This window comes from Quercus robur, chromosome 4 (genome assembly GCF_932294415.1).
Source record: "Quercus robur chromosome 4, dhQueRobu3.1, whole genome shotgun sequence".
Taxonomy (NCBI): domain Eukaryota; kingdom Viridiplantae; phylum Streptophyta; class Magnoliopsida; order Fagales; family Fagaceae; genus Quercus; species Quercus robur.
The window spans coordinates 9,951,959-10,018,942 of NC_065537.1; the positions used below are offsets into that span (position 1 = coordinate 9,951,959).

The following is a 66,984-nucleotide window of genomic DNA, read 5'->3' on the forward strand; positions in this document are numbered from 1 at the left end:
ATAGAGATAATCTTCAATTTGCATCCTGCAATACACAAAGTCTGTTCCATCAAATTTCTCAATTCCTAAACCCTTGCCTTCTTCTCCGACCATCACTTCCACTCTAACCTTAGCTCTGATACCACTTGTTGGGTCCCAAATAATATTATCAAAAAAATTATCAATTCAAAATAGCAATCACACACAAGAACAGAAATATTACGTGGAAAACCCTTTCTCTTTGAAGGAAAAACCACAGAACAAACTCCGAATAATTTCACTACTATTAAATCAATTACAATAACTTTTGTGTATGTCTCATGGCTAAAGAAAAAAAATTTCTCTTATTTTTCTTTGCTCTCATACACACAAATTTTCTTTCTCAAAAATGGCAATCCTATCTCTTTTCTTTTTTCACTACGTGGCACCCTATTTCTCTTTCTTTTCACTGTCTGGCACATACAAAAACCACATATACACCATGTATTGCTTTATATATAATGCACCTACCACCACCTGACACTCCCTAGTATAATGAGGAGTAGGAGTTTTACTCATGCAAGCCTACTTCACCTATTTCCACTTGCAATAGAAGTCTAAAGTGGGCTGGACTACCATTAGGTGTCATGCACCTAACAAGATGGAAGTTCAATTGATAAGTTTTGAGTGATATAGAAAATGGTTTACGAAAAATGAAAGCCTGAACCAATTTCCACAATAAATGCCTTTATTTTACGGCCAATCGAAAATTGTTTTTTTGATTGACCATTATTTTCCATTGCCCCAAACACCATAAATGCAAAAAGTATTTTTTGAAAATCAATTTCTGTCAAACCAAACACAAATTCATATTGAAAATTTTCCATGAAGTCCAAAGAGGCATCCCTTCTCCACCCCTTTGTCCTTTTTTCCATGGGAAGGAAACTATCAAGTGCCATATCTCAAGGGCCATCTGATTGGGATCTGATCTTAGCCTCAAGATCACAGAATTACAGTAGCAGTCACTGCACATTAATTGGCTAGCCAGTCGTATATTGAATAAGCAGCCTCATATAGAGGGTCATATTTAAAACACTATAACATCCAAAACTATGATTTGCAGGTGTTGTCAAACTTTGTTGGACCATCGAGACCAAAGCAACCAAAGGAAACCATCTAACCACAACAAAACCCACATCCCAGATTGGCAGCTACTAATGAAATCTGATGGAGCTTGCCACACACATGCTAGAAGAGTAAGTGTTTGCCTTTGAAGCTAAATCTAGAATAGGAAACAAAATCTTTGATGGATGCTTCAGCACCCAAAGCAGAGACCAACCACAAAGCTAAAGCTCATTGCCATTAAAACAACAGAGGTGAAGGCTAAGGAGTTAGGATACCATAAAATTGCCATACTAATTAACAGCAAGGATATTGAGCAGATATGGTCACAAGTCACAACACAGGGATCCTCCATGGAGATGCAGGGACCTTCTTGCAGACCTTAGACAACTCCACTGCCCCTGGCTCCAATTCTCCATAGAAGCAGTTCCCAATTAAATTATCAAGTCATTGACAGAGCCAAACTAGCAATAAGATTCCCTCTGCAACACTTTTGGCCTAGAACTAACGATATGTAGTATGCATTTGGGATGAGCTGAATTTTTCAGCTTATCTCCACTTTCAGCTTATTTTTGTTATTATTGAGTGTCACTGCATTTTTTGATACTATTCATGGGTTCCATTGCACTTTTTGATACTATTTATAGGTTCCATTGTACTATTTAACTTATTTTTTAACATTTTTTTCTATACTTTCAGTAAAAGGTTTTCAGTTTCAACTAAATAAGTTATTCCAAATAGACACGTAATAGGTATGTTAGGGCTGCTTTCTTTTATTAGTCAATCTGCATTGGATTTTGTCATCTCCCTAACTTGGTGTAAAAAAAAAAAAAAAAAAAAAAAACAAACAAACAAACCTACAACACAGTTTCTATTTATTCAAACTTGCCAATAAGCCATAAACGTTGCCAATTTTACAGAGACATTATTCCAAAAAAGATGAAAAGGAACACAAGACAATAAAAACAAATGGAACAAGATATGGAATGACTTTGCTAGTAACAAAGTCTACCATTTTATTCTAGTTATTTGCAAGACCAGTAATGAAAAGACTTTGATAGTTACATGTTGATGAAATAGCAATGAACTGGGCAACAAATAGATGAGCAACGCATGAAAAGATGACAATTACTCCCAAGCCCAAGATGAACACAATAGAATTTCAAGATGTCATCTACAAGAGACTTGTCTGGCTTTTGTCCAACATCACTTCAATTCTCTGGTACAGCTGAGTAATAGAGTCAGGAACCTGTTACAAGGTGCAGTGCCAAAATTTTCAGAATTTGTTTTTAAAAACTGCAAAAATGAAAAGGAACTGTGAAAAAGTTAAGAAAGACAAACCTTAAATATGCATAAATTCTGAGTTCCGTTCACATGGCCGCCTAACAATTATGGCAAGATTGTCCAAAGTTTTCCCTTTGGTTTCTTCAATTGTTGATATGAATTCTTTTGAAATATCTGTTAACTTCAATTGTTGGAGAGTCTCTAAATTCTTTAACCCAGTGAGGACCTCCAAATTACGGCAGTTTACAATCTCCAACTCCACGAGCTTTTGCATGGCTAGTTCTTCTACAATGACTTCTTTCAAATTGAACAGAAATGACATTTTCAAAACAAGAAGCTGGGGAAAGCCTCCCGTGGAGCAAACAATGCTTCTTCCTGTGTAAGACCCATCATTGAGATACAGCGATCTAAGGTTGTGAAGCTTCTGTAATACTGGAATTGGATCATCTCTAAGTGCAGAGTCTACCAAAGTAAGGCGAGTTAAATTTTTTGGGAGTCCATTTGTGTTTATGAAAATGGATGGATTATCTATTACTCCAGATAACTCTAGTCGGGAAAGATTTTCAAGTCCTGAAAAAGACTCCAACTTTAGATGCCCAAAAGATTCAGTTGCAGAATATGATGTCAACTTCAAAGACTGAAGGTGCTTCAATTTTATAACATGCTTTATCACAATCTCTAGCTGTGATGGGATAAGCTCAAGTTCTATCTCCAATTCTCTAAGGTTGATCAACATGCCCAGGCCCTCGTATAGGCCCTTGCTTTTTCTTTGATTTGAAGGAGCTTGGTCCAGGCCGATGCTTAGATCAGGGTAACTTTCTAGAAATAACCCCTTCAATGTATGGAGATTCTTCAAACTTTGGAGATACTGCATGGCTAGTTGAGGTCGAATTGTACTTCCGGTTATGTATATGTGCTTAAGTTTCTGCAGTTTCTGTATTGAACTGGGAAGAGCCTTCATATTAGTATGCTTCAGATCCAGAGTTTGGAGGTTAAGTAATTTGCCAATTGAAGATGGGATGATCTCTAGCAAAGTCCACCTCAGGCTTAGATAAATCAGATGAGTTAAATCTCCTAAATTTTCAGGCAATTGAGGTTTGTATACATGTTCAAGATCTAGAATCTGTAACCTTAAAAGGTGCCCATTTGCAATGCCACGATGAAGAAACTTCCCTACAAGTTCTCCAGGTTGATTTCCCATTTGAGTGTCAATGAAAAGAAAGGAGAGGGGATACCTATATCTTCGCATATTTTTGCTTTTTCCATGACTAAGATCATCCCAAATTTGTGACTTCTCATTGGCGTTCAATACATTATCAGTGGAATGGTTAATTGACAAGCGCTGACATCTCCCATAGAAACTCGAGTCCTTTTTCCCCAAAACTTGACAGAAATTTAACTCTGCAGTTTTTGAAAGGATGAACTCATGCAACAAATCATGAATATGGCAATGTTTAGCTTTCCCATCAACACTTACACTTGAAACTTGAACCAAGCTTCTATGGATGAGCTCAGATAAGTATTCATTTGCTATCTCCTCCAATGTATTACCTTTCTCATCTTCCTTTACAAAACCCTCAGCTATCCATTGTTTAATCAATCTTGAACATCTTATAGAATAGTCCTCAGGATACATGCCAAAATATAAGAAACATGATTTGAGGTAATAAGGCAGATCGTGATAACCATAGGACAAGATTTTTTTAATATTTGCAAGATGGGGATCACTGTCTAGCTCAAAACTGAGATTATCAAGAAAACTTGTCCATTCAGAGACAATCATTTCTTTGATTGACAGTAGACCGCCTATCACAACAATGGCAAGAGGCAATCCTTGGCATCTTTCAACAATGTCAAAAGACAGTTCCTCTAGTTCTGGGGGACAATTCCACTCAAAGACAGAGTGCTTAAATGCTTTATTGCAAAATAGTTCCATGGCCTTCTCAGGAGGTAAAGGTTGCATTTCGTGAATAAAAACAATTGAAAACTTTCTGCATGAGGTAGAAACATCATAATAACGTGTTGTGGTTATTATTCTAGTGCCCTTGTCATCATCATCAAATACATGCATTATAGATCCCCAAAACTCTTCATCGCATACATCATCAAAAACAACAACACACCTTTTATTTTGTAGACTTTCCCTCAGTTTGAAGACGAGTGATATCACATTGAAGGTGTTGATCTCCTCAGGTGCTGTCTGCCCCATTGCTTTATAGTATTGCCTTATCATCTCTTTCAGCAGCCCCTCCATGTTGTATGATTGAGATACCGTGATCCAAATACGACAGTTAAAATGTTCTTTCACTCTAGGGTTGTCAAAAGCTTTCTTGGCAAGAGTGGTCTTGCCAATACCGCCCATGCCTATGACTGAAATTGTGGCGAGTTTAGATGTGCCCTTCACCAACAAAGCTGTCACGTCTTCTATAGAGTCATTAATGCCCACAACTTCAGCTTCCCCAATGAAATGGGCCGCCAGTCGAGGGTCATGCCATGTAACTTCTTTTGTGTTGCTGCTTGATCCTTGCTCTTTGAATTTGAATCTATCATTTTTTCCCTTGATTTGGAAGAGTAATTTTCTGATATTTTGAATCTTTAAAGTAATCTCACGCCGATGTTTGAGACTTTTGAACTGGTGAGAAACCTTTTTGAGGAAACCTTTGGATTTACTCGGTTGATCAGGTTGCAGCTCTGCCACGCGGATTTTGTACTCTTCTATGACATCTTCTATACGCTCAGCAACTTCCTGCACTTGTTTCACCCAGAGTTTTACAATGTTGCTCCTGTCTTCTTTTGCTGCCATTGCATCTGCATCCTTAGTAAAAGCCCGAATATGCTCCAGTGAATCTTTGATTTCTGCAACTTCTTTATGTACGCCCAGCAATAGTTTGGCCTCATCAGACAGCAAGGGCCTTAACTTGCTGATGACCAAGTTTACTGCAATCTCTGCCATTTAATTTTGCCTCCCTTCTTACTCCATGGGACATATCATTTCATATAAGTGGGAATTGATTTCTCTTTGGTCACATATTTTAGGTTCATGTGCTCTAACAATGGTAAAGTTGATCTAATTATATTTTGTTAGCCCTATGCATATCTGATGATCTAATCATTGTACTCTTCTTGGGTAGGTTGCCGCTGACTTTTGATTAGCTTTAAAATTCAAATAAAGCCTCATAGAAACTATATTTCTTCCATCCAATAGTCTAGAGGTACATGAATTTTCACCGACTCTCTCTTTAAAATGTCAACTGTAATGGGGTGTTAACCATAAGCTCTAACAATGCTTATGTTCATCAAGGGATAAGTGCATCTGGACAGTCTAACCCTGAAAATTTAAATAAAGTGTGTTAGAAGTAGTGTTTCATGACTCCAAAGTATCTCTTCCATTTTCTATTGACTTTTCACCAGCTAATCCTGAAAATTAAAGCTTTATAAAATCAGTCAATGCTTACATATACCTTGATTGATCCTCACTGCCTCTCCTAATTGTGTTCTATACAATAGAAATAATTATAAACTTCTATCATATTTCTTTTTTCCTGGGATTAAAAAATAATATCTTGAGTGTGACAGTAACTTGTATTATATTCCTTTTTTGAGAGAATAAAAAATGATTCTAGTTTTCCTTTTAGGCCAGATAAATGCTTCGGTTGTTTTCCATTATGTGATGCTTTTTGATTTGGTCTTAACTCTTAAGGAAATTATTTTCTACCATTGATAACTATACATTAATAGTAGTAAAAAATAACATGTCAATTAAGGAACTAACAAAGAGTATGACTTTGAATAAAATAATATAATAGAAAAAAATACTGATCAATATTGTAACTAGTTTGTAGAAGATCTATATAGCCTACCTCAAAGTTTAAAAGACTTAACACTTTGTTGTAAAGATGTATCATAAAGAAAGATGTATCACAGAAATTTTGGAAAAGAAAAAAAAAGTGCTGAGTCTTTCTTATACTTACCGCATCCAGCAATTCACTTGTAATGCATGGAAATGATATCTGACCATTTTTTTTCTTCTCTCCTTGTATTGATATAAGCCAATTGTGCCATGGAATGGCTCTACAAGATAAAGAATTAAAAGTCAGAAATCTTAAAATGGCTTAAACCAATAAATTATGAATCCAATATTAGAGTTTGATTTGAAGTCAAGACATTTCTTTCGTTATTATGTTTCTATTAAAAATACTAAGGATGTCAGTTGAGCTACAAGATTCTTGGCAAAATAGTTTTTTAGTTGCTATACCTTAGAATCCCCAATTAATTTCAACCACATAGTATCAAATTATCTATTCACTACTAACAATGTTCTCTTTCAAAAGAACAATTAAATTCAACCTATGTGAGTTGGCAGAATATTATGTGGTACTTAACACCAATAAATTAAAAAAAAAAACTATTTAATACAAAAATATGATGTAAGCTTAAAAAACCATTTGAAAAAAAAGTTAGACTTTTGTATTAGTTGACTTAAATAAAATACAGTAAACAAAGTATTGATGAGGAGAAGAAGCAACTGAAGTAGAAGATAAAGGGAGCATTATTAGGACAATAATATAAATCAATCAAGCTAGCTGTTTATGAACTTTGAAAAAACTTGTTTATGTTCGTTTATTAAGTAAACAAGTTAAACTCAAGCCAAAGTCTAAGCTTGATTATTAAACAAATCAAGGTCAGACATAATAATATATTGTGAATGAGCTCGTTAACATAATGCTCAATTTAACTATATATAATCTATACTATATATAAAAAGATTTATCTATTTGATCTAGACTTTTACGTGATTTAAAAATACTAGTGACTTTTTTTAAAAAAAATAGAATTATAAATATCAAATAATAAATTTCATTTTGAATTCAAAAAGAGAAATTACTACTTATCTCTAAAATTTATCATTTTTATTGTTTGATAAATAAAAATATATATTTCTAAATTATAATAGATGCAAATTATTACCTTGACTAGAAATACTTATATACACTTGAAATTGGATTGTACAAGTTTTTAAATGGGTTTATATGATATCAAAAAGCCGTTAATAATAATATAGACAGACCATCCATCCTAAAAAGCCATTAATTTATGAAGAGATAAAATAAGTTAATCAAATAATTTGTGAACAAGCTCGAACTTATTCAACAAGAAAATAAACAAAGCGGGAACATGTAATCTTGTTTGCTATTGAATTCAAGCTCTCCACTTGTGTTCTAAATAAAATTAAACAAACAAATATGAACTTTAATACTCAGTTTGGCAAGCGGTACTACCAATAGTAAAAATAAATAAATAAATAAATAAGAACTTACCTACTGAAACTTTGACAGAGATCTCCAAACCACCAAGACCGTCCAAAAAATGTAACAAAGAAAGATGTTTTGGTGAGAAATCATTTTCGTGCATGCACACCTTAAAGTCGGCCAAATATAAAAAAAAAAAAAAAAAAAAAAAATTTCCGGTACAGCACGAGAAATAATTTGCCTTGCGTGTAAAACGTTTTCGAGAGCCCCTTCACCTTCCCCTTCCCCTGACTCTTCATTGTCCTAGCCCTGATTTTTCCACTCATTGCTTATGTGATGAAGATGGGCCTGCCTCTCTTTATTTACTCAATCTCTCTTTTTTTTTGGTGGTGTGGGGAGTAATTGCACTCCCCTTCCACTAGGTTTAGTGAAATGACGCTACCCAAATTTGATAGGAAAAAAACACTTTCAAGCTTGATATTCGATTCAGCAAATTTTGTTAAATTTTTAATTAAAATGTATTTTAAAAAATTAAGTGTGAAATTTTACTCTTTTTTATTTTTTCAACATGTTATGGAGAGATTTTTCATTGTAAGTGGTTTGGTGCTTAATATATATAAATATATATATATATATATATATATATTTTTTTTTTTTACTAACAATGGTAAAAAAAATTCTTATAAAAATTTAGAATATTTCATTACTAATATAATAAAAATGAGGGAAAGTGTTAATTTTTTCAAATCTCAAAAGAAAAGAGTGTAATTACCTCTTTTTTTTTTTTTTTGCCTGTAGTTGTTTTCTTTAATAGCCAATCGAACATTTCTTCGGGGTACATTTTTTGTGTTCTTTGTATTTGATGCATGGGAGAATTGTTGGAAAATGTTTTGTGGATATTTTAAATTTATAAAAAAAATTTAAAAAGTTTTTAGTTGAATAAAAAGTTTATGTATAATTATTTAAATTCAAACCAATTATTTCTAAAATAAAAATGTACAATACATTAGGTTTATTATATTTAATTTTATTGTCCTATAGAAATCTTGGGACATAAATTGTTTTACACCCCTTAAGAGTTGTAAAACAATTTATGCCCCACGTCCCTCTTGGTAATCTTGCTCTCATCTTGTTGATCGGATTTCTCAAGTCACCGGTTTGACATTCCATTCCAACACTAACATTACTTATTTCTCTCGATCGATCCACTCACTCTACCACATGACTCAAACTTCTTTCTCATTGTTGATCTGGTTATTGTTAAGGTCCTCTTTCATTTTATAAATTTTTTTTAGAGTCAATTAAAAGTTTGTTAAAGGTTGTACTTGTTGGAAAATAGTAATTTGTTGCTTTCAATGGTGAACACTCAAAACAAAATGAGTAGATTGTCATTAATTTTCCTCAAGTTTCAACCAACTAGTTGGCTAAACTCGAACCACAAAAGTTGCTTTTCTAAAAGGAAATTGACCATCTCAATTTGCTGAGTTTGAGGATTAGGAAAATTAGCATTAAATGTTGATTGAATCGTTTATTAGGAGCAAAAATGTGTGTCGGGCATATTTGTTTTTCCACGAGTGACTAGGCTTTGCACGTTAAACTTAGGCATGGGCTTTATGGTTCTTCAAGAGTTTCAAGCCCAGTGAAGAGACCTTTTATAAGTAGTGGTGGAGCCACATGTATCCTTGGGGGGGGGGGGGGGGGCCTTGGCCCCTCCAAAATTTTTAATTTTTTTTACAATTTAAGTATATTTTATAAATATATAAAGGTTATATGAAAAAAATAGGAGTTGGCCCCCCCAAAAGAAAACATTGATCGAATAATTTAGTAATTTTTCCTTAAAAAAGAGAGTTTAGAGTTGATATACAATTGCAATAGAATGAAATAGTTAGGTAGTAAGTTTTGTGAGTAAATAGTGGAAGTGTGGAACCCCTAATTTTTAGCTCAATTTCAATTCCAATTAATACTTTCAAATCATTCAACATTGATAATATATGCAATTTGGTTGAAATTTCCTATTCTCAAGATTTTATCAAGAAATAAAAAAGCTCATATGATACTTTAATTATAACATTATAATATTGATTTGTTAAACATGGATGAAGTTTTGCAAACAATTTATATATTTTATATTTACAAACACACATATATTGTGTGGATTTTTTTAGGAGAGTGTCTATCTTTTATTTGAGTTTATCTTGACAGAATATATAGTTCGGTCCCTCAACTCAAGATTCCTGGCCCTGCCACTGTTTATAAATCCAAGTTTGGTGCAAAATGACTCTTTCCCTCCAATCCACATCTATATGAATCACCCCTTTGTTAGGTTTCTCCTTCACAAATTAGGGCTTGGTCCACACAATAACTAGGGCAAAGAGTTTTGTTTGAGCATTAGCCTAGTGTCCTTTGTTGTAACAGTGGGCCTCAAGGGCCTGATCTAGCCATATTCGCCAGCATAGTCTTGTCAACTCTAAGATTCTTTGGGTTAGACCTTGTGGAGCCCAATTCTAAACCAGCGGAGTATTTGATTTTGCCAAATACATGGGCTTCTTTCCCGGGTTTGTGGGCCTGCGATTCTGGAAAGATTGAGCTTAAGAGGTTTCAACACGAAAATTATGCCACTACAAAATCACTCACTCACCTGCAATCAGTAAGAAACTTATTAAGTTAGGAGGCTTGCCCTGCATGTTTTTGAGTTATAACTTAGATCTCTAAGCTTAGTACCATCTAGTTTCATAGTACTTGTACATCAATGGAGGCAAAAGATCAAGTATTTTGGCCTCTGTTTGGAAAACCATAGAACTGATGAATTCTAATAGATTTGAGTTTAAAAAAAAAAAAAAAATTATAGAAGAAACACTAAAGAATGAAAATAAAAATATATCAAGAGAATATAAATATGGTATCTAGCCATTAAGATTAATAGTTTGTTTAGATTGATGGGGAAGGAGGGAGAGTAGAGTAGAATTAGTTCAAAATTAGCTTCTTCTTCTTTTTTTTTTTTTTAGCAAACTCTACTCTACTCACTTTCCCTCATCCCTCAATCCAAACAGACCCTAAAACATTAGAATAGTGTCCCAATTTCTAAATTCGCAGTTTTGGTTAGATTCTTGGCCAACAACTTAGCCATGTCCTTTTTTTTCATGTAATAATTCTTTTCAGTTTTTCTTATAATTGCCATTTATTTCTTAGATATGTATCTTTATTATTTCAACATAATTTGATTATAGTAGTGTAGACACCGCGTGGTTTCTTACAAGTAGATAGGCATAATTGAGTTTAGAGTTTTTGGATTTCCATTATGTTTGTTTTTGCTAAATAATAAATAGACAAATATTAGTCAAGAGTCTTGTAGCTCAAGTTTTCAACTGACACCTCTTAGTATTTTCAACATAAATATCTAGGGTTCAAATATCTTACCCCTCATTATAAACATTGAATTATTGGGAAAAAATGAAAACGGATATTAAAAAATAAAAATAAAAATAAAAAGATTGAATCACTTATAATCACAAATCTCACAACTATGGTAGACCCTAAATAAAGGAGAGGAAAAGTGTTACTAGGCTAAAAGGTTATTGCACCGTGTTTCATCTTTAGCACAATCTAGAGATGAAGGAAGACGACAAAATATTGACTGAAGACAACATAAGCACTACTTGTCCTAGTTGCATTGCTTTATTATCTTTTTATTTATTTATTATTTTTTTATTTTTATTTTTTTTTATGTGTATTACGAATTAAAAGTGGCTTAATTTAAATTGGTTTTGGACTCTATACAAATTATAAGAGGCTGTAGTTACAAATTACTAAAATTGAGAAACGTAATTGTCATTTTTAACTTTCATTTTGTAAACCTAAAGCCTTTCAGTTTCAGGGGGGGTTAAACTTTGGAATTTCAACACTTTGAACCAAATTACTTTCTCAATGAGGATCTGTTCAATCACAAACCAAAGAGACATCATTCTTGGATTTGGAGGAACATGGTCAACATTAAAACCCCTATTCTTCATCAAGAGAGATGGCTGGTTGGACAAGGCTCCCCTATCCCTCTAGACCACCCAGCTTGGTTTACACCAATTCATAGTAATCCCAAATTAGTTGGACATCAATCTACTACAGTAGCTAAGCTTATTGATCCTGTCACTTATTCTTAAAAAGCTGATCTAGTTAGAAAACTATAATCTACTTAGGTCTGAACAAATTCTATACACCCCCTCCCTAATCCAAAGAGGCATACCTGCTCAATCCCTTTGTCCTTTTTGCCATGAGGAAGAGGAAACTATTCACCATCTCTTTCTCAAATGTCCCTTCTCAAGGGCCATATGGTTGGGATCTGATCTTAGCCTCAGGGCCGCAGAATTACAGCAGCAGTCATTGCACAATTGGCTGGCCAGTTGTATCTTGAATAAGCAGCCACATATAGAGGAACATATACATTATATGCAAGCACTCTTCACCACCCATTGGACCATCCGGATACATAGAAATCAGATCATCCACGAAGGCAGAACACTACTAACATCCAAAACTATGATTTGCAGGTATTGTCAAACTTTGTTGGACCATCAAGACCAAAGCAACCAAAGGAAACCATCAAACCACAACAGAACACACATCTCAGATTGGCAGCTCCTAATAAAATCTAATGGAGTTTGCCACACACATGCCGGGAGAGGGGGTGTTGCCTTTGAGGCTAAATCCAAAGTAGGAAACAAAATCTTTGAATGATGCTTCAGCACCAAAGCAGAGACCAACCTCAAAGCCAGGCTGTATGCCTTTAAAACAGCAGAGCTGCAGGCTAAAGAGTTATGACACCACAAAATCAAAATTTCCATACTATGGACAGCAAGGGCATTCAATTTGTAGAAAAAACTAATGTAGAAAACCAAACAAAAAAAAAAAAAAAAAAACTAATGTAGAAAACCAAACAAAAAAAAAAAAAAAAAAACTAATGTAGAAAACCCAACAAAAATAAAAACTTTCCTGACCAAGATAAATGAAAGAAAACTAGAACGCAAAATTACTAATTATTCAACAGAGCCAGTGAACCATAAACGTTGTCAGTTTGACAGAAATTATTCCAAAAGGATGAAAAGGAACATAAAACAAGAAATACAAAATGGAACCAGTCTACCAGATACCGGATGACTTTGTGCTAGTAACAAAGTCTACCATTTTATTTTAATTATTTGCATGAACAGCATTGGATATTATACAATATTGATAAAACACCAATGAACCTAGAAACAAATAGATAAGCAACGCTGAAAAGATAAAACAAGCAACCCCAAGCCGAAGATGAGTGCAATAGAATTTCAAGATGTCATCTATAAGAGACTTGTCAGATTTTAGTCCAACACCACTCAATTCTCTGGTACAGGCAAGTAATAGAACCAGGAACCTGTTACAAGGTGCAGTTCCAAGTTCTCACAATTTATTTTTAAAATATGCAAAATGAGAAGGACAAGAAAAACAAACCTTACACGCGTATAAGTTTTGAGTTTCATTCACCACGGCCGCCTAATAAGTACGGCAAGATTGGCCCAAGTTTGCACCTTGGTTTCCTCAATTGTTGCTATGAATTCTTTTGACATATCAGTTAACTTCAATTGTTGGAGAGTCTTTAAATTCTCTAACCCAGTGAGGACCTTCAAACTACGGCAGTTTACAATCTCCAACTCCACAATCTTTTGTAAGGCTTGTTCTTCCAGAATCAATTCTTCCAAATTGAACAGAAACGACATTTTCAAACTAGAAGCTGGGGAAAGCCTCCGTTGGAGCAAACCATGCTACTCTTCATGTAAGATCTATCATTGAGATACAGTGATCTAAGGTTGTGAAGCTTCTGTAATACTGGCATTGGATCATCTCTAAGTGCAGAGTCGACCAATGTAAGTCTAGTCAAATTTTGTGAGTTCATTTGTGTTTACAACAATGGATGGATTATCTATAACTCCTGACAGCTCTAGTCGGGAAAGATTTTCAAGGCCTGACAAAGGGTCCAACTTTAGATGCCCCTATGATTCCTTTATAGGATATGATGTCAACTATTGGGCTTTGTGAAGCCTAGTTTTGTTTGATTCGGTTTGACGACCCGACCCGACTCGAATAATATTGCGTGGTTTTTAATGGGAGATTTACTGAGGCTTAGTCCATGGAGCGTAGTTCACATCATGCAACGAACTTTGAAGTTAATATGATTTTTTCTTTTTTAATGTAAATAGTATGATGTATTATTATTTTTTCATGTAAATGATGAGTATAATTTGAAATTATTAATAAACCAGTTTCATAGGATCTCATTCAATGCATATGATCTCTTCTATTGTCTTCATATTCTTTAAAGATAAATCATTATATGAAAATTGTTTTGCATGTATTTTTTATCTTTCTTGAATAGAACCGTGTTTTTGACGGTTCCAATCAATGAATATATTTTAAAGAAAATAATATGTAAATGGTATTTTATGAGATAGTATATGATATTTATCAGAATTTTTTTGTTATTAATTATTTTAAAAATATGCATCTATCAATTATTTTTGCCACCTCAAGAATCTTAAGATTTATATATATTTTTGTTGCACTAGTTGATGAGAAAGAGAATTTGCTTACACAAATTGCATAGAACATTATTAGTAAACAAAAATGTATTGAATTGAATTGAGAAAAAAAGGAAGACGTGCTTTCATGAACATGAGATTTTCTAGAAGTATCATTTGCATGTGGGAGAGGTGGAAAAGAGTTTGTAATTGGGTAAGAGTTTTGGCTTTGACCTATACATAGGAAGGATCAGACCTGCGTTAGAATATGTAAAATAATAACTAGGCTTGGGCTTTTCATAAGATTTGGTTTGTTTTTAAAAGGTAGCCCATTTTGTAGAGAATAACATTTGGGTTAATTATTAAGAACAGCTTATATTTTATATAATAGTAAAAAGAAGTTACTATAATTAATGAATAACAGTAAAAAAAACTTAATAAAAAGAGGTTAAAAAAAGTAAATGAAAAATTAGAGCGCCACATGGCCGGACCTCATGCACTCCTGCATGAGGTTTTTGCTTTTATATATATGACCTTCAAAATATATTGTTGCAGAGACGAACTTGGGTAGAGAATGAACAGAGGAAATTTTAAGCCCACAAATGTGTTTTTGTTTTAAACCATGTGGACAACACAATAAGTGGATAAAATATAAAACCCTCAAACAGTGCAACGTGCCGTATTCATCTTTAAAATCAAAACCAAATGTAAACCAAATACCTAAATAAAAATCAATCCAACAAATTTCTCAAAACAAATTCATATTTCATACCTAGATCTAAGAAAGAAAGGAAAAAAAATTACTGGTGGTAGTTCTCTCTCTATCTCTGTATCTCAATTCCGGCATGCACCCTTAGGTTACTAGTATCGGTTCCAGTGGTCTAAGACTAGCAAGGGAATGGACGGTGGCAGGGAAATGATGGTGATGGCTGGCCATACAAACTTTGTCTCCTTCTCCATCTCTGTATTGTAGGCTTCTTCTTCTTTTTTTTATTTATTTATTTTTTATCCTCAAAAACTGTGTTAAATTGTGAAACAATATAATTTATCGTTTTTTAATTGTGAATGTGGTTGAAAGTTAGATGGACATTTTTTCCTATGTGGTAGCATCTCCTTAATTGCCGGAAAAGACTTCTGCTATTATATATAGTATATGATATTGATTTTTTAAAAATAATATAAAATTTTTTGTTAAACATATTTTAACAATTTTTGTTAAACATAATTTTTGACATGCTTGGTGGGATCCATTCTCCATTTCATCTCCAACTATGTTTCTTATATATTAATTTTTGTGTCGTAAATAGGTTTACCAATGGCTCCACAAGTGACTATTTACTTCCACAAACTTCCTGCATCTGCACAAGGAGAAAGTGGTTGTCACATGACATTCACCTTTGGTCACCCTTCTGTCGAACTTGAGGTTCCAAATGATGCCTTGTTGATAAGGCAATTTGTTCAATCTCTCAAGTGCTCTGCATTTACCTGGTACACTCAATTAAAGCTAGGGTCAATTCATACTAGGGATGATTTACAAAGTGTTTTTCTTGCCCAATTTGGAAGCTCAAAAAGAAAAGTGTCAATCATTGACTTATGTGATGCTCGACAAAAACCAAATGAAAGTGTTAATGAATTTATTACAAGATGGAGGCACCTTAATCTCCAATGCTTTGAAAAATTGACTAAGCAATTTGTGGTACAAATGTGCTCAAATAATCTCTTACCATGGATTGCAACTTTTCTAGGGTCTGTAGAACCTCAAAGTTAGGATTAGAAACAAAAGATAATTGAAAAAGTGTGGTGGATATTATTCTAATTTGTAATTGTATAGGATGTTGAAACTATTGTGGGTGTTATCTATGATGGGAATATTCAGGATATCTTACTCAATTGGACTAGAGGCCGTTACGATTATAATAAACTTCGAAGTCTTCCAGATTGAATTTTTGGGATTGGGGGCGGGGCTAGGAATGGCTATTAATTGTTCACCCTTCCATTGAACTTGAGGTTCTAAATGATGCCTTATTGATAAAGCAATTTGTTCAATCTCACAAGGGCTCTACATTTACCTAGTACACTCAATTAAAGCCAAGGTCAATTCATACTTGGGATGATTCACAAAGTGCTTTTCTTGCCCAATTTGTATGCTCAAAAGAGAAGTGTCAATCATTAACTTAGCTGATGCTTGACAAAAACCGAATGAAAGTGTTAATGACTTTATTACAAGATGGAGGAGACGCCATAGCTTGAAACTCTCAAAAAAAAATAAAAAAAAATTAAATACCAAGTATTTGACTTGAATGTCCATCATTTAAAATGGACAAAGTCATATTTGATGATTTTAAATTGCAAACCTTAAATTTAAGAACTATGAATTGGCTTGATCCTGCCAAGGGTACAAAGGCAACCTAAATAAATTATTAAGTTCAGCCACAAATGAATAAAAACACATATCAATTCAAACATAAAAATAAATAAATTATGTATAAAGGCAATAGGTTGGAATCAAAGTGTCTTCCCTTGAAATAAAGGATTGTAATTAAGAGATACATTATCTTGAATTGGCATTACTCACATCGGTAAAATCCGTATCCCCAAAGGCCTATGGGTGAAATTATCTTGATGAATTTCGCTGCATAACAATTTTTGTTAAACATAATTTAACATTTGCTAAACATAATATAACAATTATTGTTAAACATAATTTTACATTTTTTGCCCAACGTAATTTTTGGCATGCCCGATGGGACTCATTCTCCTTTTCATCTCCATCTATATTTCTTATACATTAGCTTTTTGTGTTGTAAATAGGTTTACCAATGGCTCCATAAGTGATTATATACTTCCATAAATGTCCTACATTTGCACAAGGAGCAAGTGGTTATCACATGACATTCACCCTTGGTCACCCTTTCGTCGAACTTGAGGTTCCAAATGATGGACAAGTGACCAAAGTCCAAGTTTTGTCAACTTCAAAGATGCCTTTGAACATGATTGATATGGTTGTAAAGAATAATACTTCAAAGGCTTCAAGAAATTAAAGGGCAATGAAAAATGCCAAGACTGAAAGATCCCAAACTGAGGGTCCTAAGATCAATGGCCCTAACACCGTGGGATTCTCCCCAAGGCTTCTTTCAATAAAAATCATGATTGTCTCTATCAAAATTACTTTGGGAACCATCGAGTCAATGATGGTGACTTCAACTGAAGAAAATAAAGTTAGTCCTCCTAAACCCTAATGTGGCATTTGGTACGGGATAATGTTTTAGGATTCCCAGGAATTTTTAAAGATTCCCATGTTTGGTTGCAAATCATGCCAGGGAATCTGGATTCCCTCTTTAAACCCCTCTTAGTAGGAATATGGATTCCCTTTAAAACAGGTGGGTATCCAGATTCCTAGGTTTAAAGGAAATTGTATTTTTTTATAAATTGACAATTTTAACTCCTTTTTCTTATCATTTAAGCAATTAAGATAAAAATATAAAACAAATTTTCAATATCTTTTCCTTTGTCTTTATCTTTTCCCGCCAAAATAACATAAATAGGATAGAAAACTCTATTGATATATTCTTTAACAAAGTTTTATTTAGGTTTCACGTGTGGAAAAAAAAGTTTGAAGGGGACCCTCCATTATTGCCAGGTATTCACTTTTGCTATTGTGTGTATGTTGCTCAAAAAATTATTAATAGTTTATATTTCGTTTTTCATTATTTATTTAGAGGAAGATTTTTTTTTAAAGGACTTGGTAGTTCACATTCAAATTGAATGATAGAATGGGAAAATAAATAATTCATTTAAGATTCCTGAGAATAAACCAAACATTATAATCTCACATTCCTAAGAATCTTAAGAGATTTCCAATGAAGCCAAACATAGGAATAGCTACATTCCCAAGCATCCAGATTGTAAGGAATCACATTCCTAGGAATCTGGATGCTAGGAGTAATGTGGATTCCCTCGTACTAAATGCCACATAAAGGTTAAGGTCATCCAAAAATCTATAAAGACTTCAAAGAAGGCATCACTAAAGCAAAAGGTGACTCCTTGACCAAAGGTAATGTGGCCTCACATTCTTGAATTAACTTCACCAAAGTATGATCTTATTGCCAAAGAAAAAGAAGTAGCCAAGGACACCAATGCCTCCCTTGAAACATTGCCACCAATCAAGCAAAGTCCTAGAATAAATGTAAGGAGAGAAGAAATCCAAACTTCTAAGTTATTTGATCAATACCTATTAACAGATCTTTGTGTTGAACAATAAAAAAGGGCTAAGTCAAACTTGAAAGTTCAAAAATGGGCAATCTTTGCAAGCTATTTGTTGGCAAAAGAAGAAAATTTTGGATTAAGGACAAATTTGAAACATAGAAATGTGACAGAGATTTATGATGGAGTTAATAAACCACCAAAGCCTTACTCAAGTCCTATCACATGCTCTAGGGCACACCTTATGTCCCTATCTATTACTAGCGACTCATCAATCTCCACCACTTCTTTTGATATTGAGGAAACATAAAGTGATTTTCACAGTCCACTATACGGAGATTTAAAGTCTATTTTTCAAGAGGAAGATTTTTTAGAAATTCTAATGGATCAATTTGGCACACATTTAGAATAGCAACTTCGAGAGTTGCAAAGGAAACTCATTGAGAAAGATGCCGAAATAGCAACCTTGGCAGCAGCATCTCAAGTAAGTACATTCACACGAACTCATGTGCCTATAGCTGAAGAAGGATACACATCATCTAGTTTTATAACACAAGATGAATTAAAGACACTCATTGTTGAGGAAATCAAAGAATTTTAGGCATCTATAAATTTACTCATTCTTGGATATCAAAAACCTTATCCAACTCATTATGACATTGTTTCATTCCCAACAGGTTATCAAAAACCAAATTTTGAGAACTTTGTTGGCTTAACTGATTCCCCTCAAGAACATTTAGAGCATTTTTATTCGGCTTGTGGAGAACCTGCTTTGTTAGATGCCTTGTTGATAAGGCAATTTGTTAAATCTCTCAAGGGCTTTGCATTTACTTGGTACACTTAAATAAAGCCAAGGTCAATTCATACTTGGGATGATTTACAAAGTGCTTTTCTTGCCTAATTTGTAAGCTCAAAAAGAAAAGTTTTAATCATTGACTTAGCTAATGCTCGACAAAAATTGAATGAAAGTGTTAATGACTTTATTACAAGAAGAAGGAGCCTTAATCTCCAATGCTCTGAAAAATTGACTATGCAATTTGTGGTAGGGGTGCTCAAATAATCTCTTACCAAAGATTGCTACTTTTGTAGGGTTTGTAGAATCTCAAAGTTTTGATATATTAGTCTCTAAATCAAGCAATGTCAAAAGACAAATTGCCCGATGTAGACATCGCATTTTATACCCCTTACGATTAGGGCCCTTGTTCCCCAATGATGTAGAAATTCTAAGACCCAAGGTTGTTTTATGGCCCAATTAGATTACAAATTGACTTGAGAGATGTTAAAATGGAAAATGTAAGTTTTTAATGAGCAAAAAATTTTATTTTTGGAAAATAAAGGCCAAAAGAAACCCTCAGCTTGCATACGCAAGCATGAACCTGCATACGTAGCCTTAAAGCCTGCATACGCAAACACGATCCTATGCACACAGGTAGGATTTTAGAAGTATAAGAAAGACAAGTTTTCTACATTAATGTTGAGGATTGGAATGAATCCCACATTGTCTAAGAGCCGTTCCAAACCCCCATTTTCACAATATAAATAGCCATATATGGTATCTTTTCAAAACACATAGAAAATCTTAAGAGAAAACCTAAGATTCACTAGAAATGGTGAATTACGGATGGAGTTTTTCACAAAACATCCTCAAGTCAATTTTATTTGGTTGAGGCATTTTTGGCCTTGATCTTTGAATTTCAAGATTACTAATCGCATTTTTATTAATTTGTAAATAGATTTGATTGAAGGAAATGGTCAAAATCAAGCTTTGGAGCTTTTGTTTTGAGGTCTCAATTTTCTTTTTCTTTCTTTTTATTTTCTTCTTTTTTTGCTTTTTAATTCTTGTTTTCTTGTGTTTGTTCATGCTATATTATGTCTGTTTAGCTTAGGTTTTCCTTTGCCTTGTATTTTAAAGCATGCTAGGTTGTTAGTTTCTTTGATTTTACGCTCTGTTTGTTTCAGCATTATCGTTTTCTGGAAAATGGTTCATTTTCTAAAGAGCATTTTCTAGAAAACTATCTCATTTTCTGGTATTTAGTAACAACCTTGAAAATGGGCGTGAGAATATTTTCTGGTGTTTGGTATCCACAATTTTTATAACATTTTTTGTATAATTTAAAACATGTATAATATGTGTATTGTGTAAACTCACCTAATGTAATCAATATAAATAAATAATAAAAAAAACCAAGAATGAATTTGGTTTTCAAACTAAAATTTTGACAACGGACACAATCAAAATTAGCTGTCCAATTTTTATGATCTCAAATACTCATCTTGTTCATGTATATGAACATAGAAAAAAATCAACCAAGTACACTGGCAGTGTACTATAGTGGCACAAATCAAGAGCAAAAATATATATATATATATATATATATATTAACCGTACTTCTCATAATTCAAAATAATCATTATACCCATAATTTCCATTTTAAATAGTTCAAAATGCCACCTAGGCCAAATAGTTTGATAAATACCAAAAATTGTTATAGAACTGTTGACGGATTTGTGAGGAGGAAAAAAAAAACACCTTATTATAGAATGGTGTTATAGAGGGGAGAAGAAATAGGGAGAAAAAAGAGAAGAAAGGCAGATAGAGAGAGAAATCTATGGGAAGAGAAGAGGCCAGAGGGGGTGATAGTAAGAGTGTGAAAAGAGAGAAAAAAACAAAGGGAAGAGAAGAAATGAGAGAGTTTGTTGTGAGAAAGGCTGAATGAGTGAAAGAAAATATTGTTTCCTGAGTCAGAAGAAGATAATATTTATAGGAATTATGCGCTGCATGAGAGAGAAATTGTTTTCCAATATTTTTTTTTTTTTGGAAAACAACCTATAGAAAATAAAATTTATTTTTATAAGAGTTTTCCGTTAACCAAAGATAGTTTTCCGTTGACCATTATTTTATTTATTTATTTTTTTTTTTATGTTACCAAGCACTGGAAAATATGGAAAACTATCTATATAGAAGGTTTTCCAACAAAACAAACAGAACGTTAATGTTGTTTTGTTTTTCTGCATTTTTGATTTCTAAGTTAGGGTTTTGAGGGCGTGCTTATGTAGGCTTAGGGATGGCAATTTTTCCCCGCCCCTCCCCGCTTCGCCCCACATGGGTTTTCCCTGCCTCACAAAGGCGGTGGAGCGGGGATGGGGTAAGATTTTAGCCCCGCACCACGGGGCAGGGCGGGGATGGGTTTAGGCTTTTTAGACCCACCCCGCCCCGCCCCTCCCCATCCCTACCCCGCTCTGCGTTACTAAAGGTTATAATTGTAAATTTTTCATACCCTGAAACCTTATTATTTAAACAAACATATTAATATTAGCATATTTTATTCCACCCAATGTGATTCTCTGCCTTTATTTTGTTATGTGTTATACTATGAGATTTTCATTTTTTTTTTTTTTTTAATGATTGTCTTGTTAAACACTTGGATATATTATTCAATCAATTTTTTCTAAAAATTGATTTGATTTGATGGGATAAATTTAGTTGTAATTTTAAGTATATTTTTATTAATGAAATAGGTTTCATTAAAAAAAATTGTACTAGTTGTAGGGTAAATTAACAAAAACTAAAGTTTTACGGGGTGGGGCGGGGCTTTGTGGGGCCCCAAGGGGTGGGGATGGGGTGAGAAAGTATTCCCCGTCATGTGGGGCGGGACGGGGATGGGGCAAGACAAAACCATGTGGGACGGAGACGAAGACCTCATCCTTCGGCCCCGTCCCGCCCCATTGCCTTCCCTATGTAGGCATGCTTTATATAGCAAAATATTTAGAGAAAAATCATCTAATCTTTTCAATAATAATTTAATAAATGTACTTTGCTATGTGCTGCTTTTACGCTGCAGTGTTACTTAGACATGGCAAAACGGGCGGGTCGGGTCGGGTTTGGTTCGGGTCAATTGGGTTGCGGGTCGGGTCGGGTTGGGTCGGGTTGACCCGTATTTTTCACATGAAATATATATATATTTTTTTTAATAAAGAAAACAATATGTATTTGCCATTTGGATAGTTATGCAACATATTACTTGATGTAAAATGCATTATTTTGAATTCACTACTTATATCAAGAATAAACTTAGTTAAACTTATTAATACTTTTTCAATAATTTTAAAATTATACAAATCCTAACATTGCTATCTAAAACAAAATAACACAAAGATAAGTAAAACAAATATACAAGTTTTATTTTTACACAATATCAACATTCCAAAAAAAAAAAATTATAAATGACTTATTGGATAACTCATTTGATAAAGAATAAAAACATATAAGAAAGTTACAATTTTAAAAATTAATTTTATAATCTATTATCAATTGTGGTTGACACTCTATTTCAATTTGAGATATACATTAAAGTTTGATTGCTTACTTATTTATACATAGTCTCTTTTATGAAGATCATATCATTGTTAAGCAGCACACACTCTAGGAAATATTATAATTTATTTTGAAAAGCCGTTTATTTTGAACATAAATTGTTAAAAAATAGATCTAAGCATTCATAATTTATGCTAATTTGATACTTTGGCTTTACTATTTTCACACCTGTGAATGTGTCTCACACATATCTACAATTTTAAATCTGTTTTTAACTTTACTGTAACCAGGTTATCTTGGCATGTACTTTGCTATTTGATATCTAAAAATCTTTACTCATTACAGAATGCTCAACCATTTATTTTTCAATTAATTTGCATGCAGTTATGTAAATGTATCAATTGATTCCTTAAAGCTCACAATAAACAATTAAACCAATATTGTCTTAATTTCACTATTTTTTTTACCAAAAAAAAAAAAAAAAGTTTTAAAAAAATGGTTCGGGTTCGGGTCGGGTCACGGGTCGGGTTGGGTTGACCCGCAAAAAACACGGGTCGGGTCACGGGTCAACCCGTTTTTGTTTCGGGTCAAAAAACAGGTTCGGGTTGGGTTGGGTCGGGTTAGAAAATTCTGACCCGTTTTGCCATGTCTAGTGTTACTGTGTTAGGAAATCATCATACATGGTACACCTTATTGTCCTGTGTAATTTTTGTGCAGAAGCATTTATTAGACCTTAATAATATTTGAATCCCATTTAAAAGTGACATCTTTTTCCTCTTCCTTCTGTTAGTTAGATATTTAGCTCTTTATGTCTTTTTCGAAATTTAGTGCTTCATAGAACGTTTGTGTGTGTAATGTTGGTCGAGTTTGAATGGGAATGGGTGCTACCACATGAACTACCTTGCTAAACTGAAAATTAATTCTTTTGCCCCTTGATGTACTTGAAAAATTTGCCGCCTTATAAAAAATCCAATTTGAATCAAATTCTTGACTAAAGTTGTTCTTATCTATTTCTGACAATGACCAGGGCAAAGCTGTCCATGCTCATTTGACATGACGATAATGAAACAAAGGACCAATGTCCAGATGGTACATTAAGTAGATTATACCCTGTAAAAGAGATTTCTTTTATTAAAAAAATTAAGTCTGTCAAAGAGACTCAATCTATATCTATATAATAAAAATAAAAATATAAAAGCTAAAGCATAACATTTAAGCTCATATCACCGCCTCATCTGTCATGTTATTAATTATATAATCATTCTTTTTCTTATTTAATTTTTATTCCTAAATTTTGTTGACACTATTAAATATATAAATATATTTTTGAGAATATATATATATATATATATAGAGATTGACTTTACACATTTATCTTGAGTGGTTTTAACTTTATATATAATTTTGTCTTTACACATTCATCTACTTTAATTTAAATGTTATAACTAAGCAATAAAACCAATGAAGAATCTAAAATAAAAAACAATGTCTATACATATCTATCTATACTATTATACAATAATGGAAGCTTTAAAATAAATTTTACAAAAGCTCTTTTTGTGTCATGTCATTAGTAGTCTTTTTTAATTTTTTGCAATTTTTACTTTGTTTAACCTTTAATCTTTTTCAACCATTGTCTTCTTTGTTCAGTTTTTTTATCTTTTCTCCAATCATTGACTTCTTAAATTTTTTTCATTTGAATTCCTTTATAAATTTATAAATTTTCTCCTTTATATCTTGATGAATTTTACGATTTCACTTTTTTGAACTTTTCATCTACTTCCACCATTCCAACCCTTCATCTTCATAAATTCTACGGTTTCACTTTTTTGAACATTTCATTTGCTTTTACTCTTCCTCTTCCAACTTGATTTTCTTATAAATTTCTTTTAATTCATTTACACTTCTCTCCCCTATTCCTTCCAAGTTGTTCATTACAAAAAGGTCAATTCTCTCTCTCTCTCTCTCTCTCTCTCTCTCTCTCTCTCCAATTTTGTCTCTTTTGATGCTTTTTTTTTTTTATTGTTTCAACCACTTTTCCTGCACTAATTCTTTTTTTCTTTTTTCTTTTTTATTTAATTATCACTTCACATTTGTTTCTCTTTTTGGCTAATTTGTATTGACTTTTATGCATATTTAGGTATTTTGGTATTCCAATTCCTGATTAAAAAAAAATTGAATGAGTGACACTTATTTAGATAAAAGCAAAGGTTAATCAAATGGAAATAATTGAATGAGTGACATATTTTAGCTTTCGCAATTGTATTTTCATAATTATTTTTATCATTGTTGTTGTTGTTATTATTTTAATTATTATAATGATGCACATAGAAACTTAATTATGAGATTTTGCTAATAATTGTTTATTCTATCATCTTTTTGAGTGGACAAATTTGTAGTTTCTGCAGAGAAAATAATCTTAATAGATTATAAATAAAAAGTTATTTTCCTAATTGATTAAATTAATCATTTTTGAGCAATGATTGATGTGATATTTTGCAAAACGTTGATTGATGAGTGTAAGAACCAAGTATGAGACTTCTGGGCCTTAAATCACTTGGGCTCACAATTTATTTGTAGTGGGCTTGAGGATTTCCTACTCTGGGTCGTTCTCGGCAGAGAGACTCAAAGCAACACTCAGTTTATATTTTCTCACTTGACTATTTTCTCTCAGTTTTTCTGAACCCCTTCTTCCTTCCAAACTTCTGCTATTTATAGCCAAGGTCTGTGGTGAGATTACGTCTTCAGCCTCTGTTAGTGCTATTGAAGGTCCAGTATTATCTGATTTAAGTGGATTTTTAGGTGAGAGTGGGGTGCAACAATTATGACCTTGGAACTTGGTTCCAGCTTAGTTGACGGTGCTCGGTAATGCAGTTTACTGAGCATATCTCAATTAACCTGGACACGGTTAATAAGCTTGTTCGGGGAACATATGCCGAGCACACATCAAAACAAAAGGCCCAAAATTGTTTTCTTTGCGCTAAGGCAGATCCAAGAAGGGTTTTGGGCAATGGGGTTGTTCCTGTTGGGCCTGGGCCCAAGGACCTTCATGGGCCTTGGGGTCTCGGTGCCGTACAATGAGACATTTTGTTTTTTTGCAAAGCATCTTCAATAGGTATTTTTTGATTCGATGTATTTTGATGGATGTATTGAGATAAGTAATGTATTCAAGAAAAAAGATCATGATTATACTTTGTATACTTCAAAAGAGATAGATTGGTTTGGAATTAAAAATAACATTAAAATAGGATGCTAGAAGTTGGAATTTATTAATGGTGGGAAAAAGCTATTTTTCTCATTCTTTTCTAAATGTCATTGTATGGACTGGCGGTAAACCTCAGCCCACCAAGAACAGTGGATGATAGCCTAACAAGCCCAGAACAATATATTTGTTAGAGAATGGGTTTTACAAGAAAACATTTTGGTAGATTAAGTATGGGCCATGGCAAATAGGATTCATACCAATAAGACTAAAAACACAAATCGGGAGAAATAACGCTCCTCAATCAAGTCTGAGGATGAGATATTCTTATATTAACTCAGACTTATCTGAATACAGTGTGTTCCTCTCTTTTTCTCCCTTCTCAGATTACACGCCCCATTTTTTACGGGGTCCTTTCCCTTATATAGTCCTTCAATCCTCCATCCCAGCCTTCCACCTATTGATCTTGTAGGTAATCTCTTAGATGTTTGTCACATCAAAACCTCTTGGAAACTTTGTGAATAGCTGTAAACTCAGATAGCACTATTCAAGTGTCATTTCCCCATAAATGCAGTCAGTTGGTTTGGTGTAGAGCATTTAATGTGGTGATGGCAACCTTCTCCTTAGTTATTTCTTCCCTTGTTCTGTTACCTTCCCTGATGCTTATCCTTAAAAGAACAATTACCTTTTGTAAAGCATACCCAGGATGGCTGGGTTCCAACCTTCCACAATGCTTGCTCGAGGAGGCTCGACTCCTCGAAAACTATCGCCAATCCGTTATTATCTTCCCTTGTCCTCGGCCTATTGACCCCAAAACTTAACAAACCTTTTGACCATCCTCATGCTTCTATATATCCTTGGGCACGACCCATGGCCCAACACAGTTACTTGGCATATTTATCCTCATAATAGCCCCTTAAAACACCACATTTTTTCTCCATTGATGAAAGTGGGATTTTGATTTTTGCTTCAGAACTTCACACACCCAGGAAACATTCCCACGTGATAACGTCTTTTCACATGCTTTGAACACACTCCTGAAGCTTCGGCATTTGTGACACCCCATATATTGCTTCACACGACGCTCTGTCCTCTATGTTCTACGGCGCGATAAAGATCCTACGGTGGAGATTCTCCATGGGAATTTAAGCGAGAACTTTCCCGCTCATCTTGTCTCCCTATATAAAGGATGTGGGAGGTTCATTTTCTCCATTTCCCAAATCTTCAGTCTTTTAAAGAAGCGGTTCAAGGTGCTCCTTGCATATCCCTATGTAAGTACCATGTAGTTTATATATTGCCTTTAGGATCCTTTCCTTCCTCGGCCTACGACTCTTTGATAGTTTTTCTTTTGCTTCCTAGATGGGTAGATTTGCTAGTTTGGTAGATATGCCCAACGGTCTAAAGCCTTTAAAATCCGATACAATATACCACTTGGGGTTAACATATAGCATTGACTTTTAGGGGATTGGCATGCTTTTAGGCCAGAAGGGGCTGTGATAATCCCTATGATTGCCTTTATAGAGGGTGGAATGCAAATTCCTATAGGGAGAGTGACTAGGGATTTTTTAATTGCCCACAGACTCTGCCCGACCAAGTGCTCCCCAAATTTGTTTAGGATATTAGGTAGTGTTGATGCTCTTAACCAGAAAATGGGAGTAAACCTTTCCTACCATGATGTTAACTAGGTATATAATTGTTAGTATCTTAAGGACACTGGTATTACCTTAAAACTAGGGTTCCCTCGGTCAGATTAATTTCGTGCCTCCCCGAATCCAACAAGGGCTTAGAACAAGATTTCTTGATCGTCTCAGGTGAATGGCACGATGGCTTACATTCTCCAATGCGGATGGGAAGCCAGGTGGGGTGTTCTAGGTTTAAGTACCTCGTTCTTTCCCCTGCCAATAATGAAAACTTTAATTTCGTAGTCCCTATTTCTTTCTAGTTTATGAATGCTTTTTCTTACTCTTTCTCTAATCATACTTTTGTTTTTGGGTTTATGTAGATAAGAATTTTACAACTCCTAACTTCGGCCTAGTTAATGAAGCATATCTCAAAAGAATTCTTCAGTCTGAGATCTTCCTTCACACGGACAGCTAGCTGCGTGTCGCCCACATTATCCTCGGATACAACCCATCTCTTCCAGCTTTCAGTCACTGAAGAACGTTATCAAAGCTTAAGATCCTTGGCTACATTAGATAAATGTTGCAATTCCAGGATTCCTCATTGGACCTCCCCCTGAAGGAACTTATCACGTTGAGCTGCTCGGTCAATGCGTGGTTGTAGAGGAAGTGGTTTCTTTTGACCCGGTGCAGGAAGAAGAAACGGTCGGGGTGTTTGAGTTGATAGACTTAGAAGAGGACTACGAAGCCTTTGACCGACCAAACCCAGCAAAGTCTTCAGGCATTACTTCCAGGCCTCTACCCTCTGCTCAAATCAATAGTAACCAAGGGCCAAGCGATATACTAGAAGCTATGGTGCTTCGGTGCAAGAAGAATACCAGCCTCCTTGAGCTATTGGAGTAGAAAGTGGGAGGATCCACGCCTGAAGTGGCTATCTAACCTTGGCCCCCAACTCCAATTACTACCTGGACTTCTCCTACTACACAACCCAAGAAGAAGAGGAAGAGGAATAAGAAGGATAAGGAGGTGCTTGAAGAGGGTGATCTTGCCCCTTCCAAAGACCTCAAGCCCCAAAGGAGGGCGAAAGTTGCTAAAGGGACCTAGAGAAAGAACACGGCGGAGGGTCGGGTTTGGAAATGGTACCTGACCACCGCCTTAGGGTCTCGAGCTAGAATCCGAAGCTCGAGCTGGATGGATTCCCCCTTTTACTTGATTCTTCAATTAGAGACTTTCAACAAGTGAAGGTAGGCTACGTGGCCAATGCCCTAGAACAACCTCTGCTCCTTCCATAGGACATAACCAACCTCAAAACCCTAAAGAAACATGAGGTCTTTCTAACCCTAAAAAGGGATTTAGCTATGGTTAGAACTTCAACTTGTGATTTATTTTACAGAAAAACATTTTGCTATGTTGTTGTTGTTGTTTTTTTTTTTTTTTTTTTACTTATATTGCCCTCTCCTCCTAGGCCATCCAAACGACTAAAATTGCCGAGGAGTGGGTAGACCATGCCCATTCTTAGCTTAAAGATGAGGAAGCATGTTGAGTAGCTACTATTAAGACTTTGGCTGTTATTGAAAAGAAGATCGAAGACCTTGGCACGAAGCTAACCGAGGTAGACAGAGAGAGAGAGAAAGAGTGTCAAAGCCGCTCTAGCCGGCACTGAGAAGCAGGCTGAGGATCAGCATTAGCAACTTTGCAAAGTTGAGGAGTAATTACCCATTGCTCGAGGGCAGATTGGAGCTAAAAAAAAAGTGCAAGAGAAGAAAGAAGAAGCCCTTGCTCAGGTCGAGCAGTTTGGCTACGACATTGGGGTAAAGGTGACAGAAGACGCACTGAGAGCTCAAGTCACAAGAGTTTGCTGAGGTTATTGCCTTCAGGTATGGACTGATACTTTGAACCTAGCTGGGGTGGATGCTTCTTTGGACTTGAGGAAAATAAAGAACATCTTCTATACTCTAGCATTGCGAGTAGCAGCCCGACCAACCCCCCACACGACCACTACTTCTAAAGCTCCTACTGCTACTCTACCTGTTGATGCTGACACCACCAAAGTAGCCTTAGAACCTATTAATGGTAAAGAGGTTTCCAAGGAAAAGGAGGTTGCCAAGGACAAAGAGATTGAGCACTCCAAACCCCCACCAGCAGTTAAGATCAACCCTCCACCATCTACTAGCAGTTAGGATATTATTGCTTGACATCCCTTCTGCTTTTCATTTTTTTTTTTTTTTTTTTAAGATGTAAATGTACTCCTTTTATTAATCAATGAAGAACTTTAATGAGAAGTTTCAGTTCATTTTAAGTGTGTACTACTACCACTACTACTACTATATATATATATATATATATATATATCTTGATCTTTATTTATGTAAGCTTTAATTTCGTTTACCTGTTAGAGTTTTAACCCTGGATGAAATTATTTACTGAAAATTTTCATTACCCATTGCGAATCATAATCAGAGAAAAACTTTTCATGCTCATTTCACATGGTAACACAAACCAGAAGGCCTATCTCCGTATGATAACTTAGTTTGGCTACCATGTAAAAGGAACTAAACTAAAAATAGAATAGAAGGATAACAGTAGTTAAAACTGAAAAAGTACGACAAACTTAACCATAAAGTACTAAGCTGATCCTCTGGTCATATTCGTCTTTACAGTAGTCAGACTCAACCAGGCAAGCAACTGTACAAACAATGTTGAAAAATAGAGAAGGTATCCTGCTTAGATTGGTAGCCTGCTCAAGTTGTTAACATGGTTTTGATGTTACTTCCAGAATTTAAGTTTTGACATATTTTCCCCTTGGTTTTGTTGTTTTAGCCTGATGTATTATATTTCATAGTGCACAAATCCTACACTTTTATAAGCGTTAATTATGTGTTTATCAATCTTTTTCAAAATTTCAGAAAATATATTTTAGGATTCCCTTAAGGAAGTGAAAAGGAGCTGCAACTATAAATGGGTATTTAAAGTTATCTTTACTCTTTGACTTTTAAAAACAAGACATGGGATATACTCTCCATAAGTGGCCGCTTAAATTTTTGCTCTCCCTATGACCCATCTCAAGGTGTGGATTTTACTGATATGCTGGTACAGCCTCATTAAAAACATAAACAAAGTGAGTTGAACTGTGTCTTATGCGATGAGGAAGAGGAAAACTTGGATCATTAATTCTTAAATTGCCTTGGGCTGTATGGTTTTTGTCAGATTAGACACTTAGAACTGAGTTTATTTATCCTTGCTCTTTGAAGGAGTGGTTGACTCAGTTGATAAAGGATTTGGATTTTGAGGATTAGGAAAATTTGCTGAGTTTGAGGATTAGGAAAATTAGCATTAAATGTTCAATGAATCCTTTATTAAGAGCAAAAATGTGTGTCGACTATATACATATATGTGTTAATTTAAAAAATAAAATAAAAAATTGGTTTTTTCATGAGTGATTAGACTTTGCACGTTGAATTCAAGCAAGATTTTATGGTTTCTCAAGTGTTCCAAGTCCAGTGGAGAGACCTTTTATGAGTCCAAGATTGGTGCAAAATGACTCTCTTGCCCTCCAATCCACATTTATAAATCACCCCTTTGTTGGGTTTCTCCTTCTCAAATTAGGGCTTGGTACACACCACACAATAAGTAGGGCAAAGAGTTTTGTTTGAGCATTAGTCTCTAGTGTCCTTTGTTGTAACAGTGGGCCTCAAGGCCCTGATCTAGCCATTTTCGCCAGCATATTCTTGTCAACTCTAAAAGCCCAAATAGTGGGTCTTTGGGTTAGACCTTGTGGGCCTGCGTTGCTGGAAAGATTGTTAAGAGGGTTCAACACGAAAATTATTCCACTACAAAATCACTCACTTAGCTGCAATCAACAAGAAACTTATGAAATTTAAGTTAGGAGGCTTGCCCTGCATGTTTTTGAGTTATAACTTAGATCTCTAAGCTTAGTGTTCTAATAGGTCTATGACTCTTAGTACCAACTAGGTTCATAGTACTTGTACTCTATGGAGGCAAAAGGTCAAGTATTTTAGGCCTCTGTTTGGAAAACCATAGAACCGATGAATTCTAAAAAGTTTGAGCTTAAAAAATAAAAGAAACACTACAGAATGAAAATATAAATATATGGAAAGAATATATATATATATATATATACATATATATATATATATATTTATATTTATATATATTTTGGTCTTTTATCTTTGAGTCAAGACCTACTATTGCTACTCCATGCGTAATATTTTGGTTCAGAAGAGAAGATTCTTTTGGTCCTATTCTTTTGGATTGTACTTTCAAATATTCCAAGACTACTTTCCAATTATTCCAAGATTACTTTCCAATAATGTTTGCAAGACTACTTTCAAAGTATTCCAACACTACTTTTAAGCAAGATTTGGACAAGCTTCTTACTATAGATGTTTTAAAGACAAAAGTGAAAATTTTACTATTCATTGTATTGTTCATAGTCATTGTTCACTTTTACTGTTCACGGTACTATTCACTCTGAATTTTTGCCTATTTAAGGAGGGTTGTCCCTTAAGTTTAAAACATGTTTTTCTCAAGGTTTTCTTCAGGTTTTTCTTAGAACTTCCTCTTTAGAAATAGTTTGAGTAGCCGGAGTACTTGTAGAAGTACCCTTAGTTTTAACTTTTAAATCAGAAAACATTTTCTCAACAATCTCAAGGGTTTTAGCCTGAGAGGTTTTGAAATTCACATTTTCTTTTTGACTGGGTAAATCAATCAAAGGTTTTTCAGTTTTGACAGAAACAGATTTTTCAGAAACAGGTTTTTCAACAGAAACAGTTTTTTTAATAATTTTTTCTTCAATGCAGTCAAGCTATTGACCAATAATATGCAAAGATTCATTAGTAATATTGTTTTTTTCAATAAGACTAACAATGGGAGTTTGATCATTAGCAATTTTGAAAGGGGAGGCCTTCACTTCCATCTTTTGACAAGTTATCAAAACTGTCTCAAGAGGTGGATGGCTAGACCTAACAATAGTTTTGTTTTCTTTAACAAAATTTGATTTCTTTATCACATTTAGATGTTGTATTGAAACTTCATCTTTTGAAACATAATGGTTTTCAAGAAAATCAAAAAACAAAATATGTTTTTTCAATTGATTCATCTTCTCTAACCATTTTCTTTTAATACGGTCTTTTTTAGACTGAGCAAAATTGTTTTGGAAATATTTTCTTTTATTTCTGTTTTTAGCAAGCATAAATTCATTATACAGGGAAACCATATCAACTTCAAAACTTTCAGGGGTTTTCATTGATATATATATATATATATATGTGTGTGTGTGTGTGTGTGTGTGTGTGTGTGTGTGTGTGTGTGTGGGGTATCTATCAATTAAGCCTAATAATCCGTTTGAATTGAGGGAGAAGGAGGAGGAGTAAAGTAGAATTAGCCCAAAATTAGCTTATTTTTAACCAATTCTACTCTAGTCTCCTCCACTCTCTTTCTCTCATCTCTCAATCCAAATAGACCCTAAAACATTAGAAGAATGTTCTACCTCTAAATCCCCAATTTTGTCCAGATTCTAGGCCAACATCTTAGCCATGTCCTTTTTTCAAGTAATAATTCTTTTTTGTTGCCCTTCTAATTGCCATTTATTTCTTAGATATGTATCTTTATTATTTCAACATAATTTGATTATAGTAGTGTAGACACCGTGTGGTCTCTCACAAGTAGATAGGTAGAATTGAGTTTAGAGTCTCTAGATTTCCATTTTGTTTTTGTTAAATAATAAATAGACAAATATTAGTCAAGAGCCTTGTAACTCAAGTTTTCAACTGACACCTTTTAGTATTTTCAACATAAATATCTAGGGTTCAAATACCCTACCCCTCATTATAACCATTGAATTATCGGGGAAAAAAAAAAGATGAATATTAAAAAATAAAAATAAAAAGATTGAATCACTTATAACCACAAATCTTACAACTATGGTAGACCCTAAATAAATGAGAGGAAAAGTGTTACTAGGCTAAAAGGTTATTGCACCGTGTGTCATCTTTAGCACAATCTAGAGATGAAGGAAGATGACAAAAGGGGTAGGGTTCAAATACCCTACCCCTACCCCTTATTGCTTTATTATATTTTTTAGGTGTATTACAAATTAAAGTTGGCTTAATTTACATTGGTTTTGGATTCCAGACAAATTATAAGATGCTGTAGTTACAAATTACTAAAATTGAGAAAAGTAATTGTCATTTTTGACTTTCATTTTGTAAACCTAAAGTCATTCAGTTTTAGGGGGTTAAACTTCGGAATTTCAACACTTCGAACCAAATTACTTTCTCAATGAGGATCTGTTCAATCACAAACCAAAGAGCCATCATTCCTGGATTTGGAGGAACATAGTCAGCATTAAAACCCCTATTCTGGCATTCTTCATCAAGAGAGATGGCTGGTTGGACAGGGCTCCTCTATCCATCTAGAACACCCAGCTTGGTTTACACCAATTCATAGTAATCCCAACTTAGTTGAACATCAATCTACAATAGTAGCTAAGCTTATTGATCCTATCACTCATTCTTAAAAAGCTGATCTAGTTTGAAAACTCTAATCTACTTAGGTCTGAACAAATTCTATACACCCCCTCCCTAATCCAAAGAGGCATACCTGCTCAACCCCTTTGTCCTTTTTGCCATGAGGAAGAGGAAACTATTCACCATCTCTTTCTCAAATGTCCCTTCTTAAGGGCCATATGGTTGGGATCTGATCTTAGCTTCAGGGCCACAGAAATGACAGAATTACAGCAGCAGTCATTGCACAATTGCCTGGCCAGTTGTATCTTGAATAAGTAGCCACATATAGAGGATCATATACATTATATGCAAGCACTCTTCATCACCCTTTGGACCATCCAGATACATAGAAATCACCATGAAGGCAAAACACCAAATCCTTTTGAAAACTACTAACATCCAAAACTATGATGGTATTGTCAAACTTTGTTGGACTATCAAGACCAGAGCAACCAAAGGAAACCATCGAACCACAACAGAACACACATCTCAGATTGGTAGCTCCTAATAAAATCTAATGGAGCTTGCCACACACATGCCAGGAGAGGGGGTGTTGCCTTTGAGGCTAAATACAGGGTAGGAAACGAAATCTTTGAATGATGCTTCAGCACCAAAGCAGAGACCAACAAATAGCAGAGGTGAAGGCTAAAGAGTTAGGATACCAGAAAATCAAAATTGCCATACTAATGAACAGAAAGGGCATTCAATTTCTTGAAAGAACTAATGTAGAAAACCAATTAAAAATAAAAACATTCCTGACCAGGATAAATGAAAGAAAACTAGATCGCATAATTGCTAATAATTCAACAGTGCCAATGAGCCATAAAAACTTGCCAGTTTGACAGAAATTATTACAAAAAGATGAAAAGGAACATAAGACAAGAAATACAAAATGGAACCAGTCTACCAGATATCAGATGACTTTGTGCCAGTAACGAAGTCTACCATTTTATTTGGATATAATACAATATTCATAAAACACCTATTAACCAAGAAACAAATAGATAAGCAACACCTGAAAAGAAAAAACAAGCAATCCCAAGCCCAAGATGAGCGCAATAGAATTTCAAGATGTCATCTATAAGAAACTTGTCAGATTTTCTTCCAACACCACTCAGTTATCTGGTACGGGCAAGTGATAGAACCAGGCACCTGTTACAAGGTGCAGCTCCAAGTTCTCACAATTTATTTTTTAAAAATGCAAAAATATGAGAAGGAACGGAGAAGGGGAAGAAAGACCAACCATACACGTGAATAAGTTTTGAGTTTCATTCACCATGGCCGCCTAATAAGTAAGGCAAGATTGGCCCATGTTCGAACTTTGGTTTCCTCAATTGTTGCTATGAATTTTTTTGACATATCAGTTAACTTCAATTGTTGGAGAGTCTTTAAATTCTCTAACCCAGTGAGGACCTTTAAACTACGGCTGTCTACAATCTCTAAAACTCCACAAGCTTTTGCAAGACTTGTTCTTCCAGAATCAGTTCTTCCAAATTGAACAGAAACGACATTTTCAAAACTTGAAGCTGGGGAAAGCCTCCCTTGGAGCAAACCATGCTACTCCCCATGTAAGATCTATCATTGAGATACAGTGATCTGAGGTTGTGAAGCTTCTGTAATACTGGCATTGGATCATCTCTAAGTGCAGAGTCAACCAATGTAAGTATAATCAAATTTTGTGGGAGTACATTTGTGTTTACAATAATGGATGGATTATCTATATCTCCTGACAACTTTAGTCGAGAAAGATTTTCAAGGCCTGACAAAGGCTCCAACTTTAGATGCCCCCATGATTCCTTTATAGGATATGATGTCAACTGCAAAGATTGAAGGTGATTCAGTTTCATAACATGCTTTACCATGTTTACTTGCTCTGACAGGAAAAGCTGACGTTCAAGTTTCAATTCCCTAAGGTTGATTAACTCGCCTAAGCCCTGATCCAGAACCAGGTCTTTGCTTTTTTAAAAAGTACCAAGACTTGGCCCAGGCCCTTGCTCTTTCTTTGAATCCCAGGAACTTGGCTGTCCAGGCCATTGACTAGATACGGGTAATTATCTATAAATACCCCCGTCAACGTTTGGAGATTCTTCAAACTTTGGAGATACTGCAAGGGAATGTCAATAGTTAAGGCCGAATTGTACTTCGGGTTATGTATAGGTGCTTAAGTTTCTGCAGTCTCTGTATTGAATTAGGAAGAAACTTCATATTAGTATGCTTCAGATCCAGAGTTTGGAGGTTCAGTAATTTGCCAATTGAACTTCCCATCTCCTCCAATGTCTTACCTTTCTCATCTTCCTTTACAAAACCCTCAACTATCCACTGTTTAATAAACCTTGAACATCTTATAGAATAGTCTTCAGGATACACGCCAAAGTATTAAGAAACATGATTTAAGGTAATATGGTAGATTGTGATAACCGAAGGACAAATTTTTTTTGATAATTGCAAGTCGTGGATTAATTTCTAGCTCATTAATGAGATTATCATGAAAGCTTTTCCATTCAGAGGCAATAATTTCTTTGGTTGACAGTAGACCACCTATAGCCACAATGGCAAGAGGTAATCCTTGGCATCTTGCAACAACGTCAACAGACAGTTGCTCTAACCCCGGGGGACAATGCCCCTCAAAGATGAACTACTTGAATGCCTTTTTGCAAAAGAGTTCCATCGCCTTTTCTGGAGGTAAAGGTTGCATTTTGTGAATAATTACAATTGAAAACTCTCTGCAGGAAGAAGTAACATCATAATCACATGTTGTGTCTATTATCCTAGTGCCCTTATCATCGTCATCTGGAAATAAATGCATTATAGTTCCCCAAAACTCTTTATGGTATACATCGTCAAAAAAATAACGCACCTCTTATTTTGTAGACATTCCCTCAATTTGGCAATGAGTGATATCACATTGAAGGTGTTGATCTCCTTGGGTGCTGTCTGCCCCATTGCTTTATAGTATTGTGTTGTCATCTCTTTCAGAAGCCCTTCCATGTTGTATGATTGAGATACTGTGATCCAAATATGACAATTAAAATGTTCTTTCACTCTATGGTTGTCAAAAGCTTTCTTAGCAAGAGTGGTCTTGCCAAGACTGCCATGCCTACAATTGAAATTGTGGAGAGTTTAGATGAGCCCTCCACCAACCAAGCTTTCATTTTATCTCTAGTCATCAATCCCCACAACTTCAGCTTCCCCAGTGAAATGGGCTGCCAGTCGAGGGTCATGCCATGTAACATCCTTTGTGTTGCTGCTTGATCCTTGCTCTTTGAATTCATATCTATAATTTTTTTCTCCTTGATTTGGCAGAGTAATGCTTTGATATTTTGAATCTCTTTGGTAATCTCATGCCGATGTTTGAGACTTTTGACCTGGTAAGGAACCTTTTTGGAGTAAACCTTTGAATCTAAGCGGTTGATCATCTTGTAGCTGTGCCATGCGGAATTTGTACTCCTCTAGGACATCCTCCATGCGCTCAGCTACTTCCAGCACTTGTTTCACCCAAAGTTTTACGACGTTGCTTGTGTCTTCTTTCTCTGCCATTGCATCTCCATCCTTAATAAAAGCCTGAATATACTCCAGTTCATATTTGATTTCTGCAACCTCTTTAACTTGCTGATGACCAAGTTTACTGCAATCTCCGCCATTTAATTTTTGCTTCCCTTCTTACTCATATGAATTGGGCATTGATTTCTCTTTGATCACATATTTTATATTTTTGGTGCCTGAGCTCTGACAATGCTTATGCTGACCAAATCAGTTTTAAGCTCTATCCAGGGAGAAGCTCATCTGTACATACTGTCTCTTCCATTTTTTAGTCTTTTTCGCTGGGTTGCCATTGACTTTCGATCAGTTGACCCTGAAAATTTTATTGAAGCGTATTAGAATTAGTGCTTTGCAATTTGCATACCTCCATAGTCTCTATTCATAATGCCTGGACAGCCTGTGACTTCCATTCTCTATTCTTCTTGGTTGTGCTGCCATTGACTTCTGACCAGCTATCCTGAAAATTTAAATATATCATCTTAGAATCAATGCTTATTGCTTATATATACTTTGATTCTACCTCTTCACATTGTGTTCTGTATACAGGTAATAATTGAACTTGAATTTTAAATTACATTCCATTTTTTCCATTTAGGCTGGAAAAATGCTTAAATTGTGTTCCATTATGTGATGTTATTTGATTTGGTCTTAATTCTCAAGTGATTTAAGGTATTGATGAGAAGAAGCAACTGAAGTAGAAGAGAAGGATACAGTACCAATGGCCAAAAAATAGAACCTCACCTACTAATCCTGCGTAAAATATTCTTCAGTATAAAAGCTTTTTTGAAAAATGTTTTCTATATGTTGTGTTTTTGGCATATTTGTCTGAATGTTTTATTTTTCTTTTTAGGGAAATATTTGTCTGAATATTGGCCAAACAAAAAATGTTTTTCCGTTGACCATGACAAATAATTTTCCCTGGCCGTAAAACGTTCTCAAGAATTGAGAGTCCCTCCTCCTGATTTGCATTTCACAAACCCCTTGTCGTCTTTGCCCTGAAATTTTTTCCTTATTGCTTATTTGATTTTGATTAAAATGGTCCTGCCTCTTTCTATTTTTCAGACTAATCAGTCAATTTTTACTCCTGGTTTCTTCCGATTATGTTTCCTATTTGTTTTTGTTGTTCTTTGTATTTGATTAATGAGAAAAAATGTTGAAAATGTTTCTTTGGAAAATATTAAAAAAAGAGTGAATCACCCTTAGTCACTGCGTCACCTCTGTTAGATATATTTCAATAATTTATATTTATGATTAAGCAAATATGAACAATACACAGATCTAATTATAAGCGATAATACAAAATAGATGTGATATGTGTGTTGAAGCTAAAAAAATTGTCATGGGTACAGCAGCACGGCAACACGAAAAAAGGGTCTATTCACCTTTAATCAAACAAGGTCTGCTCCGGACACAAAAAATGTCATACCATTTGACCAAAATATGATCATTGTTGCTTTGGAATTGAGTTTGATTTGGATTTGGATTTGAGTTTAGGATTCCCCAAATTGAAGATAATATACAATCTTGCGCATGAGAAATTCTTTAGTACTCACGGAATACACTTTTTACTGTACCAATTACTCAATCAAATTTTAAGGGAGTTCCTCCACTGTCATGAATTAATTTAATGAAATCATTTAAATATTAGAGTACTTGATTCTACCAAATTTTAGTGATAGTCCTTCGACTCTGAAAAATGAAATACATCCAGTGAGTTCTTGATTCTAAGAATTAAATAAACTAGTAAAAGTTAAAACCACCTATTAAAGTTGATTTCCCTTGATAAACCATTAAAGGCTTGATAAACCATTAAAGGGAAATTTTATCAATACAGTTAAGACAACTAATTTTATCAATCCTAAAAAAAGAGATAAGCAAAAATATATAACAATAAAGAGAGACGGGTCATCAGATAGGAGCGAAAGACTATGCAAAGTGTTAATCACAGATTATCATCTGAACTATGCGTATTAAATCATCACATGACCCATATAAGATACATGAATTAAAAAAAAAATAAAAAAACCCAAAAAAAAAAAAACGCATACCTCAGAAGGAAGGCAGTAGGTAAATGTAATCACAAACTGTCATACTTTGCGCAAATACCATTTGTTCTCATCACAGGCAGTTTGAGCTTTGAAAAGCACAAAAGTTAAAACAAACAATTTGATAAAAAAAAAAAATCTTAATTCATTGCAAACCCACTAAAAAAAAAAAAAAAAACCCAGAAGAAAAGGCCTCATAGAGAAGATTAGGTTGATCCACACAGAGTGATTCAGACATATGCTTGTCTTTAAAAATATATATAATCATCGGCCAATTCAAACACCCAAAAAATTGAAGAACACAAATTTAGTTATAAAAAAGGGGGACTCAGAATATGGGTGGTGATATATCAGGATGGTCGGCAAGGCCTATTGGGCCAATTACGACGAACGAGACCTTAAATCACAAATCGTCACAGTCCCCTCTGAGTACGCATAAATCTAAACGCAGACAGACATAGATAACAGAAAACAACGAATCATAAAAATCAAGCGAGAGAGAAAGAGAAAAAAAATAAAGAGGAGAGTCTAGCACATATGAGATGAGAGACGCTCACAGAGATGGCTGTGGCTTTTGAGGTTTGAGCTTCCTGTGTTGGTTGCTGCTATTTATAAAGAGGCGTGTGTGTGGCCAAGTTCTAGGGTTTGCGCTGATGCTACTAGGGTTTTATTTCGGATCTGCTACAATGCGCCAAGAAACGGTGCGTTTTATGATCCAAATCTAGAACGCTGTTACCTCTTATCCATTCCACTATTTAAAGGGTTTTTCCGTCTTTATCTTTGTGATTCAAAATTATCACTAGACCTAAACAAAATTAGAGGACAATTCAGTAAAATTACATTTCTAACTTCCAAAGTCTCTTTTATTTATTTATTTATTTTTGGTAAAGTTTAATAATTTGCTTCCATAATAATTTAGAGTTACCACTTCTTCTAATTATAAAAATACTTAAGAAAGTGATGAGAGTTATTTGTTTGCGGGTAAAATAATTTTTTCGTATATAAATCTCATCACACTCCTAGGAATTTTTGAGATTGAAAAATGTAGTAATCCCAAATTATTAAAGATGTAAATTATTAAACTTTACCCCTGAAAATAAAAGAGACTCATAAGCTAATAGATAATTAAACGAAGGTAAAATAAAATCATACTCACTAAAATGGACTTCAAATAAGGCAAAATAAGAGTTAAATGTGATGAGTAGTAGACAAAATGTAACAATAGTAGCAATGGTTGAAGTAAATAATTAAAAATAAAAACAATATGAAGAGTAGATTTTATTTATTTATGAAATGAAATGAAAAAAAAAAAAAAAAAAAAACCTGAAAAAATTATTGTGTAATATTGATCTTGTTCTTCGAAATACTTCAAGGAGAAATTGAGAGAGAGGAAGAAAGGTGAGGATATGTATTTTGTGGCATAACCTTGATTTTTTGAATCAAAAGTTCGGATTGAAGATATGTATTTTGTGGTTTAACCTTGATTTTTTGAATCAAAATTAGGACTAGAAACAAAAGATAATTGAAAAAGTGTGGCGGTCATTATTTTAAGTTGTAACTGCATGGGATGTTTTGGCCAAATAAAAAAAATAAAAACTGCTCAAAATAAGAATTTTTTTTTTACTGAACGTGACAAAGTTGGGACAAACTTTCTAACTGTTTTTAAAGAAATAATGAGAAATAAACTTGGGTTTATTTTTGATAGAATTGTACAAGCATAAAAAAAAAATAAATAAATAAAAAGATTTTATAAGTAATCTAAAATTTAGGATTTTAAAACTTAATAATTTATGTAGATAAGTGAAAAAGAGTGGTGGATAAATGGATATTATTTTAACAACATTAGATGTGATAATCTCATTAAAAAAAAAAAAAAAAAAAAAAAAAAAAAACTACATGGGATGATGGGATAAGGATAAAGAATTTTTTATTTTAAATTAAATAACTTAACATGGTCAAATTTTTTTTTTTTTTTTTTTTTTTTTAACTATAGAATAACATTATTTTTTTTTTCTTTTTTGTTAGAAGGTTAGGGGAAAAAAAAGGGAGTAACTGTGATTTTTTTTTAATTGAAAAAGTATTAGCAAATTTGAATTTTTGTAACTGGTAGTGGTTTAGTGGAGTAGGAAGTTATTTAACCAAAAAGGGAAGAAAAAAAAAGTGTGGGAAGTTATTAGGAGCGAACGCCATAGGTTGAAACTCTAAAAATAAAAAATAAAAAAATAATACCAAGTATTTGACATAAATGTCCATCATTTAAAATGAACAAAGTCATATTCTTGGTGATCATATTCTTGAGCCCAAGATTGTGAGAAAGATGTTCAGATCTCTCCTTGAGAGATTTCATGCCAAGATAACGACGATAGAAGAGTCAAAGGACATTGACACCATTCCTTTTTGACGGAGCTGATTGGTAACTTGCAAACCTATGAATTAGGCTTGACCAGACTTAGAAAAGGAACCAAAAGTAAGAATATGACACTGAAGGCCAAAAGTAATGAGACTGATGATACCGAGCCTGAGACTTAGTCAGATGATAGTGATGACGAGGGAATCTTGAGTGCTTTCATTGCCACAATGGATCTTACTGAGGGGATCGTAAAAGTAGTGGATGAAGAAGAGGACTTGATGGAATCCAAGTTCGAGTAGATGGATGAACAGGATGACATCTACACAGCCTATGCAAAGTTATACAAGGTATCTGAAAAGCATAAGAGGTTGTATAGGCTATCTATTAAGAAGCTTAGTGAAGTGGAGTTGGAATGAGAGGAGCTATCCACAAAGGTTGATAAAGCCAATCAAACCATTAGAGCATTGAGGTTCAAGAACAACTTCTTGGCTGAAAGAACCAAGAAGCTTGAAGTAGAATTATTCCAAGTTCGAGCTCAGTTGGAGAGGACTTCTAGTGCAAAACTGGATGAAATGCTGAACCTTCAGAAATCAACTTTTGACAGAACCGACTTAGGGCATGAACTCTCTAACTCTTCTTATATTGCCTCCTCTAGTAAAACTATTTTTATCTCACCTGCTAATAATGAAAATCTTGGGAAAAATGAAACTAAAACTGAGATAGCTAGTGAGAACAATCTAGACAAAGGCAAATCTATTCTAGAAGCACCCTTTAAGATAGAGAAGACAGAGACTAGAAACCCTAAGAGCAATAAGGCCAAAAATAAGAAGTCTCAACCAAAGAAGCCGCATTTCTGTCATCACTATAGAGCTTCGGGACACACTCGTCTAAATTGTTATAAGTGGTTAGCCACTCAATAAAGCAGTAGTGTGTTATCATCTGGTGGTCAAGGTCAAATTCCACCATCTTTGAGTCCTCTTGGAGATTTTCTCAAGGCCCTCATGTTCCTTTCGAACTTGAACGGTTTCAATTCTTCCCTCTCATCTCCGAAACAAAGGTTCAACTCTAGGAAAGGATCTTCCTCCAAAACCAAAGTGTGGAAGGAAAAAGGGTCCAAGTGATTTATTCACTTTATCTCTCCCCTTGCTTGTATATCTTTCTTGTTTGTTTTGCTTTCTTGTTTTTGAGTTAGTCTAGTTTTATGCTTTGTATGTTTATATATATATATTTTTTTCAGTTTTGTTTTAATTTGTTTCACATAAAAATAAAAAATAAAAATTGAAAAATCAGAAAAATATAAAAACAATGTAAGTTTGTGTATATTGGTACTAGTGTACCCTAGATGACCATTGAAACAAAGTTTTCTAAACTTTGTATCACTTGTAACTTAGATGAGCATCTCAATGCACAACTAAGTAAGTGAGATTTATGACTCGTGTTTGTGATGAGTACGATTAAGATTGTCTCTTATATCTCATACTCATATCACTCTTTTTGACAGGAATGACTAGAAAATCCTAAGAGAAATGCATAAATAACCATCTCACTACTAAAACCCACAAATCATGAACAACATTTGTGTGCTTCAGCACAGCAAAATTGGGATGTTTTAACTTACATAAATGAGTTTTTCTTCTCTCTCTTATATGCCCATGCATGTTATGCTAAAAAAGAAAAATATGCAAAGAATAAAAGCAAAAAGATCAAAATGCTTTCAATATGATTGCAAGTGTGTTTTTAGGAGATGTGAGAGTTATAGGATATACCTCGAAGGTGATAGTCCCCATCAAACAGTTATGATTATGTGTGAGTGTATTTGATTTTCTCATATCTCAAATCTTCATAATATGAGATACTTATGCACTCTTGCTATGTTTCACACACAACAAGCAAATCTTTGCTACTTTTGATACATGTGTAGGTACAATGTGATTTGGCTATCACAAGGAATACATGTGTTGATATATGCTCACTAAACTATCCCAACTTGTTTTTGAAATATAAAATTAGTTAGACTTGTTTAGTGTGTGTGTGTTTTTGGATTTATGTATGCTTTGCATATATGTTGAGAGATGTTTTGAGATCTTAATATGTCACTTGGATGTTTGGTTGATAAGTTGCTTGTTACATTCATCTTTATGTGTTTTTCCTCCCTTGAAAAACTCATTTTCTTCAAGCTCGATAGCTTCTCGACAGATCCTCAACAGATTATCTTTCTATCAAGCCTTCTTTCTTTTTTCTCGATAAATCCTCGACAGATTCTCGATCCATTGGGGAATTTTCCTGTGCTCTCTGCCTTCTCGATAGCATCTTGATAAATTCTTGATCCATCGAGATTTCTGGGTTCTTGCTCGACACATTCTCGACAGCTTCTTCAATCCATCAAGCCAAATTTCTTTGCTCTCTGTCTGATCGATAGATTCTTGACAGATCCTTGATCCATCGAAACCATCCTTTAGCTGTCAATAGATTCTCGACAGATCCTTGATAGATTCACTTCTGTCGAGATTTAGAGCTCGATAGATTCTTAATAGAAATCTCGATCTATCAAGCTGCATTTTCTATATATAGCTGAGGCGTGATTCAGATTTCATTTCTCTCCTTTTCTCTCGATATATCTCTCTTCTCACTTGACTCAAACCTCTTTCCTCACTAAAATCCTTTCACCCAAGTGTTTGTCAGCCTAATCCAAGCTAGATCCACTTGGTAAGTGTTCTAAACCCTCTCTCTCTCTCTCATGCATTTCATGCATTAGACCTAGGTTTTGGGGTTTTTGCTACTTTTTTTTAGGTTTTTGAGTATTTTGTGAATGTTGTGGGTTGGGTTTTGTGAATTTGACATCATATGCTTATGCATTGCATTTGATTAGCATTATAACAATGTTTCATGCATTTGTTAGATGCGTGCTTGATTATTGTTGTTGAGTGCTATTAGGTTTGGATTGGCTAACCCCCATGATGCTCTTAAATTCTCATGTCACATGTTCATGCATACGTTTTTTTCATCTTTCTTATTCTAAACTTGTGTGTGTGTGTGTGTGTGTGTGTGTGTCTCTCTCAGATAGCCCGCGTTATGGCATCCAAACAGTGCAAATCTACTTCAGCTTGGAACCCACTTCAAGGTTCCGGGTCATCCTCTTTTGATCCTTCCAAACCCTTTCATATTCGATTTTGTGATGAGAAGGCCAAGATGAACTTCTTTGAGAACTTCCAAAAATGTGGCGTTCATTCGGAACGCTAGGTTATTCTGTCGAATTTTGTTGACACTCCTCTCCCCGAAGTCATTCGGACTTAGGATTGAGCTGACTTACTTGAGGAACCCTTGAGATGTCCCATCGTGTTTATACAGGAGTTTTACTCCAACATACACGGCAATGATACCTCTATGCCTCAGTTTGTTACCACAGTCTGAGGTACACGTATCGTAGTTACTCCAGATCTTATATCTGAGGTACTACACATTCCTAGGGTGGCGCATCCTGACTACCCTGGTTGTCATTGTCTCCAGACCATGTCTAGAGACAAACTTATCTTCCATTTTTGTGGGTCTCCTTCCGTATGGGGTGGTAAGCTAAACACTCTATGCTTGGGTTTTGCAAAAGGCCTGAGATTCCTTAACATGGTGATGACATTCACTCTCACACCATTGTCTCACTATAACTCCATCACTGAGTCTCGTGCTTGATTTCTTTTGTCTCTTTTGGAGGATCTTTCCATTGACTTTCCCTCTCACCTCATCCTATCTATCATTGATGTGTACTAGGACACTACTACCCGTGATAAGCTTATCTTTCCTTCAGCTGTCACGCAGATTCTTTAGCACTTCTCCATTCCTATTCCTCTCTCTCCTCTTTTCACCATCATGGGTGCCATATGCGTTGGTTCTGTCTGGCGGAGTGAGGCCTAGCTTTAACCGAAGTGCCACGAGTGGAGACGATCGATCTTGCAGCTTCTGCTGTTCCACCCTCTTCCTCGGCTCCTTCTACCTTTGCTCCTTCCTCATTTGCAGCTGGTGTCACTCTTGATGCCATCATGGAGTAGCTACAGTGGATGCATGCTGATTTTGGTGGTTATCTTGACTATCTCACTGATGAGATATATCAGATGAACACCAGGATTGGACGCATTGCATGCCAACAGGCTCGCATTGGCGGCTATGGTCCCTCTCCCTCTCCTTCTCTAGAGGCCTCACTTGATGATGAGGTTGATGATGATGAGGATGATGCTGACTCTTTCAGTGATGACGAGATGACAACCTCTCAGTGACTTGCCCTTTGTCATTCATAACAAAAAGGGTGAGTAGTTTTGGGTTTAAGAGTAGTCCTGTACTTAGGGGGAGAGTTAGTATAGGACATTTTTATTTTTATTTATTTTTATTTTTTATTTTTTTTATAGAGGGAGTGTATATAGCATTGAGAGATGTAGTGAGGACTTTATGTAGTTTCTTTTATTCTTTTTTTTTTATATTAGCCCCTTGTACATCAGTCTTGTGACCATTTTATTACATACATTATACTTTTTTTTCATATATGATGATGTATGTTTTTCTACATCTACCTCTACATATGTTGTTTCTTTTCTATCTTTATACACATGTTTCTTTATGTATACAATTCTCATTTCTGTTTCACACATGATGCATTGATGAATTTTGTTTAAGTGTTTCAGAAAGACAGGCTGTGAAAGTCTATCATGCCATGAACTCTTTTCTTGCAAAGTTTTTCAAGAGTTTGTAGTAGAGATAGATTTACTTTGTAATACAACAAGTGGTTATGAATTTAGTGATTTAAGACTTCTCTCATGATTATTTGTTTTATTATGGTTTTGTCATGGATTGCCAAAGGGGGAGATTGTTATGAACATATTTTATGTAATTAGCTAATCCTTTGACAAAATGCACTTTACTTGTAATTGGATAGATATAGGATGGGTTTAAAACTTCAAGAAACATGTTGTTCAAGTCAAGTGTTAAAGCTATGAAGATCTGACCAAGAAACAAGTGAAGAAGAGCTGTTCATTAATGCTTGACAGCAATCTTGACAACAATCTCGGCAGAAAGACTTCTATCGAGATTTAATGTTGAAGCTCGACATAAGCTATTTCTATCGAGACTTATGAAATCAGAAATTCCAAATCTAATTTTCAGCCCATGCTTGTATATTTGTATAGGGTTTCTTTTCTCACAACCCTAGACATATATAATGATTATCTTAAAGGCCGTCAGGCATGTAGAAAGTGCCCTAGTTCATTATTCTCTCTGAAGAAGCTACTGCATCTTTATGCCAAGGGTTTTGTGACCAAGGAGCTTTCTGATGTTAAAATCACCCAGTGGGGTTTTGCCTCAGTGGTTTTTCCTATTCGTAAACAAGTCACCCATTTCAAATTTATTTTCTGCTGCAATTAGTATAATTGGTAATTTTTTTGTGCTACCACGCCATTGTATGAAATTTGATCTAATTAATTAACTTGGGTACCTAATTAATTAATTTGCAAGACGTCAATTCATTTTAACCCAACAAAACTTCTTGCATCTGCACAAGGAGCAAGTGGTTGTCACATGACATTCACTTTTGGTCACACTTCTGTCGAACTTGAGTTTCCAAATGATGCTTTGTTGATAAGGCAATTTGTTTAGCCTCTCAAGGGCTCTACACTTACCTAGTACACTCAATTAAAGTTAGGGTTAATTCATACTTGGGATGATCTACAAAGTGCTTTTCTTGCCCAATTTGCAAGTTCAAAAAGAAAAAGTGTCAATCATTGAGATGCTTGACAAAAACTGAATGAGAGTGTTAATGACTTTATTACAAGATGGAGGACCTTAATCTCCAATGCTCTAAAAAATTGATGAAGCAATTTGTGGTACAAATTTGCACAAATAGTTCCTTACCAAAGATTGCTACTTTTCTAGGGTTTGTAGAACCTCAAAGTTAGGATTAGAAACGAAAGATAATTGAAAAAGTGTGGTGGTTATTATTTTAAGTTGTAATTACAATGGGATGTTTTGGCCAAATTAAAAAAAAAAAAAAAAAAAAAAATTGCTAAGAATAAGAATCTCTTTTTTATTGAACATGGAAAGTAGAAAGAATAAAAAATCAACTTGGGTTTATTTTTGATAGAATTATACTTGCATAAAAAAAGAGAGAGAAAGAGAGAGAAAAAAAATAGTGAGATTTTATAAGTAATCTAAAATTTATGATTTTAAAACTTAATAATTTTATTTATATAAATGAAAAAGAGTGGTGGATAACAGGATATTATTTTGACTGAGGGGGGGGGGGGGGGGGGGGCAAAGAGAAGGAGAGTAACTATGTTTTTTTTTTTTTTTTTTTTTTTTTTTTTAATTGAAAAAGTAACCGTTGTTGATACCGTATTTTGTCTTCCCTCGATTTGCATGTCGGACCCCGAAAAATCTAAAAATATTATTTTTTTCTCTATGGGGCCGCGAGAACATCTAGAACGACAATGCACAACCTGTTCAGGCATTGGAGCACTTGAAGTGCCTTTTCAGCTAAAATGACCAAAATGCTCTTAGTCAATCCAAGGTTTGACCGAAGGTCAAACGAGATCAAAACCCTCACAAAACAACATTTTTCATAGTTTTACATCAAACCCAAGCTTCTTGGAGATTTTTAACAATTTTGACTAAGTTTGACCAAGTTTGACCCGAAGTTGATCTTGGGCGGGCCCAAAAACCCTAATTTTGATTCTGCTGTCAGAACGGGTTGAAACAAATGCCATTACAAAGATTATCAAATTCTAATTCCAACGATTATTCATGGGTTGAAATCGGAGTTAGGACGGCTGAGATATCACTAAAATCGGGATAACGTACCGATCGATGCATCCCTAACTTCCAAGAGCCATAACTTTTGATCTGACCATTGGATTTTCAAGATCAATACCTTTTCAGAAACAGGAAGTCAAGATCTTTCCAAGGGTGTTAAGATCAACCCAATTGGAGGCCTTTTGAGGCTTGCGGCCCTTGAAGGGTTGCTAGCAGCCTTACAAGGTTCGTTGCCTCAAAGTTCGTGTCAAGGTTATAAAAAGCCCCGGGCACCCCTCAGACTTGGGGGAGACCATTTTTGTGCTAAGTTTTGCTTACTGCCCAGTTTTTCTACACGTTTTTCCCTTTTCCAAACACAAAAAACACCCAAAAAACATCAAAGCTTCTTGATCCTTCTCTCTTCACCAAAAACTCAAGGTATTGTTCTTATACCTAATCTTCCTTTCCTTGGTTCTACAGTTTGGATTTGGGGCTTAGGGGTGTGGATGTAGCTTTTTTAGTTATCATCCACACCCCTAACCTTCTAAATCTTTTTCTAACTTTTTATCCTTTCTTTTTGCTTGAATAACTTGATTTATTACTTTGTTTAGCATGTTTCTTGCTTTATTTGTGTTACTAGTTTAAATCTCTTTACTTTTATGCCTTATGCCATGTTTCATGCTTAGATCTACATCCTTACATGTTTATATGTTTAGATCTACATGCTTAGGGTTTTATGGATGTTTTCTTATGTTTTATGCCTCTTTTAGTTCTAAGTTGATGTTAGGGTTACATGTTCACATGTTTGTATGATGTTGTTGGCTACGCTTTGCTCGGATCTATGTGTTTATGCTCTTTTTGCCATGTTTCATGCTTAGATCTACATCCGTACGTGCTTGTATGTTTGGATTCATGTTCTTCCATGTTTGTGTGCTAAGTTTCTACATGTTTACACGCATGTTTCCATGCCTATATGTCTAGATCTATGTTTTCACATGTTTGTGCGCTTGGATCTATGTTCTCTACATGTTTTATGCTATCTTCCATGTGCTTGTGCATTCCATGCCATGTTTGTGTACCTAGACCTAGGCTATGTTTGTCATGTCATGTGCTATTGTAGCCATTTTGTCGCTTTGTCTTTTTTTCTTGCATTTTGGCCTATTGGTTCGGACCCGATCTAGACCCTATGGTCTTTGTCATTGTCCATACACCTCGGCCCATATCAAAGGGTTTGGATCACCCTATTTTTCATGTCTATGCTTTATGCTTGTGTTAGCCTCTCTAGTTCAAGGCTTTGCCACGCTTAACGCCTTAGTGGGTTTGTGGTTGTGTGGTTACATTCGACGCCCATAAGGCCTTGTTTGGATGTAACCATTTAGGATGCATTGCCATGATGTTGGTTGCTTTATGCACACCTTTCCCCTTTGCCACTTCGTGTGATGATATGCTTACCATGCTTATTTGTGCCACTTGTTGGCTATCTATGCATCTTTACATGCTTGCTTACATGTCCATGAGTCTTGCTTGCTAGTATATAGTCCATACTTCAACATAATGAAGTTATGGACACCAAATCCAAACCTACATTTGTCCTTTACAGACACTATAGATAAAAGTTTGCTGAAATAGTACAGTAAGACTCATGAATAGTACCAAAAAGTGTAGTAGAGCCCATGCATAGTAGTAAAAATTAACTGAATAGTAAAATAAACTAACCTTTTAATTTGGAGCACAATAAGGATCTATTTGGGATCCGCTTATTTTGCTAAAACTGAAAACTTTTTGCTGAAAGTACTGTAGATAAAGGTAAAAAAATTAGCTGAAATATTAAAATAGGACCCATGAATAATATGAAAAAGTGTAGTGGGGCCCATGAATAGTAGCAAAAATAACCTGAATGGTAAAATAAGCTAGCTTTTTAAGCTAGAGCTAAGTGTGTGTTTGACATTGATTATTTTTGCTAGCTTATTTTACTATTTAGCTTATTTTTGCTACTATTCATGGGTCCAATTGCACTTTTTGGTATTATTCATGGGTCTCACTGTATTATTTTAGCTAACTTTTGCCTATATCTATAGTATTTTCAGCAAAAAGTTTTCGATTTCAGCTAAATATGTTGTTCCCAAATGGACACTAAGTGTCTGTTCGGCAAAGATTACTTTTACCAATTTAGCTTATTTTCGCTACTATTTATGGGTCCCACTGCATTTTTTGGTACTATTCATAGGATCTACTGTACTATTTCAACTAAATTTTACCTTTATTTATAATATTTTTAACAAAATAAGTGAATTTTAAATAGACCAATGTATACTTTCTTGGAATCAAAAAAGAAGAAAAAAAAGTAATTTCTTCTCTCAGAGTCTCCAATACTATGTGAGACAGACGTATTGCTTATTCTATAATTAGTCAAGAGTCAAATGAAAATTCAGTGAATTCCTTTTGTTGGTGTATTGTATTGGATTTGGGTAAAAGAAATGTGAATTAGAGGCATAGTATATTTGCACGGATGGTTGGATTTTACTATCATTAAGTCTAGAGACAACAGATTTTACAATTGTCAAGCCACAAGTTGTTAATGGTAGGTTGACCCAAATAAGAACTTGTAAAAAATTTTCAATTTGCAGTTGTGAAAATTGTTGTTTCTATAGCATTAAGATATTTATTAATAGTTGAGTAATGATAGATCTGCAAATAGCTAGTTAAAAGTCAACGTCAATGCCAACCAACCAAGAAATATAACATAACAAACTTACTAGAACTTCAAATTTTGTTTTTTTTTTTGTATTTTTTTTTTTTGTATTTTGGTTTTATGTTTTTTTTTGTTTTTGTTTTTGCTTTTTGGGTCCTAGTGTAGAATGGCTTAAAAAAAACCATGTTACCTTGGGATGGAGCTATTATTGGACGTGGGGGCAGTGCCTCCCCCTAAATTGTTTTTGAAATTTTTTTAGTATATATATAATTTATTTTTTTGACAAAGAGTATATATATAATATTACTTTTAATAATTTGTTCCAACAAAATTGTACTTTGCCACCTCAACAATTTTATTGATATTTTAAAAAGCTATAAAAAAATATTAGCCCAACAACAAAACTTAAGCGCAAACAACACCCCAAAAAAAACACACGCAAGACACACACACACACACACACACACACACACACACACACACACACACACACAAACCCCTAAGCTGATTCTAACTAGCCAAAGAGATCTAACTAGCCTAGGAGTAGGAGAACACCCACACACATCTCACAACATGCAAGACATGCAAATAATAAAAGGGGAAAAAAGGGATTTCTAAGCGAGCAAGACACTAAAAAAAGTAAAGAAAAAGAACACCTAACTTACTAAGACTAAGGGGCTGTTTGGTAACGTTGTTCTAGTAATGTTGTTTGTATTTTTTGGAAATATATGTGGATGAAAAAGTGTATGAAAATGAGTGTAATATTGTTTAAAAACTGAAAACATGTTCAAAATAGCCCCTATGACCTCAGACCTGGGAGGGGTTGGTCAACGGCACTACAGCAGCACAGCAGACAGTAGCAGCATTGCAGTAGTGTAGCAGAAGCAAAAGTAGACTAGCACAATGCCTAACACCACCACTAGTCCACTGCAGCACCATTGCCTGATCATGGCTTACTGTCACCACCAGTGAGCAATAGTCCAACGAGAGAGAAGGGTGATCTCTAGGATTCTCTGAATTCAGTTGTAGAAATTGGTACTGAAGTTAATCCCTATCGACATGGGGAAAACTTGCAACCTATATAGTGAGGTGAATCTAGTGAAGAAGAAAGCAGTGGAGTTGGATAAAGATCACGTTCCGATTTCCTCTACTGGGGCTGTCTTTCAGCCTCACTTCCCAACATGAAAGATCTTAGTTTAAACTGTTGTGGGCTTGGGATCTTAGAGACCTTCACTGTTTGGTAAAGGATTTAGATCCCCCCAAGTTGTGTTTCTCACAAAAACTAAATTTGTTTCCTCAAAAAGTTGAATCTCTGAATTTGAAATTGGGAATGAAGTATGCTCTGGGTGTTTTTTAGATGGTTTGGGGTAGGTAAACAATCTGATGCTTAGTTTTCATGGTTACTTGAAGACATTAACCTAGTTTGTGAAAATTTTCATTTAGTTCCTTTTGTTAGTTTTTCATTGAATTGTAATAGTTACTCTAACTCTTGCTAGCATTGCTAAAGTGAAAGAGGATGTTATATCTTGGTTTGAAGAATGTTTCTATTTTCTTCTTCCCACTTGTATAATGTGATTATTAATCAATAAAGTCTACAATCGATTTCCCTCAAAAAAAAAAAAAAAAGTTTCAAGGTGGCTAGTTAAGCATTTGAGCATCTGACCATGGCTTCTAAAAAAAAAAAAAAAAAAATTGACCAAAATGTTAATGAAGTATCAATACTGCCTTTAAAAAACAAAAAAAGCTCTTACCTCTCTCACCCAAATTCTGTTTTGCAGAACCCTCTCTCTCTCTCTCTCTCTCTCTCTCTCTCCCCTTTAAATCTTTTGTTCCTCTTTCCTCTTAGACTAAAATCATAAAGTAAAGATGTCATCTAGTCCACTGTGGAGCTACATTGTGTAGAACGAAGTCCATAGTGATCAGGTTCTTTTGGACCACCGTCTTGAGGGGGAAAAATGGCAGGTCCAATTGGTTTACTCGCTCACAGGTCTAAAAACCATTAGGTTGGACTGCGGGTCAAAAGGTTCATAGAAAAATGTTTTATCCAGGTTTCTGAGTTTAAAAACCTGGACTTGTGACCAATTTCTAGTTAAATTGGTTTAACCATCCGGTTTGATAGGCCAAAAACATATTGACCCCTTGTGATGAATTAATTGATTAATTAGTCAAGTTTATTAATTAATCAAATTAACATGCAAATGCGTGGTAGCACAAACAAATCACCAATAAAGTAATTATGTAGTGGAAAATAAATAACACGGTGATTTGTTTACGAATGGGGAAAACCTACACGGCAAAAACCCTGCCGTTTGATTTTCAGGTCACCACTCTTAAAACTCTACTATTATCACAACAAATGGTTATAAGTAAAGGAATCCCAAGTACCTTACCAACTTACAGTTGAACCCTTATCCCAATACCCAATTGGACTTGTTTTGTAGTGGCAGTTTCCCCTATTGATGCATGGCTCCCAAATACGTGACTAACTAATTACGTGGATCCCAGTACACGACTTGAATCACCAACTAAGAAGGTTGTTGGCTGCAAAGTTCTTCAGTTCATCCACACGATGAAGATCAAGAAGATGCTTGTTCACAAAACCCTACGATGCACATACATAGCAACTTCTTCAAGAGAAAGAGATGAACTAGGGTAAGAACTTCGTCTCCGGTCACAATTTGCTTGAACAGAGTTTGCTCAATGCTTGTGCAACTTGTGAACTATTTGACGGCCTTTAAAACAATCCTTTTATATGTCTAGGGTTAGGAGAAAAGAAAGCCCAAAGACACATTCATGGATCTCAAGAAAATTAGATCAGAATTCTGAAATTCTTAAACCTCGACAGATAGGAGGTGTTAAGCAACTGTCGAGCAGGTGTCGAGCACACGGGCTGAATAGCTTCCTTAAACATCGACACATGATAGCTGTCGAGGCTTAGTAATTCTGCACTTTTAGCTTGTTTTCTTGGACAGACTTGAAGGTTTCAACACTTGATCTTGAAACATGGTTTCTTGAAGTATTTAAACACATCCTAAATCTACCAAAATACAAGTAAAGTGCGTTTTATCAAAGGATAAGCCAATTATATAAAATCATGACATATGTTCTTATCATGTGAAACACATATGTCCTAACAGTCTCCCGCTTTGGTAATCCGTGACAAAACCACAACAAACAAATGAGCATATGAGAGAAGTCATAAATCACTCAACTCATACTCACTTGTTGAATACAATAAAATCTATCCTAACACAAACTCTTGAAAAACTTTGCAAGAAGAGAGTTTATGGCAAGTAGACTTTGACAACTTGTATTTCTGAAACACTTTAAACAAAACTCATCAAGGTATCTTTGTGTGAAACAGAAATAATAGATTGTATACAAGCATAAGAAACATGTGTATAAAGTGAAAAAAGAAACAACATATGTAAGGGGTAGGTGAAAGAAACATACATCCACATATGAAGAGAATAAGTACAATGTATGTGTAAAAATGGTCACAAGACCTAATGTACAAGAACAATGTATCTATAAAAGAAAGAAAAGATACATAATATCCTCACTACATTCCTCAAAACATATCAACACTCCCCCTAACAAAATGGTCCTATACTAACTCTCCCCCTAATAATGACTACTCTCATATCTAAAACTACTCCCCATTTTTGTCACGAGTGACAAAGGTAAAAGTGTCAAGTAGACATCTCATCGATAGAGCTAGCACCTCCATCATCATCATCCTCAGAAGCATTATTGTCATCACCATCATCATTAGAATCAAAAGAAGGTGGTGAAGGAGTAGCCTCAGGAGCAAAATTGCCTATGGTCGCCTGTTGTCGTGCAATACGGCCAACATGGATGTTCATCTGATACATCTCTGTGGAGAGTGTATCTAGATGAGCATCCATGTGCTGAAGCTGCGTCATGATGTCTCCTAGAGACATATCGCCTGAAGAAGATGAGGGAGTGGATGTGGATGGAGCAGAATGGGAGGGAGGAGCTATTGAATCCGACTGCCTTGACCGAAACTGCGCCTTGCTACATTTAACGGTAGCGTAGTCTATGGCACATATGATAGAAAAATGGTCAGAAGAGGGAAAATGAACAGAAAAATGGCGTAAGATCCTCGTGATAGCAGAAGGAAATATGAGTTTATCACGGGATGCTGAATTTAGATGAACATCTATAATAGAAAGAATGAAATGAGAAGGGAAGTCTATAGTAAGATGCTCAAGAAGAGACAACAAAAACTGAGCATCAGGCTCTGTGATGGAGTTGTAGTGAGAAAGTGGATGGAGTACAAAAGTCATCACCATGTTAATGAATCTAGGACCTTTAGCAGAAGGCCTACATGGTGTAAACTGACGATCACCCTAATTAGAAGGGCGCTCGCAGAAAGCAGCCATCAGCTCATCCTTGGACACAATCCGTAGACACTTACAACTAGGATAGTTGGGAAACTTTATCCTAGGAACCCGAAGCACATCCGCAACAAGTTGCGGTATGATAGGAATGTGCGTACTTCGAACGTGAGTGAAGAAAAAAGGTATTGAATGGCCAATCCCGTGCATGTTGGAGTAAAACTCTTGGATAAGCATGAGAGGACAAGTGACCAGGACGTCACACAGTGACTCCCATTCCCGACTGTGAATGCCAATGGGAAGGTCAGTGTCGGTGAAGTTCGCCAGAATGACTTGGCGTTCCGAATGAACACCTCGTCGAGAAAAGTTCTCCGAGAATGCCTTGTGGGCATCATCATCACAAAACTAAAGAGAGAGAGAAGAGCAGAATCAGAAGATGAAGAAGCTCCAGAGCGAAGAGGGTTCCGAGCCGGAGTAGATTTACGCTTAGGTGCCATAGACACGACTAACGTAAACAGAAAGAGAGGAAGAGAAAGAAAGACAATCAGAAAAGTCCCAAGCAAGTCAAATATAACAAATATATTGAAAAGAGAGTACGTATGCATGGAAAATGCATGAACATATGACATGCAAAAGAAATTACATCATGAGCTCAGCCTAATCCAAACCTATCAGCACACAAACAGTTTGCACACATCTAAATGCATGACAATACTATTATAATGCTAATGTGATGCAATGTATGAAATTTTAAACTCATTTAAGTGAAAAACCATTCCAAAATTTCAACAATAACTCATCAATTTTGAAAAACCCCAAAATTTTTCAAAAAACCCCAAAACCTAGGTTTCAAAACATGAAATGCATGAAGAATGAGAGATAAGAAGCTTACCAAGTGAAGAAAAACTTGAAAAAGCTTGAAGAAACCTTGAGGATCAAGATTGGAGTGAGATGAGATTGTTTGGGAGAGAAAAGGGAGAGCTATCGAGAGAGAGATTGAAAGAAATGAGGCTTGGATCACATAAGGAAGAATAAATAGTGCTTCAGTAAATCTTGACAGATGAGGTTTTGAAAGGTGTCGAGCCATCTGTCGAGGAAGGTATTGAGAAAAAAGGTATTCGATAGATAAAGGTATCGAGGAGGTGTCGAGGAACAAATCATCAGATACAAGAACATAAGCTCGATTGATCCACCAGGTGTTGAGAAGCTATCGAGATTGCAATAAGAAAAAGCTGAAGAAGCTCGACAGACAGCAAGGTATCGAGGAGGTGTCAAGGAGGTGTTGAGCTAGCTTTTAAAAGCAGTTTTTCGAGAAGAGAAAAACACCGACATGAATGCAATCCAACATGCAACTCAACCAATGATCCAATCAACATATTAAGCTCTCAAAATCATCTTTCAATAAATTTGAAGCACATGGATCTTCAAAAGCACACACACACACACACACACACAACAAGTCTAACCGATTTTATTTTTAAAAAACAAGTCAAGACAGTTTAGTGAGCATACATTAACACATGTAAAACCTAGTGATGGCCAAATCACATTGTACTTGCACATGTATCAAGAGTAGCAAAGAATATTGCGTGTTGTGTGTGAAAAATATCGCAAGATTGCATAAGTGTATACATGTTATGACGATTTGAGATATGAGAAAATCACTTTAACTCACACACAATCATAACTGCTTGATGGAGACTATCACCTTCGAGGTACATCCTATAACTCCTACATCTTCTGGAATACACGCTTGTAATCATATTTAAAGCATTTTTGATCTTTTTGCTTTTTTATTTTTCTTTGCATATTTTTCTTTTAAGCAAAACATGCATGTGCATATAAGAGATAGAAAAGAAATACCCAATGATGGTAAGCATTTGACATTCCAATTTTGCTATGCTGAAGCATACAAATGTCATTGACATTGCACTTTTACTATGCCGAAGCATACAGGTGTCACATTATGATTGGCAGGCAACAGTTGTGAGATGGTTATTTATGCCTTTCTCTTAGGATTTTTTAGTCTTTCCTGTCAAAAAGAGTGATATGAGTGTTAAGTTCAAGAAATAACTTAATTTTACTCATCACAAACAAGAGCCACAAATCTCACTTGCTCAATTGTGCATAGAGATGCTCATCTAAGCTACAAGAGATACAAAATTTCAATGACCATCCAAGGTACACAAGTACCAATGTACACAAAACACACACTGTTTTTGTATTTTTATGATTTTTCAAATTTTTTTTATATGAAAAAAAACAAAGCAAAACTGAAAAATAATCAAGCAAAAACATGTTAAACAAAGCAAAGCATAAAAACTAGACTGACTCAAAACTTGAAAGCAAAACACACAAGTAATGCACACACAAAAACAAGAAGAGAGAAAGAGAAAAGTGATAGAATCACTTGGAGCCCTTTTCCTTCCATACCTTGGAAGAACCTTTCTGTCTAGCAAACCCTTGAACCGGTGGTGAGGGGGAAGAATTAAAACCGTTCAAGTTCGAAAGGAACATGAGGGCTTTGAGAAGATCTCCAAGAGGAGCAAGAGAGGATTGAAGCTGATTCTGGCTTCCAGATGCTATCATGCCGTTGCTCTGTTGAGTGGCTAGCCACTTATAGCAATTTGGTCGAGTATGACCGGTTGCTCCACAATGATGACATAGATGCTGCTTATTCTGTTTAGGCTTTTGAGAGTTAGCCTTTTTAGCTCTAGGGTTTTTTACTTCTTTCTTCTCAAGCTTAGGGGGTGCTCTTAAGATAGATTTACCATTGTCTAAGTTCTTACTAGTTAATTCAGTTTTAATCTCATTGTCCTCAATTTTAACATTATTAGCATGAGGAACAAAAATAGTAGTACTAGTAGAAGCAATGTTAGAGGAAGAGAGATCATACCTTAAACCTGTTCGATCTAAAGCAGATTTCTGAATGTTGAGCATCTCGTCAAGCTTCACACTTGAAGTCCTCTCCAATTGAGCTCTAACTTGAAACAGCTCCACTTCAAGCTTCTTGGTATTCTCAGCCAAGAAATTGTTCTTGAACTTTAGTGCTCCAATAGTCTGATTAGTCTCATCAAACTTTGTGGAAAGCTCCTCACGGTCAAGTTCCACATCACTGAGTTTCTTGGTGGTTAGCGTATACAGTTTCTCATGCTTCTCAGAAAGCTTGTACAATTTCGCATAGGCTGTATTGATGTTATCTTGATCATCCATCTTTTCAAACTTGGATTCCACCAATTCCTCTTCTTCAACCACATCTTCAACAATCCCATCAGTAGGATTAACAATGGCAGTGAAGGCATTCAAGATTCCTTTATCCTCATTGTTGGAATCATCCTCAGGCTCGGTGTCGCTCAAGGTAGCAGTAAGTGCCTTGCTTTTCCCAATGCTCTTGAGATAAGTAGGACACTCATGTTTCATGTGACCGAAACCTTGACACCCAAAGCACTTATGCCTTGCGGGAACAGTGTACTAACCGCCATCCCTTGCATCCTTCTTCCCTTTATCTTGGCTCTTGAATTGAGAAGAACTGGATTGCCTATGGTCCTTGTCAAAGCCCTTCCCATTGGCATTCTTCATGAATTTCTTAAACTGCCTGGTGATGTAGGACTTCATCTTTGGAAGACTCATCTTTGTCACTACTCTTGGCCTTCAAAGCCATGCTTTTGCCTTTACCTGACTTGCCTATTCTTGTTAACCCTAGCTCGTAGGTCTGCAAGTTTCCAACCAGCTCAGTTAAAGGAATCTTGTCAATATCTTTTGATTCCTTTATCGTCGTGATCTTGGCATGGAATCTCTCGGGTAGAAATTTGAGCACCTTCCTTACAATCTTGGGTTCAGGAATGGTTTCCCCAAGATTGAATGCAAAGTTTACTATATCCTTGAGCTTGGCATAGAACTCATCAAACGAATCATCCTCCTCCATCTTTATCTCTTCAAAGCTTGTAGTGAGCCTCTGAAGCTTTGAATCTTTGACAGCCTTTGTACCCATATAGGTTGTCTAGAGAATGGTCCAACCCTCCTTGGCAGTTTCAGTTGAGGATATCTTCTTAAACTCCTCATTAGTGACCGCACTAAATAAGGCATTCAATGCTCTGCTGTTGAAGTTTGCCGCTTTGATCTTGGCATCATCCTAGTCGGCCGGCGCTTCCTTTGGCTTGGTCCAGCCTATCTCAACAGCTTGCCACACTTTCTCATCTAAAGACTACAAGAAAGCTCTCATGCGTACTTTCCAGTATGCATAGTTAGTGCCATCAAATAAAGGAGGTATAATTAATGACTGTCCTCTATCCATGGCAAATAGGGGTCAATGGATCAACACATCAAAGATTAAACCTAATCAGAGTGTGCCTGCTCTGATATCACTTGATAGCCCAAAAACGTATTGACTCTTTGTGATAAATTAATTGATTAATTAGCCAAATTTATTAATTAATCAAATTAACATGCAAACGCGTGGTAGCACAAACAAATCACCAATAAACTAATTATGCAACGGAAAATAAATAACATAGTGATTTGTTTACGAATGGGGAAAATCTACATGGAAAAAACCCCACCGGGTGATTTTCAGATCACCACTCCCGAAACTCCACTATTATCACAATAAGCGGTTACAAGTAAAGGAATCCCAAGTACCTTACCAACCTACAGTTGAACCAAGTAAAAGCTCCATTGCTAGTTCTGGAATTTGTTTGTGAAGCTAGATTCCAAGATGTTGTCTATAGGAACTGAAATGAGATAGTAGACAAAATAAATTTGGCTTCTCCTGAAAAAAAAATTATAGGGGCTATTCTTGTTTTTATATCTGTAATGATTTACACTGAGATAAGTAGCACCAATGTTATCACACCATAGAATAGAAGAGGTGTTGGACATAACTCATATTTCCATCACTAAGGACTGAAGCCAGAGTATTTCAATGGAGTTATGAGCAATGGCCCTGTATTCAAATTCAGTGCTAGAGCGAGAAACAATACGTTTTTTCTGTGAGCTCCATGAAATTAAAACATGTCCAAGATAAATGCAATAGCCCCTTGTACATCAGCTGTCATGCTCCAAATCTTCATTGACAATATATTATCCTATTTGGGAGTGACACAAATTAAAGCCTCATCCCTCGAGGTAATAAAAGGCCACTTAATTAGGGTGAGGTGAGGTAGAACTAAATACTGACTAATTCCCATATCACCTAGGTAGAGGGGGGTTCTTCCAAAGAGAAAAATATCATGCCAATGATGAGTTGGTAAGTCCCACACAGGTAAACAACACTAGAAAAAGGAAACAAGTATTCTCATGGTGATATCATTTGGAGACATCACATGTCTAGTTTTTGTCCAACGCCACTTCAGTTCTTTGGGACATGCGATATTGGAACCAGGAACCTATTACAAGATGTAGTTCCAAAATTTTAATGATTTTCTTTTTAAAAATGCAAAATGGAAAGGAACAGAGAAGGGAAAGACAAAGAGCCTCACATGTGTAAAAGCTTGAGTTCAAATCACCATCATTTGATATTAATCTCCCAAAATTTTCCCTTTGATTTCATGGGTTGTTGCTGTCAATGCAAGAGGCATACAGATTAATTTCAATTGGCAGTCTTTAAATTCTTTAACCAAATGGGGAAAGGCTCCTTTGGAGAAAACTATGCTTGTCTGATCCCTTTATAAGAATCGGAGTTGAGATAGAGTGGTTGAAACTTGTGAAGCTTTCCTAACACTGGCATTGGATCATTTGAAAGTTCAGAACTCATCAACTTGAGGAGAGTCAGATTTTGTGGAAGTTGTAAGGTTGAATTTATTCAACCATGTGTTGGTTTTATTCTGTGCCAAATTTGCTTGTAATTCAGCAATTAGATACCTTGTATTTAGGTGGGAATCATGTAAGGGTTGTGTGTGAGAGAGTGTAAAGAATTCAAGTGCGTGTGCATTCAAGATTAGTCTCGTGACTGGAACTCGAGAGTGGCTCGCGACTGATGACTCACCAAATTTCCACATGTGTTGAAGGGTCACGACAACTGGAGCAATACAGGACAAAAAGGACAGTCTGGCTAATTAGTTATTTTGCGACTCGTCCTAGTTGCGAGTGAGTCGCTAGAACCCCCTGTTTTGTAGAAAAATGACTTTTCACATTCCTAACATACCTTACTATAAACACCCTTACACCCACGAAATATAGAGAGCTTCCAGAGAGAATTTTGAGAGAGAAACCCTAGAGAAAAAACAAGATTGACTCATCCACAATCTTAGACATTTTATTCTCTAAATTCCTCTACTCTCACCCTCTCCATTGACTTACCCTAGAGAGGATACTTAGCCAAATCCTTACCTCACCATACCTATATCAGTGAGAAGGTTATTTGGTGCTCGGGAAGAAGTTCAGAGAGGACCAATTCATTTGGTTGATGCAATGGGCTTATTGCGGGATCCGAAAAGCTAGAGAAGACATGGTTAGGTTTAGCCTTGTTGGAGTAAGAAGCTTGGAGGGCTTAGGTGTATTGGGTAGATTAGGCTTGGAGGATCTATTGCTATTCACGATCTCAACTTTATTCTCTAGTTGATCATTTTACCGCTTGAAGGGCGGCGGAGAGGTTTTTCGCTGAGTTCTTCGGTTTTCTCTTTGATAACACGTGCCGGTGTTATCTTTGTGTTTACATCTCTCTAACCCTTACTCTTGCCTTTTAATTGCTGTAGTGTTGTGATTAATTGTGGTTTAGAGTAGTTTATTTATTTGAGTATTGCTTGTACTTATCATTTCGCACATTTATTGTTTAAGTATAAGCTTGTGTTGGTTATTTAGAAATTGGGAGTATAAACATTCACTAGTATTTTATACACCAAGTGAACTTTCAATTGGTATTAGAGCGGGTACACTTTGTCAGATTTCTATATCCTAAGTGTGATCCTTGACCCTCGGATGGATAGGTTTCAATCCCCAAATGCACCTCCCTTCTTTGATATGAGCAATTACGCCTTTTGGAAAGTGCGTATGCGTTCATTCTTGTGCTCTATTGATGAGAACGTATGGGATGCGATTAAGAATTGATGGACTAGGCCGGAGGCTGCCAAATCTACTTGGGATAAGGCAGCCCTTGCAACGGCCAGTGCTAATAGTAAAGCTTTAAATGCTATATTTTGTGGTGTCTCACTCGATGAATTCCATAGGATCTCCCATGTGACAATCACCAAGGAGGCATGTCAAATCTTGGAGACCTCTTATGAAGGCACCAAGAAGGTGAAAGCACCGAGCTATAAATGCTCATCACTCGCTTTGAAGAACTAAAGATGAGCAAAGATGAATCGTTCGACTCCTTCTATGGGAAGTTGAATGAAGTGATGATTGGCAAGTTCAATTTGGGTGAAAAGATGGAGGACTCAAAGGTTGTTAGAAAGATCCTACGATCATTGTTGGAGAGTTTCCGTGCCAAGGTCACCGCCATCGAAGTAAGCAAAGACCTTGATGAGATAAAGATTCAAGAACTCATTGGTTCTCTTCAAACTTATAAGCTATCTCTACCATCAAAAAGGAAGAGCAAATCTCTTGCTCTTAAGACAATCAATGAGAGAGTTGAAGCTTAAGACTACTTGGATGAGGATGAGGTTGAAAAGGAGGTGGTGTACCTTGCAAAGAACTTTCGTAAGTTCTTAAAATTCAAGAAAGATGGGAAGTCTTTTGAAAAAGGGAATTCTCAAAATACAAAAAGGATAAGAAAGACTTCAAGAAGAAGGATTCCAAAAGATTCTTCTCCATCTTAAGTGGTCATGTGCTATGAGTGCAAAGGGCATGACCATGTGAAGAAAGAATGCCCAACTTATTTGAAGGAAAATGGTAAAGTCTTTGCTACTACCCTTAGTGACTCAGATAGCTCCAACTTGGTTTCGGAAGAAAGTTGTGACATGGAAGGAAACTACTCCACATTTATGACTATTGCACCCGTGGACTCTTTTGAAGATTTGAGCACTCTAGTGGAAGAGCTTGGTGACCACACTGAAGTGGAGTCTATGGGGGTTGGAGAAGAATCCGATGATGAAGATAAAGATTGCATCTATGAAGGAGCAAAGGGATTGCAATAATCCTATTATTCTCTTCTTGAGAAGACTGAAGAGTATGCTAGAGTGGCTAAGGCAGCCATTAGAAGAATGAAGAAAGCAGAACAAGACTACAAGAGGGTATTCAAGCTAATGCTAAAGTGGAGAGGGTTGCTTCAACGAAACTTGATGAGGTGCTTGCTTATCAAAAGCCCTCTTCCGATAGAAGATGTTTGGGATACACTAATGAAAGTAGCTCAAGCGCCAATGTGTCTAAGGAGATTAAGTTTGTTAAAGCCAAGGAACCAATGGTACCAACTCCACTGATTGAGAAGAAGCCAAATGTGATTGCTCAAAAGGTTTTGACAAAGCCTCCAAATCCATTTGTGGCCAAACCCAAGGCAAAAGGGAAGTCTCTTCCGAAGTCACAAAGAGGTCCTTAAACTCAACATTTTTGCCACCATTGTGGAGTCCGAGGACATACTAGGCCAAATTGCCACAAGCTTCAAGCATTGAAGAATGCGGGTTCTCAAAGGCCAAAAGGACAAGGAAAGGGCAAGGGAAACCATAAGCAATCAAAAGGGCAAGAAGTAGATCCCGATACTGGCGATGTGATGAAGATGATAGATATCATCACTTTTTGTTTGCAAACTTCAACCTAAGGTTTGAGAATTGCAACTCAAGTATCCAATCCTCAAAGGATATCACCCCAAATGCACGTGTCGTGTGAGTGAAGAAGGGTACTCATGCATAAGCATTAGAACATGTCCATGCATCAATTCTTTCAATATGTTGTGACATTGTTGGTTGTTTGCTTATGTTTTTCATGTTTTTACTATTTTTGTTGTTGTTAAAAAGCTTTGAATGTTGTTTCTTTTTGATCAATCTTTACTTGCTATTGTGTCAAAAATCCAAAAACACATAAAAAGTAGAAAATCCAAAAAGTTTGATCAGTATGATTGTGTTTTGTCACATGCATGTTTAGCCTTGTACCTCCATATAGATGGCTTTGTGCATTTACGAGCTTAGCTTGTTCTTTATGCAGTTGTATCATTGTGGGAAAAATCTTGACATCTATGTGATTGTTGTAAATAGATCTTCAAATTTGTCATGAATGATTAACCAATAATTTTGTTGATCTTGAGACATGCATAGACTTGTGCGAATATATCTTCCCGCTCTTTTATGTTTTTGCTTATTGCTCAACAAATGTCAAATCTCGAAAAGAGATAATGAGCTGCAAAATCCATTGCACATACTAGTATTTGATTAGGAAAAAGGGAAAGTGACTTGTATTGAATTGTATGGTGCCTAGAAGCCAAAGGCTTACTCTCTAAATTGAATATCAAAAATTTCAGGCATCAATCTCAAAATGAGATATATTTTTCTTAAATGATCAAATGTTATAAAATGTAAGAAGTCAAATGAAATACTTCAAAGTTATGTAATCAAGTTTTGTGGGAGGTCATATATACTCATTTCTATAATTAAGATTGGTCATATTATTTAGTGCTAATTGTGTATGTTTTGGTTGAATTGATCATTGAAGCTTCATATTAGACGAAAGACTATCTTACATTTGATAGCCACATACATCACACATGTCTATGTTTAATTCATTTGTGTGATTATACTTGATTAAATGTGTTGTACATATTTAATCAAATGTTGATTAAACACAAAAAGATTTTTGAGTTTTTTAGTTGTTTTTGGAAAGTGTTTTTGTTTTGAAAAATTTCAGAAAATCCAAAATTTTACAACCCTGTTTTTGGCGACTCATTCGTGAGTCATGCCAGTGAGGTCCCAATCATGAGCTTACTCAGAAGGTTTCACGACTCCTTAGCTAGTGAGATCCCTAGTCGCGAAAAATATTTAGAAAAATTTTCAAAATTTCTAGGTTTTGGTCATTTTTGCGACTCATTTTCGCAACTATGTCACGAATGGAAGCTCTAGTTGCGAGCTTACACAAAAGCTTTCGCGACTCACTTGCGGGTGGATGTCCTAGTTGTGAAAAAGACTTAGACAAAATTTTCAAAATTTTGTACAAGGGTTTTTGGCGACTCGTTTTGGCGACTTGCTCGTGGGTCATATGAGTCACAAAAATCGCATGTTTTACACAAATAGGGTTAAATTTCAGACAGTTTTAAAAAACTTTTTAGTTTTCCCTCACATCACGTGCACACCCTTTGTCTTCTCTACTGGATAAATACATATACAGCGGAAAATTAATGGATTTACTTCATTTGCAATTGATAATATTTGCTATGTAAGTTTCAGAATATAAGAACAAGAGAGTGTACCTTGAAGCGGTGAAATTAAAAACAAAGATTAGAAGCACCTAGGAACACTTTTAATCTTCACTCCAATTCCACTTGATACCCAAGAAGTGTGGTTTCTCAATCAGTTATATGTGTATGTTCAAGAGAGAATGAAAGAGTGTCTAACACTCACATACATACCATTTCATGTACTTCCAAAAATTCTGTATGTTTCTCTCCTTATAATTGATTATCTCATTGGGCTAGCCCTTTTGGCCTTTCCAATTGGGTTTTAGTATGTGGCTTGGAGTGGGACCAAAAGGGAACAAATAAGACATTAGCTCTAATGGGCCTTGGACTTTTTTGTCAACTCTTGACAAGTCCAAAATTACCATTAATTATATTTAATACCACTATATAAATATAATTGTACTCTAGGCCTTATTAATAAATTATATCCCAAGACTTTATTGTACATGCAACCCCTTCATTAAATATTCGTAGTAATGCAAAGTCTAAATGTAGACTGCCACTTTGTAGATTATTACAACTTAATCCTTGAGTACCCAGTTTAACCCTTAAGTTATTCATCATATATTTATGAAATCTAATTTCATAAATATATACTTTAGTAATTCCTTACTAAAGTGGTTAGGCCTAACTCGCTAAATAACCGAATCCATTAAACTTATCTCAATGGAATATTTTTTTATCTCCGTTAAGAGATTATGAATTCCATTTTGAGAATATATGTTCCATCAATACTAAATATGGCTGCCCAACATATTGAGGTTTTGACCATTACTTTAGATCTCACTCTTGATATATCAAAGTAACCTACACTCCATGATTAGGTCCATTATTCTCTCAGGATTAAGAGTTCATGTAAATATAAGTCATGAGATTTATTATTCATTTGACAGTC

The 66,984-nt window shown here is 35.3% G+C and overlaps 1 protein-coding gene, 1 long non-coding RNA gene and 3 other non-coding genes across 6 annotated transcripts; all 5 read right to left on the reverse strand.

Moving 5' to 3' along the window:
• Positions 1-1,929: 1,929 nt before the first annotated feature.
• On the reverse strand, positions 1,930-5,655 carry LOC126720537 (putative disease resistance RPP13-like protein 3). The gene is made up of 2 exons (XM_050423045.1): positions 2,422-5,655; positions 1,930-2,329 (listed from the first exon to the last, which is right to left on the reverse strand). The coding sequence occupies exon 1, from the start codon at positions 5,315-5,317 to the stop codon at positions 2,423-2,425; it is 2,895 nt and encodes a 964-aa protein (XP_050279002.1). The 5' UTR covers positions 5,318-5,655; the 3' UTR covers positions 1,930-2,329; position 2,422.
• A 29,135-nt stretch (positions 5,656-34,790) lies between these two features.
• LOC126720538 (uncharacterized) lies at positions 34,791-40,312 on the reverse strand. Of its 2 annotated transcripts, none has more exons than XR_007653488.1 (2): positions 40,164-40,312; positions 34,791-38,018 (listed from the first exon to the last, which is right to left on the reverse strand). It is a non-coding gene; the product is annotated as an uncharacterized LOC126720538 (long non-coding RNA). The 2 variants fall into 2 exon arrangements; XR_007653487.1 differs by having other exon boundaries at positions 39,610-40,312.
• Positions 39,462-39,552, reverse strand: LOC126724655 (small nucleolar RNA snR60/Z15/Z230/Z193/J17). Its single transcript, XR_007655091.1, has one exon. It is a non-coding gene; the product is annotated as a small nucleolar RNA snR60/Z15/Z230/Z193/J17 (small nucleolar RNA).
• Positions 39,607-39,688, reverse strand: LOC126724600 (small nucleolar RNA U83). Its single transcript, XR_007655044.1, has one exon. It is a non-coding gene; the product is annotated as a small nucleolar RNA U83 (small nucleolar RNA).
• Positions 39,931-40,028, reverse strand: LOC126724657 (small nucleolar RNA Z43). The gene has a single exon (XR_007655093.1). It is a non-coding gene; the product is annotated as a small nucleolar RNA Z43 (small nucleolar RNA).
• Positions 40,313-66,984: the final 26,672 nt, after the last annotated feature.

Coding starts and splice junctions, on each gene's coding strand:
- LOC126720537 (XM_050423045.1), bottom strand. CDS start 5,317: ATGGCAGAGATTGCAGTAAACTTGGTCATCAGCAAGTTAAGGCCCTTG.